Raw genomic sequence first — 50,822 nt, 5'->3', positions numbered from 1 at the left:
TAGATAGAATTGACATGGATCCCAGCACATGTTGGCACTGAGGGAAACAAAGCAGTAGATGCACTTGCAAAGCTCAGTAAATAAGAAATACAAATAATTATTAAAGACGCCATGATCAAGATATGGCAGAAAGTATGGCATAAATCCACGAAAATCAGGTATCCCAGTGGGGCATAGAGGGGGAGGGAAGAACACTGTACGGTTGCTTAGTAAGAAAGAACAACCTGGGTTGTTCTAGCGACAGTCATCTACCGGATGGTAGTCCCGCACATCGTGCATGCTCAGACACAAACGATTTAGGGCAGAAGGCTCAACGTCAACATATGGGGTTGTCTTAACGCATAATGTGGGGATATTTAATGTAATATTTAATTATTAATTATTACTTTTACTATTTATATGCTGCTTATACTATTTATGTTAACTGTTTTTATTTTTATTCCATTGCAACTTTAAACAGGTCTAAGGAGTTTGTTGTTTTCATGTAGCCCTGGCAACTAGCTGGCCTGAATAATATGCACATGAAATGAAACTTGTTGAACTCACCTCAACATGTCTTTTACAGTTATTTAACCTGCCATGGGCAATGCTGAAGTCACTGTTACAGATTGTACAGCGAGCAAGACTGTCGTGGTGATTTACTTTTCTAAGACAGGGGTACACCTTTGTATAGTCTGTTGTAAAATGTGTCTTATATTTTCGTTTTTTAGGGTACTCTCCCTCTGCCTTGGTGCTCCTGTTCCTAGATACACTGAACTGATTAATTCGGTTCAGGAGAAGACATAAAAGCCCGCCCACACTGAAAATTGATTGGTTGACTTACCGAAACAGGCCAATCAGGATGCTTCATGAGGCACACACTCACACTGCCACACACACGCACAGTCTCTAGGTCCCTCTCCCTCTCTGTCGTGCGCGCGCTACACAGATGCTTACGCGGTTTGGAGCACGTCTGTCTCGCGTGCGCGGTCTTGCTCGCTCGCTCTAGATTCCGGGAGATTTTAAGTAATTTGGGGGCATCAAGGAGTCGTTATCAATATGCGGGAGACTCCCGGAACTTCCGGGAGACTTGGGATGTCTGGGTAAAAGGCAAATAGTTTGTATTATGAAGAAGTGAGAAAATATAGCAGTACGTAAAACAAATAAAGCATTGTTGTGCTAGCCAATAGAACTTGACAGGGAGAACAAAAGAGGATATCCAGTATATCTTTAACTTCTTTATTATACAAACGTTAAGAACTTACAGCTGTATACAATGACCAAACTTCTTAAAGTATACCGTCTTTCGCGAACTTCCATCAGCTTTAGCCAGCGATTGTATTCAGCTGTCTATAGTGTCGCAAAGTGGCGCATGCGCGATGTGCGCGACTACCATAGGGTAGTGACTGATCGGGTAGTGCGCATGCGCGACTACCATCCGGTAGTGACAAGCGTAAAACGAATCTCACGGATGGCGCCTTGGTTTGATCAGTATAAATTGTTGCTATTATTGTGTAATAGCCTGCATTCCCTGCAAGCGAACGGTAAACGTAATACTTCTAAATCCCGAGGCGTTTAAAAGGAACCGAAGACGACTGTAGGAGAAGTTTAAAAGCGAGCGTATGGGACTGTTACCGCGACTGACCAACGCCTAACAACTTTGTGTGGAGCTCACTTTTTATTACGTAAGTCAAGTAGTGATAGAATACTTATATGCCATGATAACTTGGGCTGTGCAATATAAATATCTGGTGTGTGTAAAGTTTACGAGGGGAGCTCATAAGCTCCTAGTTGCCTAACAGCTCCATGGGTAAAAGTTCCGTTTAAAAGTTCGGTTTTGGAAAAGTTTTCCACGACACATGCCTGTTATGCTGCTAACTTGTCTAGCTGAATACTGCGTGTAAGCTATATTGCATCTACACATTTTAAGATGGATGAACTGTAGAATAGGGTATGTGCATGCATGTCAAGGCAAACACATTTCGGAATTCAAAATAAGTAGTAAAAGACGAAAACATTTAGTGCAATTCAATGCATGCAGACAAAGGAGAAGGAAAAAGGGGAAGTGCCTGTGTGTGTGTGTGTGTGTCTGTGCCTGTGTGTGTGTGTGTGTGTGTGTGTGTGTGTGTGTCTGTGCGTGCGTGCGTAAGTGCGTGTGTGCGTGTGTGTGTGTGTGTCTGTGTCTGTGTGTTTCTGAACGGAGAGAGTTGGGTAAAGTCAGATAGATTGGAAGATAGAGAGATAGAAAGATATACAGTATGGAGTGTGAGACTGGCAGGGTGATAAGGAGTTAAAGATAGATAGATATCCACTATTTTGTGCTCTCTTCTCTTCTACAAACAACTGCTCCTTCTTTTCTGTCCATATGGAAGTGATGAGACCCTCCTTCTTTTGAAATTTTATATTTCAGGTGCGTGATTCAGATGTTAATTCACATCAATGTATTTCTGACCACAACACAATGGAACTCGATAACTATTAAATGCCATTGTGTGTTCCCAATACTTTACAACATATCATATTTCTATATTGTATTCTATTTTATACTTTTGTGCATGCCCCCATCATCAAGCGTGGATCTTGCAGTTATGCAAATATGATGCACTCCGCATCATAATAATAATAATAATAATGCATTTTATTTGTAACGCACTCTTCATTCAAAATCATGACTGGAGTATCTTGACTGTGGGTGACACTGGAGTATCTTGACTGTGGGTGACACTGGAGTATCTTGACTGTGGTGGCAGTGGAGTATCTTGACTGTGAGTGGTAGTGGAGTATCTTGACTGTGGAGTATCTTGACTGTGGGTGACAGTGGATTATCTTGACTGTGGAGTATCTTGACTGTGGGTGGCAGTGGAGTATCTTGACTGTGGGTGGCAGTGGAGTATCTTGACTGTGGGTGGCAGTGGAGTATCTTGACTGTGGAGTATCTTGACTGTGGGTGGTAGTGGAGTATCTTGACTGTGGAGTATCTTGACTGTGGGTGGCAGTGGAGTATCTTGACTGTGGGTGGCAGTGGAGTATCTTGACTGTGGAGTATCTTGACTGTGGGTGGTAGTGGAGTATCTTGACTGTGGTTTATCTTGACTGTGGGTGACAGTGGAGTATCTTGACTGTGGAGTATCTTGACTGTGGGTGGCAGTGGAGTATCTTGACTGTGGAGTATCTTGACTGTGGGTGGCAGTGGAGTATCTTGACTGTGGAGTATCTTGACTGTGGGTGTCAGTGGAGTATCTTGACTGTGGAGTATCTTGACTGTGGGTGGCAGTGGAGTATCTTGACTGTGGAGTATCTTGACTGTGGGTGTCAGTGGAGTATCTTGACTGTGGAGTATCTTGACTGTGGGTGGCAGTGGAGTATCTTGACTGTGGTTGGCAGTGGAGTATCTTGACTGTGGGTGGCAGTGGAGTATCTTGACTGTGGGTGTCAGTGGAGTATCTTGACTGTGGGTGTCAGTGGAGTATCTTGACTGTGGGTGGTAGTGGAGTATCTTGACTGTGGAGTATCTTGACTGTGGGTGGCAGTGGAGTATCTTGACTGTGGGTGTCAGTGGAGTATCTTGACTGTGGGTGGCAGTGGAGTATCTTGACTGTGGAGTATCTTGACTGTGGGTGCTAGTGGAGTATCTTGACTGTGGTTTATCTTGACTGTGGGTGACAGTGGAGTATCTTGACTGTGGAGTATCTTGACTGTGGTGGCAGTGGAGTATATTGACTGTGGAGTATCTTGACTGTGGGTGGTAGTGGAGTATCTTGACTGTGGGTGGCAGTGGAGTATCTTGACTGTGGGTGGCAGTGGAGTATCTTGTCTGTGGAGTATCTTGACTGTGGGTGACTGTGGAGTATCTTGACTGTGGGTGTCTGGAGTATCTTGACTGTGGGTGTCTGTGGAGTATCTTGACTGTGGGTGTCTGTGGAGTATCTCCGTTCCCGGACCAGCAGGTTCAGGAACAGCTTCATCCCTGCGGCTGTCACTCTACTGAACTCTGCACCAGGGGGATAGCCCCCCACCCCCACACACATCTCCCCCAGTGACTGTACTTCCCCCCTCCACCCTGGCTTGACTGCCACACACCCTCCTCCAGCCACTGAACATTTGCACTGTACTTCCCTCCTCCACCCTGGCTTGACTGCCACACCCTCCTCCAGCCACTGAACATTTGCACCAGAATGTTTTTTTTTTACCACTTAATACTGTATTAATCGTACTTATACCATACAATACTTCTTAAATATAATATTACTAATACCTCTTTCACTTAATTTCACTTATTACCACCACTAATACTTACACCTGCACTTTACATATACTTATCATATCTACACTTCTAACTTCAATTGCTGCTATTCTTGTCCCAATTACTGTTCATATTGCATATCTATTTCTTACTGTACATATCTATTTATTCACTTATTACACTTTATGCACATGCTCTGCACTTTTGCTTTTTTGCACATCTGGTTGGATGCTAAACTGCATTTCGTTGCCTCAGCACTTGTACTCTGTGAACTGACAATAAAGTTGAATCTAATCTAATCTAATCTAATATATTCTAATCTTGACTGTGGGTGGCAGTGGAGTATCTTGACTGTGGGTGACAGTGGAGTATATTGACTGGAGTATCTTGACCAGGGGTCTCAAACTCAAATTACATGGGGGCCAATGAGCGTCCAGTCTAGTCAGTGGGGGCCAGATTGTTTTGATCTGTTAGCTTGCCTATCACAATACTGTAGATACTAATGTTGCACGGTGTACCGGTACTAGAAAGGTACCGCGGTACCCTTACGTTAAAAACGATACGATTTTGCATATTTTTAGTACCGGTACTTCTTTAAAAAAGCACGCAATCAGAGCGCACTCACTGTTCCGCTCCCTGTCAGGCTGCCTGCACGCATTGACTCCAAGGGCGGGCGGGGCTGCCCAGCTCTCACACATCCAACAGGCAGCCCTCACTCTCAGCGAGTGATCTCAGGGGAGACATGGCCTCATGTACAGGAGCTATTGCCGACCGTCCTCGGCTTGTAGAAAGAAAAGATTCCAGAAGTGAGATCTGGAAATACTTTGGGTACGAAGCAGACACAGAAGGAAAACCCATCGACACACACAGACCCGTCTGTAAAACCTGCTTCAAATCCACTCAGGCAAAGGGAGGGATCATGTCGAATATTGCTAAGCACCTATCAGACAGAGACCCCGAACTTTTCAGAAAGTTCAAAGAACCACAGGTTAGCAAATGTGATTATAAACATGAACACCCCCAAGCTCACCCATATACAGCCTAACACGAGTAGCCTTAGCCTAGGTAGGGTGACCAGACGTCCTCTTTTACCCGGACGCATTTAGGTCTCGAAAAGAGGACATAAAGAGGACGTCTGCTTTGTCTTGTGTTGCACTTGCTTGATGTTTGACTGTGTTAGGGAAGTTGTTGACTTGCTAGTTTGTCATAAAACAAAGTAAGCCAATTTCAACAGGTTTCGTTAAGTTTAGCCGCTAGCAAGACATCTTGTTAGCCATGTTAGCAACTTGTTATAACACGCTTGGACATTGACGCTAGTATTACGTTTTGTGTATTAAGTGCTCTCGCGTCGGCTTCTTTGTCATGTTATTGTGATAGCCATGTTGGCTAGGTTGCCAACGACTTTCCTAACACAGTCAAACATCAAGCAAGTGGCTTCATCTGGCAAAAGAACTGTCCAGAAAATGAGACAATGCACATTATCGTCATGACTATTATAACTTTTTTGTGAGAACATGTTCAGTTGCTAACAAGACCATCACAAAATACATTTCAGTTAATTTATTGAGTTAGTGTTTCTGTTAGTGTGTAAATAGTTAAATTGTATTCAGTTGTAATAAGTGCATAAGCTACAGCAGATGGGGAGCACATTTAACCACAGACTGATCCGTCCTCGGCACACCACAAAGCGCCTTGGCCAGTCCTTTGTGCCAGTAGCCATCAGACTCCACAACCAACACAACCAAACATAGGTTTTATGTAATGTACGCCAGTGGAGTTGTGCTATGTTGTCTATTTATTTTATTCTCATTCAAATTTGTATTCATTTATTTTTTATGTTTATGTATATAGATACTTGATTCCTATTCCTACTACCTTGCTGCTATGACAACTGAATTTCCCTCACGGGATTAATACAAGTTTATCTTATCTTATCTCTTATAAACAAGTGCAATAGTTGCAAGTTGCAACAAGTGTGAATATTCAGAATTGAAAATTCTACCAGACAGACAGGATGTCTCATTGTTCGCCATAGTGTAATGGCATGTGTGTGTATTGGTGCAAAGGTATGTGGTGGCATGTTTTTCATTCAATAAAGGGGAGAAATTGCCCTTTAATTATGTGTCCATCTTTAATATACCCAACCCACATAGCTTTAGTTTTTTTTCCACCTCTAACACACATCTGTAAAATTATGTAATTCATACGTATGGAAATAACTATGTAGTCATATAGTCAGATACGGACAAAAGGTCTACATAGCCGTGTATAATCAATGCTATGATGTCACCATGTAGTTTTCATTAATATCTTGCTGTGGGCTAATACTAATATGAATGCCATTTGTTAAGTGTTCAAAAAGCTGGGCAGGAAGAAGCAGGTAAAAAAGGGAACCTTACAGATGTTTTATTTATTACTATCATAGATAAATATACCAGTATCGTATTTGTGGTATCGTATTGTAAGTATCGGGTATCGTGATATTTTGGCAGGTATAGTATCGAAGTCATAATTTTGTGTCTATATGGCTTCTTTACCTGCAGGTTTATAATTGAATGTATGCTGGTGTATGGGTATGTGGATAAGAGTCTCTTCCTGTTTGTTTAATGGACGTTCTACGAAAATAATAAGCAAAGTTCTGTGAATTTACTCGTGTGAATCGTATTCATTTCTGTTGTATTCTTAATGTAGGGGTGTCTAATAATAGGAGTGCAGACATTGTAGTTGAGCAAGATATTCTACTGCCATTCACAGTCATAACAAAAAAACAGTCTTGTAGCGGTTCTGAATTGACGCACACAAAAACACACAAAGCTTTAAGGAAGATTGTAGGCTTATATAAAGGTCTTATATCATATTTATCCTCTGTCCTCATATCAAGTTATAAACTATTAGAAAACATACATTCCTACACACATACACACATGCCTACCTAAATGCATACACAAACATACAGTATGAAAAGCTTTGAGGAACAATGGAGGGTTTCTACAGTTTACTAGCCCATCCCACCTGCCCCCATGACCTTCAGTTCACACCTCCAACCCACCCCCACCTACCCCTCCCTACCCAATCACCTTTCAGTTCACACCTCCAACCCACCCCCACCTACCCCTCCCTACCCAATCACCTTTCAGTTCACACCTCCAACCCACCCCCACCTACCCCTCCCTACCCAATCACCTTTCAGTTCACACCTCCAACCCACCCCCACCTACCCCTCCCTACCCAATCACCTTTCAGTTCACACCTCCAACCCACCCCCACCTACCCCTCCCTACCCAATCACCTTTCAGTTCGCACATCCAGGAATGGCCCATTTACCCTCCTTTGTGTTGTCTCTGCAGGTTGAACCCTGACCACGCCCACCTGAGGACCATCACACGTGAACAATGCAAATTCCTTCCCAAACTCCTTTGTCATTCTAATTTGCATTCCAAAAGCTCCAGCAGCTGATTGGTTAGGCTTGAATCCAAGAAGCTGATGGATCAGACAGAGGATGCACTATATTAACACCACATAGGGGAGACTGAACTCACCATTGGAAGGTAGACACTGGGATGCTCTGGATGGATACTGAACACACCTTCGTAAGGTAGACACTGGGATGCTTGGATAGATACTGTATGAGTGTAATTCAACACAATACAACTATACTATATTCTTTATTTAACTATATTATCCTTGCATTGAAGGAATGTTAGACTGGATTTCCTTTGCAAAACAGAACTGAACTCACTGCCACTGGGATTCTCTGAAGGATTATGTTAGTCATTCTTTGGAAGCATACTATAGAAGTGTAAGTCGCCAACAGTAAAACTACACTGTAGTTGTTTGCACATTTTCACAATATAAGTCTTGCATTGAATGAAGGTTCAATTTTCTAACTTTTTTGATTTTCAAACAGAATTGAAGTCTGAAATGTCAGGATCTACTGAAATACCACAACTGCTCATGTCAGTGAAGGAGGAGTTCAAAGAAGAAGAATTTGATGATTTCCTGCAAGAGTATCTGTCTGCAATTCCGAAAGTGGAAGAAAAGCCTGGACTGGAACTTGACTGTAAGACTGAAATATACACATCACCAAGCTTGACCCACAAAGAAGAAGATTATTCACCAGTGGAAATTAAACAGGAGGAAACATTCTCTGATTTGAGAGAATATGGTCACGATGACTCTACTCCTACAGGTAAGTTGCACATGAGTTTGTATCATGAAAACTACCATATTGTTCAAGTTTAATATGAAGCTGCAAGGGAACTTGGAGGGTTTCATCGTAGCTTTTTAACTATTTGTCTCTAGCATAAGGAAACATCTGGTTGCTGCTAGCGTGTGTTATTATCTGTGAATATGAACTCTTGTCGATATGAAGCTGCACAGGCACCCCAAGGGTTTCTAACTTTTCCATCAATTATAATTTTACGAGTTAAACTGAAGAGGCTGTAACATCAGCTAGATAACTGGCATACTATTTAATATAATAATGATATTAATAATAGATTTATTTAAATTTCATCCGATTGGAACTCAGCCATTTATATGGTTTAAGGTGAGTTGATTTAAAATCAAAATGAAACTCCCTGGCTTTATCTTCTGCTTAACTCAATGAAATGTGAGACCTATTGAGAGAATAGAGATACCATGGGAATACCTTAATGTTGGGATATAATTTGGAGTCTGTTACAGTTGAAACATTTAAAATGAAATGTCTGCCATCATTTTATTTCCAGATCTCTAACTCATGTGCCTGAATCTCTGGTTACATTTACATGTTTACATTTACAGTGCAGTCTCTAGGTGTTCACTTTCAGCATTAGGGACTTCCAAGTGATATACTATTCTAGCAATAGCCAGTCAATCAATTATACATTTTCAGTGTTAATGTTAAATATTGCTAATGTAACAAATAGAGGAGAGAGGATGTTATTTAAAAAATATTTTGTAATGTTATAGGACACCTTCAAAGGATCCATTCAGGCAAAAGGACTACAGGGGAAAGAAGAAAGAAAGTCATCAGACATCAGCAATCGAAAACAAGGAAGAAACAACATGAATGCTCCCAGTGTTTCAAAACCTTTGCTGCACCTTCCACTCTTGCAATTCATCAACGAACACACACAGGAGAAAAGCCATATCAATGTTCTCAGTGTGGAAAGTCTTTTAGTCAAATGTCTTCTCTCCAGACACACCAAAGGGTCCATACCCAGGGAAAACCATATCAGTGTACTCAGTGTGGAAGGACTTATAGTCAAATGTCTTCTCTCCAGAGACACCATTCCGGGGAGAAGCCATCTCAATGTACTACACATACTGGAGAAAAGCCACATCAGTGTTCTCAGTGTGGAAAGACTTTTATGCGAATATGTAATCTCGAAGTACACCAGAGGATCCACACCGGTGAAAAGCCTTATCATTGTTCTCAGTGTGGAAAGACCTTTAGTCAAACGGGTACTCTCAAGATGCACCTGATGATCCACACTGGGGAAAAGCCCTATCAGTGTTCTACATGTGGGAAGGGTTTCAAAAGGAGAAATGAATTTATAATCCACCAGCAGACACACACTGGGGAAAAGCCCCATCAGTGTTCTCAGTGTGGAAAGACTTTTATTCGTATTAGTCATCTCAAGAAACACCAGAAGATACACCTGAGGATACATACTGGGGAGAAGCCATATCAGTGTTCTCAGTGTGAAAAAGCTTTTACTGAAATAGGTCATCTCAATAGACACCAGAGTATCCATACTGGGGAAAAGCCATATCATTGTTCTCAGTGTGAAAAATCTTTTACTGAAATGGGTAGTCTCATTAGACACCAGAGGATCCATACTGGGGAAAAGCCATATCAGTGTTCTCAGTGTGAAAAATCTTTTACTGAAATGGGTATTCTCATTAGACACCAGAGGATCCATACTGGGGAAAAGCCATATCAGTGTTCTCAGTGTGGAAAGACCTTTAATAATATGGGTTATCTCAAGAAACACCAGAAGATCCATACTGGAGAAAAGCCATATCATTGTTCTCAGTGTGAAAAAGCTTTTACTGAAATGGGTAGTCTCATTAGACACCAGAGAATTCACACTGGGGAAAAGCCATATCAGTGTACTACATGTGGGAAGGGTTTCAGGAGTAGCAGAGAACTTACCATCCACCAGATGACACATACTGGAGAAAAGCCATATCAGTGTACTACATGTGGGAAGGGTTTCAGGAGTAGCAGAGAACTTACCATCCACCAGATGACACATACTGGAGAAAAGCCCCATCTATGCTCTCAGTGTGGAAAGACCTTTAGTCGAACAGGTGATCTCAAGAAACACCAGAGAATCCATACAGGTGAAAAGCCATATCAGTGTACTACATGTGGGAAGGGTTTAAGGAGTAGCAAAGGACTTACCATCCACCAGATGACACATACTGGAGAAAAGCCCCATCAATGCTCTCAGTGTGGAAATACTTTTAGTCAAATGGGTCATCTCAAGATGCACCAGATGATCCATACGGGAGAAAAACCATATCATTGTCCTCAGTGTGAGAAAGCCTTTAGTAATAAGTCTCATCTCAAGAAACACCAGAGGATCCATACTGGGGAAAAGCCATATCAGTGTTCTCAGTGTGGGAAGACCTTTAATGATATGGGTTATCTCAAGAAACACCAGAGGATCCATACTGGGGAAAAGCCATATCAGTGTTCTCAGTGTGGGAAGACCTTTAATGATATGGGTAATCTCATTAGACACCAGAGGATCCATACTGGAGAAAAGCCACACCAGTGTTCACAGTGTGGGAAGTGCTTTAATGCCAAACGCAATCTCAAGACACATCAGAAAATACATACTAGAGGAGCTCACATCTAACAACCCATCAGCTCATGCATACAGGGGAAAAGCCTTATCAGTGTCTTCAGTGTGGAAAGGCCTTTAATTGACTTTTAGTCAAATGGGTCATCTCAAGATACATCAGAAGATCCATAATGGGGAAAAGCCACATCAGTGTTCTCAGTGTGGAAAGACTTTTAGCCAAATGTGTAATCTGAAGACACACCAGAGGATCCACACTGGAGAAATGCTTTAATACCAAAAACCATCTCAAGACACATCAGAAAAGACATACTAGAGTTGCTCACATCTAACCACCCATCAGATCACGCATACAGGGGAAAAGCCCAACAAGTGCAATGTTCATCAGAGGACACACAGGAGAACAGACTTATCGGACAAGAACTCACCAAAAGACTTAGATATATACAAAGACTGAAATAAAAACCAACAAATATCACCAACCTTGACCTGCAAAGAAGAAAAGTCATTTATTGATGGAAATTAAAGAGAGAATAAATCCATCACCTTTTTACTAACATTGAAAGGCATGAATTTTAGGTTGTTGGCTTTAAGTTGTGCTTACTAAAACTAATTGACAGATTTTTGAGAGATACTACGGGAATGTCTTTACCATGGGCTACGATGAGCTGTTTTGTTACACGTTTATCCTAAGCGACTTCCTAGCAAGGTACAATTTTAGGGAAAAGGCCTTTTCACCAAAAGACTCAAACATTTAGAAAACAAGACATGAAAGTAAAGTCTAAAACATTTAAACTGCAATTTATTTCCACTTCGTCTGGCCTCCTAGTGGCGGTATAAGGTAATGCACAGTCTGTGCTGGATTGACACCCATTCTGGAGTCAGGAGTTTTTACTGTTCCATTCACACACACACTCACACACACATACAACCTTAAATCAGAAAAAGTTGGGACGGTATGTTAAACTCTAGTTAAAAGTGAAAACATTGATTTGTAAATTCTCTTTGTCAAAATGTAGACTTAATTCAATTTCGATTCTTGCAGCATATTTTCAAAAGAAGTTGGGCCAGTAAAGCATTTATCACTTTGTAATGTTGCCATTCCTTTTCACAACACTTAAAAGATGTCTAGGGACTGAAGACACCAAGTGAGAAAGCGTTTAAGGTGTAACTTTGTCCCATGCCTCCGAGATCAGAGAAGTCGACGGCGCTTCTGGACACGGTTAACAAAAGGCTTCCTTTTGGCACATTAAAGGTTTAACCGTCATTTGTGGATGTATTTTGGTTATTCAGCTTAGGCTTGCCCTTTACTCACTTAAATTCCTCCATATTCCTCAAATCTTTTAATTATGTTATGCACCAATTGCTATTGCAGCTGTTATTTGCTCATAGATAGATGGATACTTTATTAATCCAGAGGGAAATTTAGGTCATCCAGTAGCTTATGCACATACACAAATACACTTATACACTTATACACCTCACCGACATACATACATAAATCACATATACATACACATAGGGAGAACATATTCACACAGAGTGTTTCCAGATACAGGAAAGGGTCTGACCCTATTGTACAGAGTGCAATGATTTTGACAGTGTCGGTGTCCAGGAGGAAAGTGAAAAGTGATCATGCATTTGTTGGCAAACTGCCGATCCTCTGCCCATCTTTGCTCATAAAGCACTAGGCCTTTCCTGGATGTTGCTTTTGTACCAAATCATGATTAAAATGAGCTGTTGATATCGCTTGTTTCAAATCGCATAATTATTTAATTATTCTACCTCATTACTACCCCTAAATTGCCCCGTCTCAACTTGTTGCAGGCCTGAATGACAGGAATTGATGTATATTTACAAATCAAATGAAATTGACCAGACAATCATGAAATATCTTGTGTCTTTACTGTCTGCAATGAAATACAAGTCAAGGTAAATTTATAAATCACTGCTTTCTTTAATTATTTGCATTTTCCATACCGTCCCAACTTTTTCTGATTCGGGGTGGTATATATATACACACACATACATACACACACACACACAAACACACACATACATATACATACACACACTCACACATATAACAATCTGATACTAGCCCAGAGTTAAGCATATTCATCTAGCAAACTATACCTACCTTGGAGTGTTACAATAGCCAGTATCATTTTATTCCATGTGTCCATCCAGGCAAATTGGTGGATCCAAATGTTATTAAAAAAAAAACATATATCATGTAATTTCTTTGTAATCATCCAAAATAATGTTAAGTGTATGGGCATTTTTCCAAGTAGGCCACTGACTGGTCGATACGTGCGATGCATTGAGTGGGCAGCACGCCTTGTATTGAGTGGGCCAGTCTGACAGTAACTCCCGGGCCACTTTTTCCCCCCAGTCCGCCCCTGCTGACTGATGTGATACGATATCTTCTATGTCACATGCAAAAATAAGTGGATTCTAGGTCCAGGACCTAGGCTAATCTATACATATATACAGTCATGGACAAAAATATTGGCACCCCTGCACTTCTGTCAGATAATGCACCACTACTCCCAGAAAATTGTTGCAATGACAAATGCTTTGGTATTGACATGTTTATTTCTTTTGTTTACATTGGAACAACACAAAAAATCTGAGAAAAAATGCCAAATCTGACTTGATTCCACACAAAACTCCAAAAATGGACTAGACAAAATGATTGGCACAGTGTGTCAAGTTATCCTTGCTTGCAGCTGAATTCCAATGGTAAGTTTCTTCTTCTGAAAGCTATGAACATACAGCTTGTCACTGCTTCTGGGAGGCTTATGCTTTGCATTTGTATGGTTCGTAGATGGCTGGTCAAACCACCACTGTTTGTCTACTACACATACACACACACCGTTACCAGTGAGTTACCAGTGAGTTACACACACACACACACTCACACACACCACTAGGGGCAGTCTACTACTACTACTACACCACTAGGGGTCAGTCTACTACTACTACTACACCACTAGGGGTCAGTCTACTACTACTACTACACCACTAGGGGTCAGTCTACTACTACTACTACTACTACTCCACCACTAGGGGCAGTCTACTACTACACCACCACTACTGTGCCCGGAGCACACCATCCTGCTGATGAGAGACCTGCATTGTAACATTTTCTTTACATGAAATGATATGTCACTGACTTCCATGTTATGTAGAGGAATAATCAGGCTTGGAAATCTCTGTATTGTGGTTTAAATGTTTGAAATGCAATAAATATGGGCTGAAATGTATTTGACCTTTGTGGACAATGTTATTTACAATGATGTTTACATCACTGTATAATGTTAAAGAAATGCAAAAGTGCTCAATGCCAAAGTCATGGTTTGGGTATGGAAGAGCTGATTTCCATTGGCCTTGGGAGAACACATTTATTCCACTAAGTAGTTTTCATTTACCCAGTATTTGTTTCTCATTGCTGACTTCCTAACCGCACAGCTTGATCTTCATCTTCAACTTGATTAGTAGTCGTGCACAACCATGTGTGTTTCACTGTGGTATGACAGAGAAAATGAGAGGGAGAAAAAGAGCTACAGCGATGGAGAAAGAGCGAGAGCACCACAGATGTGACGATGCAAATGAAGATAAGGGCTGCCTGCCTCCTGAACGATGTGCAGGAGAGGGAGCCTGGTTGGGGGCACGATGAAAAAAAGTTGGAAGTAGAACTCAGTATATAATCAACAATAATAATTAGCAACGCAGATGCTTTTACAATGTCTATTAGCAATGGAGTTATTAGACATTCCTCTTTCTTTATTGCAAGGAGTTCTTCAAGGGTTCTTTGCCATGCTCAAACAATCTGAACTCTGCACACACAAACATTGTTCTCAATCTTATTTGTGTAAAACTGGGGGCTCCTACATCTTCAGCGTTGATACATTTCCCTTGTATATGTAACCGAGTTGAAAATGTATGACAATATGAGTTTTGCCATAATTGAGCAGGTTTAGTCAGTGTTTGTGTTTTAGAGCCACCTTTGGAGATGTGGTGTATTGCAGGTCTGCAGGTTGTGTTCATGTAGAGTTGCCATACCCAGACAGAAGCGGTATGCTTGTCTACGGATAGGTTTACTGTGGAAAATGCCCCTTGTTTGGAAGATTTTCAGTTCCCTGCTTCCCTCACAGACTCACTGCCACGCCCCTTTCCCAGCCTGTTAATTTCCCCGTTCTGTTTCACTCAGCTCCAATTAGCCCTGATCACTCAGGTCAATGCTCCTAAGTAAGTATGCTCATGTATTGCCTGTGTAGGCTGAGACCTTATGTTGTGCTTAATGATGTACAGTTACAGTTGTTATTATTATGTGGCACTTGGAATGATTTATTCACTTATGTAGTGTGACTTGAGCGCATTTTGAATGCTGTGGCATCGTTTGTATTATGGCATTGTTTGGAGCTGATTGTATTTAATTTCTCCTTTCTTCCTAGAAACCACACACACACACACACACACACACACGTGATTGTTCACACACCCTCCTATCACACACACATTCATAGACACATTCATACATTCCTACTCATAACCTCGCTGGAAACGTCAATAAATTACTCTTGTGAACTGTGAATCTTGACTGGACAGTGTGTTCTCACCGACACCCCCATTTGGTTTCAAGCCAGCCACCCTAAACTCTAAAACTCCTCCACCCCTCACAATTCATAAACTTTCACATTAGAAAGTGTAATGTATGTTGAAAACTTTGATGTACTGTATTTTAGGATGTATTGTGATGGTCTAGGTTTATTTATAATTGTCAGCCACCCGCAAGGTTCTAAATATCGACACTGATCAGCTGTAAAGTTCGCTCGGAACTTGTCATGCATCTAATGTGGTGTTTAGTTTGACACCCATTGAATGCCCTAATTATTTTAACTTTCATTATGAATATCTTTATATAGAGTGCTGATGTGTAACCTAATGTAACCATTTTTACCAACAGGAAGATTTTCTCAGGAAGTTCATCGCTTTTTTCGGAACGCTAATTGGCTTAGTCGTTCTATGCACTCATTCTACATAAACATTCTATTCCCCATGTTCCTCTGGCTAGCTAGCTAACAGTGTGGCCTTATCGAAACAGGTATTTTGTTTTACATATGCAGATCCTGCGCGCATCAACACTTTTCTGGTGATATGTTTGTATTTGTCTGTCATTCAAGTATGTTGCTCCAAAACTAAAAGCTGTAGGTTAGTGGGCATTGTTATTGAGATTATTTGTGCACCGGTTGATGTTGCTGTGATTTACTAAATGAAAAGGAAGAAAATGACTTTTTTCTCAGATTCCTGTCAAGTAATTAATGGTTGTATTTTGTACAGTGTGGAGAATGTTAAAGGAGAGCTGTATTCATCTCTGCATTTCTGTTCATATTGTAAAGAAAAAGGAGACAGAAGCGGTATGCTTGTGTACGGATCCTGCGTGCATGAACCCTTTTCTGGTGACATGTTTGTATTTTTTTCTGTCATTCAGGAATGAAAGAGTAAAAGCAGTGTCCAACAGTCCTTTGCCTGACTGCCGTTACATATTACATGTGTAGATGTTGCACAAGCTATAGTGAATCAACTCTCCTTCCCATCTCTTATCAAGGTAGCTAGCCAACACCCCCACTTTACAATCCATTGTTGCCTTAGACAATTATAACCCCTGCAACAAAAAAAGAAAAAGGGTTTGGTGGCCACACATCACCTGTGGGCTTTCATAGTCTTACTGGCATTTAGGACATACTGGCTCAGAACAGAATCTGTAATTTCTATGACCACTCAGCTACCTTGCTAACTAACATTAGTTTACAAATGTAACGTATAATAGCCTCAGCAAAAGGACAGAACAACATTTAAAAGACACATTAAAAACAATGAAGTTTGTGGTCCTATTTCTGGCAACCACAGCGATGATAGCTCGCTGTTGATTGGGTCAAAGTTTCATCCAAATAAAACTTAACAGCTGGCACTGCTAGGATGCTAATAATATTACCTAGCCAGCTGGCTGTAACCATGTCAACAAGGCAAAACATACATCCAATCTCTTGTCATCCAATCAGAGTAGGCAACAAAAACACTCAATGTCTGCTCTCTCCTTAGGGTCTACTCTGATCATGTCATCTTTAGTGGAGAAGGACAATGCATAAGGGGAAAAAAGGCTAAGGAATCATGTGCCAATAGAAGCTATAACTGATTATCTCCAAAACTGAGAGATGATGTTTCTAAAGCCCTGACGGAACACAACTATGAGTCCTATTGGATAAACAGTCATTCCACGACACCCGATAATAATTGGCATCCAGTGATTTTATGGCTGCAATCCCCTTTAGGGCCTCACAGACACAATCATGTCTGACTGACAGGGGCGGACTGGCCATTGGGGATACTGGGGGAATCCCCGGTGGGCCGACGGGGTTGGGGTGGTCCAAAATACCGGCCCACTTCCATCACCAACCGGCCCTCCCTCTGACATCGCCGGCACCGACTATAATCTATGCTTCACAGAACACTTATAATTTACTCTTATATCTGTAGATGTCAAAAATCTCTGACTGAATTTTACAATACTGCTTGCGATCTGCAGGCTATTCACACTCATGGTGTTTATTTTTCGAACATTTGTGTCTTCTGAAAGTGTCTTCTGAAATGAGTTCTTAAGGACTTCGGAAGACCAGAGTAAGAAAAGATCTCCGCCTGATTCATGAACGCCTGAAAATGGGTTCTTACACAGCCAAAGTGTTGTCAGCTGTGCGGATTGAGGATGAGGATTCTTAAATTGAACGCACGTTCTCGTGCACCTGGATTTGCTGTTGCTGCGCTGTTGTCATCATCGAGATTATCTAATTTAACATGTTAGCCGTAGTCACTTGCTTAAAATCAATGAGCAAGCTATTCATGGTGGTAGTTGTAAAGGGGGCAATCTTATAATTTCTAATAACTTATGTCAAATAAGTTAACCAGCTAGCTTGTTATGTTAAAATCACTGTGTTACACACAACACTAACATTATAAGCAATGTTAATATGTTATCTAGATTAGATAGTGAGGTAATAATAACACATGAGTGTTTCTACGTTAAGCAGTTCGAGCTGAATTAATCGCAGAAGTCGGTAAGAAGAATAAGAAGAAGTATAAGAAGCCTAGGAATAACAATACAGGGCATTTCATGCACTGTAATTACAAAATATGCAGATGCAATATAGCCTATATGGTGTACTTATTTAAACTAGTTAGCAGCATGACAGTGTTACATCGTGCAAAACGTAGAAACATTCACCAAATGGAATTTAACTTTGAGGTCCACTTTTATTTTGACACTATTGTCTGTGAGATCGGGTTGGTATTGCCACTTATTGTCGCTTATTGTGGCGAGCTCCATGAAATCAGTGCACTTAGCTAACGCGAACGGCGCACAAACGACATGAAGGGGAAACTACTAAAACTAACATTACAATCTCACCAGATCGACATTGAAGGTGCTGTGCTGTTATCGGAATAGTAACTTTACCTCCTTATTAAAAGGTAAGCTGTTGTAAAGTCTTTGTTTGTCATTCATTCGCACTTAAATGTTAACAGCCAGTGGCTAGCGTCACTATGCTGCGTTTAGTTGGCTGTTTTTTTTAACAACCAATACAACAGTAGACATGAATTAAAAGGACCACTACAAGCTGGAATTTGATTCAATATGTTAGCTGAGAACGTTTATATGAGACTTTGAGATATGATACATGCTGCTGTCCGTGGTGTTGGCGTCAAGCATTGAGTAGATTATGGACAGAACACATCTACTTGAAATATAGACGTTCAACAAGTCTGGATTCGAGTTGAGAAAGCAACGTCAATGGCACTTTGATCAGCAGTGAGTCGGATGAACATTTAATGTAGGCCGTTTAGTTGTAACATGCAAAGCGAGGCAATTTCTTAATGCAATGTTACTGATGGAGTCAGCTATAAATCTCTGCTGTAGTCTACTTGAATGGTGTTGTGGTCTCACTTGAATGGTGTTGTGTTCTCACTTTAATGATGTTGTGTTCCACTTTAATGGTGTTGTGTTCCACTTTAATGGTGTTGTGTTGTCAGATTCTTACTGTAATATAACAGGACTGTCCACTTTAATGGTGTTGTGTTCTGACTTTAATGATGTTGTGTTCCACTATTTTAATGGTGTTGTGTTCTCACTTGAATGATGTTGTGTTCTGACTTTAATGATGTTGTGTTCTGACTTTAATGATGTTGTGTTCTGACTTTAATGATGTTGTGTTCTGACTTTAATGATGTTGTGTTCTGACTTTAATGATGTTGTGTTCTCACTTTAATGGTGTTGTGTTCCACTTTAATGATGTTGTGTTCCACTTTAATGATGTTGTGTTCCACTTTAATGATGTTGTGTTCTCACTTTAATGATGTTGTGTTCTGACTTTAATGATGTTGTGTTCCACTTTAATGGTGTTGTGTTCTCACTTTAATGGTGTTGTGTTCTGACTTTAATGGTGTTGTGTTCTCACTTTAATGATGTTGTGTTCCACTTTAATGGTGTTGTGTTCCACTTTAATGGTGTTGTGTTCTATTTTAATGGTGTTGCGGTCTCACTTTACTATACGAGGTATAGTCAAGTCTCCTGAGAGACGAATTAGGAGAGCTAACTCCGGTCCCCTGTAGTCCTCTGGGCGAGGAAACATAGCTAGGGAAAATATTTGATAAGGAAAGGCGGAATCTATGAAGCAACACTATGGTTCCGACTGAGCTAAAGACCAGGCAGAAGGGTTTTATTACTTTTATTACTTTTATTACTTTATCATGATTATAGTAATCCAAGAAGCCTATTGGAACATCAGGTTCTGATACGATGCTGATCACTATTTTACTCCATGCATTGCTCTTGCTACTTCTTTATATTGATTTTATGTAAAACACTTTGAACTGCAACTCTTGTATGAAATGTGCTATATAAATAAAGTAAAGTAATGATGTTGTGTTCTACTTTAATGGTGTTATGGTCTCACTTTAATGATGTTGTGGATACACATACAGTATTTGTAGACTTCAGCACACCTTTTTATTTTCACTAATTAAATTAAATGAAATTAAATTTATGAAGCTACTTATCTCTAACATTTGCACTTCTTTTAACTGTTGGTCAGATACAGAACATTTAGAGTTTAACTTGCATCTGTTTGTTATGATTTTAACAGACAATTATGCTGACCCTTCATGTTCTTTGTTGTGTAGGGGGATCATCATCCTCTGGACTCTTCTCTTCTCTTCTCTTCTCTTCTCTTCTCTTCTCTTCTCTTCTCTTCTCTTCTCTTCTCCAGACTCAAGTAGGAACCCTTCTCTTCTCTTCTCTTCTCTTCTCTTCTCTTCTCTTCTCTTCTCTTCTCTTCTCTTCTCTTCTCCAGACCCAAGTGGGAAGACCAACTCATAGTAGATGCTGGCTCTAAAACAGACTCCCCAGATTTGCACAGCGGCCCATGATGGAGGTCATAGTGAAGGTAGAAGACGCTCGAGAGGATGACGAATCTGCCTTTCTCTCGATGAGCTGTGGTTACAGTGACGTAAAAGGAACCAGTCTGGAAGTCATAGTGAAGGAAGAGGATGTTTCAGAAGATGAAGACACCACACTACCTAGCTACAGCGGATCATCTAAACAGGTTGCTATGGTGAAAGCAGAGGATGCTCAAGAACACGAATGTCTGGGTTGTCCTCCGCAAGGTAAGGTGGTTTCACACACACACACACACACACACACACACACACACACACACACACCAAAACAACACAATTATTCCTTCCAAATCTTTGTTAAATTAACGTACAATTTAGTCACTGGTGTAGTGAGGATTTTTTTTTTCATCTATTTTAAAGATGTCATCAGGAAGAAAAGCACACACACACGTAGCCTTAAAATAATCACCAGATACAGAAACTACTTATTACGTAATACTTTAGGTACTGCATTCCGAAAACTAACATCATCAACCACATTTATAATGTGTGTGACATTGCTCCATTGGTAACCACATACAAACCATGCCCATTTTCACACACACACACACACACACACACACACACACACAAACAGTCCAGTTTCTATAGTTACAAACCCTGCCCATTCATACACACTCACACACACACACACACACACACACACACACACACACACACACACAAACAAACAGTCCAGTTTCTATAGTTACAAACCCTGCCCATTCATACACACTCACACACACACACACACAGTCCAGTTTATATAGTTACAAACCCTGCCCGTTCATACACACACTCACACTCACACTCTGCACCTGACTTTATCAAGAGTGGCACACACACTCACACATTCACTCACACATTCACTCACACATTCACTCACACACACTCGCACACCCACACACTCACTCACTCACACACACACTCACACACACACTCACACACACTCTCACACACTCACACACATTCACTCACCCTCTCACACACCCACACACACACTCACTCACACATTCACTCACACATTCACTCACACATTCACACACACATTCACTCACACTCACACACATTCACTCACCCTCTCACACTCCCACACACACACTCACACTCTAACAGCACGTTGTCGCAGAAAAAGCAACATGTTCTTGTTTTTCCTGATTCATTTCTTTGTTTCTGAGCTCATAGACTGAATTTTCAGGGAGCATATTTTTATTCCCTGACAGTATTGCAGCTGTATAAGCTGTTTTCAATGTATGTTTTTAGGTAACTAGTTTGTAAAACATCTTCAAATGAATGGAAACTAACCTTTTATACGGTTGTCTAGGTGTTCTTTGTTCTTTGGCAACCCCTAGCATTCTTGTGAAATGCCTGCGTGTGTGTGTGTGTGTGTGTGTGTGTGTGTGTGTGTGTGTGTGTGTGTGTGTGTGTGTGTGTGTGTGTGTGTGTGTGTGTGTGTGTGTGTGTGTGTGTGTGTGTGTGTATGTTGTTCTGGTTATGTGAGTGTAGCATGCTACCATTCAGAATTCTGTGGAATGCTTGTATAACCCCTTATTTGTAATTGGCTTACATTGTCTTCCTAGCTGGTTTCAAATGTAAGCATGAACTGTTTATACAGCATGAGGTTTATTTCCAATTAATCTCTTACTACTAACTGTGTTGCTGTTGATTTTTGCAAAGCTAGTCTGTTAGCTCTGTTCTAGTTACCTTGCTTGATTAGCTGTCTGTTAGCGCCGTGCTAGTTACCAGTGGCGTAGCGTGGGGTGTGTGGGGTGTGCGGACCGCACAGGGCGGCCAATTGAATAGGGGCGGCCAATACTATAATTGTATTACTTTCTTGTGATTTTTTATTTTTTTTATTTTTTGATAATAGTTGTTTTCCCAAATGGCTGAATTTAGAATATGGTGCTGTTTTTGTTTGCTGTCTCCCTAGCGTCCACTTTGCAACGTATTAGTTCGACCTGCACGTGTGAACGTCTTGGTGGAACGTCTCTGTACACAGAAGAAGATTCAATGTTTCTCGGGATGTCCTTTTTATGACGCTAGGACAAAGACTCGCGGAGCTTCAAAGACATATATTGACAACAATAACAAAAATTCGCACCAGTAGGAAATCCTCCTTGAAGGGGGCCGGCGAAGAAGCTTTTGAAGACCCAACTCTTCAGAGAGCACCTCCCTTCCTAACTGGCACCTTGACTAGGGCTTAACTTGCACTTCAGCAGTTACATTCCTGCACTTCTTTTTTCCTTTCTAGGTCGTTTTTCTATTTCTTATGTAAAGTAGTATTTATTGTTACACCAGGTTTTTTATTGCTCTTAGCTTGACTGTTCTCTCCCTTGTACGTCGCTTTGGACAAAAGCGTCTGCTAAATGACTAAATGTAAATGTAAATGTAATGCTAGTTACCCTGCTTGATTAGCTGTCCGTTAGCTGTTAGTACAAAAGTTCTTGACTCTGATTTTTGCGGTTTCTTTTTGTTTTCGTTACATAAAATCTTTCAGCTAAAACTGGTTGATCTCTATTAAGGATATATAACCAACAGTCATGAAACTCACTGCTTCCCCTGAATTACGTTACGTATGTGCGTGTGTGTGTGTGTGTGTGTGTGTGTGTGTGTGTGTGTGTGTGTGTGTGTGTGTGTGTGTGTGAGGGTCTGTCTGTCTGTGTGTGTGTGTGAGTGAGGGTCTGTGTGTGTGTGTGTGTGTGTGAGGGTCTGTCTGTGTGTGTGTGTGTGTGTGTGTGTGAGTGAGGGTCTGTGTGTGCGTGTGTGTGTGTGTGTGTGTGTGAGGGTCTGTCTGTGTGTGTGTGTGTGTGTGAGTGAGGGTCTGTGTGTGTGTGTGTGTGTGTGTGTGTGTGTGTGTGAGGGTCTGTGTGTGTGGTGTGTTTGTCTGTGTGTGTGTGTGTGTGTGTGTGTGTGTGTGTGTGTGTGTGTGTGTGTGTGAGGGTCTGTCTGTGTGTGTGTGTGTGAGTGTGTGTGTGTGTGTGTGTGTGTGAGTGTCAGGGTCTGTGTGTGTGTGCGTGTTAACAGTCATTGCTTGGATTGTTTCCCCTGAATTACATTGAAAGTCAAAATTGAATCTCTATTTACAAATAATAATATAAATAAAAATACAAATATTTTACATTCTATACAAATAATGATTGTCACTGAAAGTGTTATATGTTATATGTTATAGGTATATGTTTGTTTGTTTGGTTGGTTGATTGTGCTGTTAGAAGATATTGATATATTTCCCCTTCATTGCAGACGGAGTAGAAATCTCATCACAAGTTGATTCGACACTGGAGCTGAGAAACAGAGAGTTAGACATGGGTTTACTGTCTGACTGCAGGGAAACCGAACACTCAGTTTTGGCAATGCCAGTCAAGGCCGAAATAAAACAAGAGGAGTGTGATGATGATGTCCTCTGTGCAATTAAGGAAGTGGAAGAAAAGTCTAGGCTGGAACATGGCTGTAAGACTGAGACAAACACGTCACCGACCTTCAGTTGGGAAGGAGAAGAATATCATCTGATGGAAATAAAAGACGAAAGGGAATCTGATCGCAAAGAATATGGTCATGATGATTCCTCTCCTACAAGTAAGTTCCTGTGTGATTTGCATGGTGAAGCGTTCCTTTGGGTATGTTCTTTTAGATTTACAACACATCTGAATACACACACACACACACTCACACACACACACTCACATACTCACACACACTCATTTGTGTATGTTCTTTTAGATTAACAACACATCTGAATGTCAGTGAATGAGTTTTGCTTCTGCTTACTTTAAATGGTGACCTTAATGAGAGAATAGTTACTATGGGAATAGATTATTTAAATGGTGACCTCAATGAGAGAATAGAGATACTATGAGAATAGATTATTTAAATGGTGACCTCAATGAGAGAATAGAGATACTATGAGAATAGATTATTTAAATGGTGACCTCAATGAGAGAATAGAGATACTATGGGAATAGATTCTTTAAATGGTGACCTCATAGAGAGAATAGAGATACAATGGGAATAAAATCTTTAAATGGTGACCTCGTAGAGAGAATAGATTTACAATGGGAATATAATCTTTAAATGATAGCGCCAACTTTTCCACCAATAATATATGACATCCATTCAATTTCAAAAGCAGACATTTCCACCAATAATATATTAGACATTGGAAATATATGTGTGCTTTATTCCATGCTGTTAAAAAGTATCCCGGGATTGCAAACTTTATACGGTGACGTAGTAATGTAGACAACTATAATACCAGAAAACCATCCAAATGCAAATTTTAATACTACAAGCACTCGACGGGAAAAGTTAATTGCTGGGGTTGACTTGCACGAATTTGCACTAATTTGTGTACATTTAAGCTGTTAAAAAGTAAACTTGTAACTACATTCCAAAGTATATTTTCCACAGTAATTTATATTTAAACCCAACAGTTAATTATTTGAAGCATTTTGATCAATATTTGATATAATCAAAATTATGAAAAAATGTTTGAAGGTAGAGGAGAAGAGATGATGTTTAAACATATATTTTCTAATGTTATAGGAGATGTTCAAAGGATCCAATCTAACGAAAGACGGAACAAGGGGGAGGGGGGAAACGAAGACACACGTCTCAAACGCTCCCTGTGCAGGAGGATTTTACGTCAGCGATTGGACACCCGGGAGAAACAACATGAATGCTCCCAGTGTTTCAAATTATTTCCTAAACCTTCCGCTCTTGCAATTCATCAACGAACACACACAGGAGAAAAGCCCCATGAATGTTCTCAGTGTGGAAAGGCCTTTAATACATTATCTAATCTGAAGGAACATCAGAAAGTACACAGCAGAGTTAAGACTTATCAGTGTTCTACTTGTTGGAAGAGTTTCAGGAACAGCTCAGAAGTCAACGTACATCAGATCATTCATGCTTTTCCACATCAGTGTTCTCAGTGTGGAAAGGCCTTTGGTCAAGTGTCTCATCTCGAGGAACATCAAAAAATACATACAAGTGAAATGTCCCATCGGTGCAGTACATGTGGGAAGAGTTTCAAGAGTAGCTTACAACTCACCGTCCATCAGAGGATTCACACTGGAGAAAAGCCACATCACTGCTCTCAGTGTGGCAAAGCCTTTGAGAAAATGTCTAACCTGAAGAATCATCAGATGATCCACACAGGGGAAAAGCCGTATCGGTGTACTACATGTGGGAAGAGTTTCAGGCGTAGCAATGCACTTACAATCCACCAGCTGACACACACAGGGGAAAAGCCCCATCAATGTTCTCAGTGTGGAAAGACTTTTAGTCGAATGGGTTATCTCAAGACACACCAGAAGATACATACTGGGGAAAAGCCATTGAATTGTTCTCAGTGTGGCAAGGCCTATCGTCAAATGTCTCATCTCAAATCACACCAGAGGATCCACACTGGAGAAAAGCCACATCAGTGTTCTCAGTGTGGGAAGGCCTTTAATCTAAAGCATCATCTCGAGACACACCAGAGGATCCATACTGGGGAAAAGCAACATCAGTGTTCTCAGTGTGGGAAGGCCTTTAATCTAAAGCATCATCTCGAGACACACCAGAGGATCCATACTGGGGAAAAGCTGTATCAGTGTTCTCAATGTGGAAAGGCCTTTAAAAGAATATGTAGTCTTAATAAACATCTCAAAATACATACAATAGAAAGGTTACATCAGTGTTCTCAGTGTGGGAAGGCCTTTAATCGAAAGTGTTATCTCAAGAAACACCAGAAGATCCATACTGGTGAAAAGCCACATCAGTGTGTTCAGTGTGGAAAGACCTTTAGCCAAATTAGCTCCCTCAAGACACACCAGAGGGTCCATACTGGGGAAAAGCCACATCAGTGTCCTCAGTGTGGAAAGACCTTTAGTCATATGTGTAATCTCAAGACACACCAGAGGATCCATACTGGGGAAAAGCCTTATGCGTGTTCTCAGTGCGGAATGGCCTTTAAAAGAATATCTAATCTCAAGGTACATCAGAAAATACATATAAAAGAATAGTCTTGTCAGTGAAAATAGGTTCCCCACACCATCCGAAGCCATCCACCATGCATGGAAAATGAGCGTTCTCAGTGTGGAGAAATCTTTAATCAAAGGTCTAATCTCAACACACACGGACATGGACGAAAGAAAAGCCTCATCAGTTTCCTTAGTGTGGAAAGGAGCAACACTGTGTCAGTTCTCTTCATGTGGAAAAGCACAATATCATATCTTTAATCAAAGGTCTAATCTCAACACACATGGACATACGGAAGAAAAGCCTCATCGGTTTCCTTAGTGTGGAAAGGCCAAAGGCGGAGCAACACTGTGTGTGTGTGTGTGTGTGTGTGTGTGTGTGTGTGTGTGTGTGTGTGTGTGTGTGTGTGTGTGTGTGTGTGTGTGTGTGTGTGTGTGTGTGTGTGTGTGTGTGTAAGAAAAAGCCTCATCAGTTTCCTTAGTGTGGAAAGGCCAAAGGTCAAATCACAGGCTCATCTGAGACATCAGAAGACGGAGGAGGCGGAGCAACACTGTGTCAGTTCTCTTCATGTGGTTACTATTGGTTACCGTCGAGTTGCTTGTCTACATGGAGTGTAGGAGCCATTTGGGTTCATGTTTTAATCTTGTGTGGGACACTAGATGGCGCTCCATTTTAATTGGGCTCACACCATATAGGTGTGAAAGTTCATGCAGGTATCAGGTGTTGCTTGACTGAGGGAGAGCACACACACCTTTTTGACCGCTTCATTTGTATTTGCAAAGGTCTGTTACATGTATATAAGATGCAAGTTTGGATGTATGGACATGCTTATGGACTGGATCTTACTGTGAGAAATAAAATTTGCATAACCAAGAAAGAGAACGCAAAATTGGAACTTATTTTGCATCTAACAAGCGCGTCAATTAAGTGCTCGGTCAGCAATCCCTCTGGGCTTAAAGTATAGACTTAGCGCATGGAGGTTATATATATATATATTAAAGTATAGACTTAGCCCATACATGGAGGTTATATATATATATATTAAAGTATAGACTTAGCCCATACATGGAGGTTTAGGACACTGGATTCCACTCAATGACTGAATAACTGAGCCACAGGCACTAGTTGTTGTTCCCACTTCCCCACTTTTATTCATTTCAGTTTAGCAGTATACTTCAGGTTGCCACGGTTTCCCTAGTGTGGAAAGGCCAAAGGTCAAATCACAGGCTCATCTGAGACATCAGAAGACGAAAGAAGGCGGAGCAACACTGTGTGTGTGTGTGTGTGTGTGTGTGTGTGTGTGTGTGTGTGTGTATAAGAGTGTGTGTGTGTGTGTGTGTGTGTGTGTGTCTGACATGGTATCCAAAGTGACATAGGCTGTTATGAATCACTGATGATCAGGCTACTGATGGGTCTGTATGAAACGATCCCACACACACACACACACACATGGCTGAATGCTGGTGTTTACATGAATCACTGATGATCAGGCTACTGATGGGTCTGTATGAAACGTAGACTACCATTCATTCACATGGCTATCTTACCTGTATGTTTATCTTTTAATGTATGCTGTTGAAACTGCAGATTTGAGTCTGTTCCTGTTTGTTTAGTGAGAGTACTACCAAAAATAAAGTTTTTTGAATAACGTGAATTGTATTTATTTCTGTTATATTATTAATGTAGGGTTACTTAAGTATAGGAGTGCAGCCATTCCAGCAGGGCAAGACACTCCACTGCCTCCCACAGTCAAAGGAAAATAACAAACTAAAAGTGTTCATTGTTAACAGGGCTAAATGTCCGGGACACTGGTGCCAGGGTATGACCCTGCGTGTAATTGATCATAACCTATTTTTTATTTCTGTTTAATTGTGATGTTTTCTTCACCAGTACTGAATCACTGATGATCAGGTTACTGATGGGTCTTATGAAACATTGGTTACTATTGGTTACTATTATAAGGATGAGCAGACCCATCATTCTATTCTAGTATTGGTTACTATTGGTTACTATTATAAGGATGAGCAGACCCATCATTCTATTCTAGTATTGGTTACTATTGGTTACGATAATAAAGATGAGCAGACCCATCATTCTATTCTATTATTGGTAACTATTATAAGGATGATCATCATTATATTTCACTTTTGGTTACCGTCAAGTTGCTTGGAGTTTTTTGTTGTTTGCAATGTCCCAAATTTGAAAAAGGACTGATTCGTCTACATGGAGGTTTAGGACACTGGATTCCACTCAATGACTGAATAACTGAGGCACAGGCAGTAGTTGTTGTTTCCACTTTCCCACTTTTTTTCTTTTCAGTTTAGCAGTATATGTTGTGTTGTCAACATGCATTCTTAAGTTGGGTGGTTAACAGATACTGACATTAGCAGCATTTGGCTGAAAAACCTTTTCAGTTTAGCAGTATACTTCAGGTTGCGTTGTCAACATGCATTCTTAAGTTGGGTGGTTAACAGATACTGACATTAGCAGCATTTAGGCATTAGCTTGTTAGGTGAAAAACCTTTAAAGACATAAACAGAAAAATAGAACACACACATAAGTGTAATACGCAGTAACAGTGCACAGCCACTTACATGTGCAAAATGCTTCAAATAATTAACTGTTGAGTTTAAATATAAATTACTGTAGAAAATATACTTTTGAATGTAGTTACAGGTTTAGTTTTTCACAGCTTAAATGTACACAAATTAAAGTGCAAATTTGTGCAAGTCCACCCGAGCAATTACATTTTCCAGTCAAGTGCTTGTAGTATTAAAATGCATAAACTACCATTGATGAAAAATGGCTACTGCAGCCTTACTGTGCGTAACCAAACAAACTATGGCAATTTACTACACATCCTCTCACAATGCTCAGTATAAAGAATACAGTTCTTGGGCATTTACAATCAGTCCATTTGGGGCCAGTAATGCTAAAAACAGTGTTGTTGCATATACAAACAGTCCATTTGGGGCCAGTAATGCTAAAAGCAGTGTTGTTGCATATACAAACAGTCCATTTGGGGCCAGTAATGTTATGAACAGTGTTGTTGCATTTACAAACAGTCCATTTGGGGGCAGTAATGCTAAAAACAGTGTTGTTGCATATACAAACAGTCCATTTGGGGGCAGTAATGTTATGAACAGTGTTGTTGCCTCTCCTCTGTCCCTCCTATTGTAAACTAGGTGAGTGGCCAGGTAATTACAGGTTATGGTGATGTGGAAACATGTTATCACAGCCGTCAGCATTTGTAGGTAAAAGTCCTTCTATATGGGAGAGAACACAGACAGGTTAGTAAACAGAATATCTGTCATACACAAAAAAAGGTTTCAAATCTTCCCAAAATAAATCATGCCTAATTCCTAATCATTCATTTCCGCATCAAATTTCTATTTTAGGCCTATATTCTATGGTCAAATACTATTACAATTTTGGTTTGCCCTGGCAGTTTTAACTGATGTCTGTGAATGACTAACTGCCACTCTTTAAGCTCAATGGGTCAAGTAGAGGTTTTGTGAGTATCTTCATCAATCAGCTGGCTTAACTAAGATGATTCATAGGTACATGTTTACTTTATCTTTTATAATATTGTATCACTTTATATGAGTTTGTTTGTATATATTGTTCTTTTTTTATTTATACGTGTAGTCTATGTGTTTATCGTGCAACTCGCTTGGTGAGTTCTTCTCCCCCAGTCCATTAGGGGGCAGTATTTCTAAGACGTCGTTGGAGGTTGACGTCCGCCAACAACCCACAGAGAAGAAGATTTCAACTACTGCAGTTGGCTAACGCGAACAGTGTGAATGACACACGTAGGATATGAAGGAACTACAAACAGTCGAATCTCACCTTATCGAGATTGAATGTGTTGTGTTGTGCTGTAACCGTGAGATTAACTTTACTTCCTTAATAAAAGGTAAGATACTGTAAAGTCTGCGTTTGCTATTTGTCCGTACTCACCGGTTAACATCCATTAGCTAGCGCCACTGTGCTGCCTTTAGTTGATGGGTTGTGTATAGGCTGTTGTTTACAGTCCATTCTGTGAAAAATACAACAGTCGGCATGAACTAAAAGAACCACTGTCACGGAGCTTGGGGAGTTCATTTTAACAGGGGATGAACGTGGACATGTGAACACAACAATCGCATTACGCTATTAGATCGCAGATGATATGACACTGTAACGACAAATGGGAAAACGTTGGCCTACGTATTATGTGGTGTGTTTTTGCAGAAGCCCTAAGCTGCCATCAATTCACATTTAAATGTTTTCGCGTGATATCGAGTTATTTTATTTTCTCTTGAGACCTCTACTTATTTACGACTTCATCCCGAGATAACGGAACCTTGTTGTCCTGAGAAAATGACATAGTTAAGTCGGTATCTCAACACATTCATTCTGCAGCGTTCGGAATGTTCTGTAGGGTAAGCAACGAGTAGCCGTGATCACTGCATCACATTTCACAAGGTTTGGTGACTGCTTTGGTGAAGAAAATGCCCACATCAGAGATTTGGGGCTATCACAGCTCGGAGTTAAACACAATTTGTTAGGATGCACTTTGACCCAGTCAAGCAACAACAGCATTCTGCTCACGTTGGACTGTCCAGCCGGTCGAGCTTGTCAGCTGTCTTTGCTATGTATCGTTTTTCCGAGATGTCGAATTAATGATGTTGTTATCTCTGGAAAACTAATCTTCATTATCTCGAGATAATGACATAAATAAGCCGAGAAGGTCTAAAATAATTGTGAATTGGTGGCATCGGAATTGAGTGTAAGTAAATACCTGTTAATTGAGAGCATCTGAAAGTGTAAGTAAATAAGTATAAATTGAGTGCTTTTGAACGTTGTAAAGAAATTATATTGTACTTTTTTTTAACAATATTATCTTTGTTTACGTTCGTGATGATTAAAAACGTAATCTTAAGTATTGCTCAGCAAATTCAATCAATTCAATTCAAGGCCTTCACAAGGAAGGTCCTGATGCGTGTCCATGGTAACTTGGGACAATAGATGCATATCCATGGTAACTTGGGACAATGGGATGCCCGTCTATGGTAATTTGGGACTATTGGATGTTTAATGTTGAGGCTACCTGGTGTCTGTCCACTGAGCATAACAGGTAGGCTATGTTAAAAAATATTCAAATAAATAGTTTACCCCAACTGATGCATAATGTAAAGGTAGAGCTACAGTTAGTGTAAACTACCGGATGGTGACTTTGGTGGTCTGTCACTGTGGTGTAGGCTGATGAGCCAATGCTGCCAAAGGTGGACACTCTGATGTCACAGTTTATTATACGGCTCCTGTTGGATATATATAACAACAAAACAATACAAGTATTCCCCCTGAGGTAAGAGTGACCACATATCACAACAAAACAATACAAGTACGCCCCCTGAGGTAAGAATGACGACATATAACAACAAAACAATACAAGTACTCTCGCTGAGGTAAGAGTGACCACATATCACAACAAAACAATAAAAGTACTCTCGCTGAGGTAAGAGTAACCACATATCACAACAAAACAATAAAAGTACTCTCGCTGAGGTAAGAGTAACCACATATCACAACAAAACAATAAAAGTACTCTCGCTGAGGTAAGGGTAACCACATATCACAACAAAACAATACAAGTACTCTCGCTGAGGTAAGAGTAACCACATATCACAACAAAACAATACAAGTATTCCCCCCGAGGTAAGAGTGACCACATATCACAACAAAACAATAAAAGTACTCTCGCTGAGGTAAGAATGACCACATATCACAACAAAACAATAAAAGTACTCTCGCTGAGGTAAGAGTAACCACATATCACAACAAAACAATAAAAGTACTCTCGCTGAGGTAAGGGTAACCACATATCACAACAAAACAATACAAGTACTCTCGCTGAGGTAAGAGTAACCACATATCACAACAAAACAATAAAAGTACTCTCGCTGAGGTAAGAATGACGATATATAACAACAAAACAAACAAAAAAAAAGTGTTGGCAAAACCTTCAAACACCACCAACCGCCCAGCTGACACTGACACTGACACAAGCTTGCAAACACACTAACTGGTGTCTTTTGGCAGTATAGCTGTGAAAGGTTTTCTTCCATTTTTGCAGGGTGTTCCAGCCCGTTACACAGAACTACACAGGGCATATCATGGATGTCTAGTGGAGAAGACACATTTGTTTATCTGTCCTTCACATGACCATATGCTATCAAAATGTATTTGAGGATGGTACCAAAACTAGTTGCCTATAAAACCATACCTCAAAAAGTGTCAAATTCTTGCATAGTGTTACTTTAACTTAACTTAATGACGATACATTATCTTACTTATCGAATGGTAATTAAAGCATTTTGTTAATGACACTATTAGAACCTCGCTTCAGACTGAGAGTTAGTGTGTTTGTGTGTGTGTGAGTTCCCTTTAATGGTAATTAAAGCATTTTGTTAATGACACTATTAGTACCTTGGATCCGTAGGATACGATCACTTTAATGGTGTTGTGGTTCTACTTTAATGGTTTACCAAAGGGTAAAGATTATTTGAAGACTTCTGCACACCTTTTTATTTTCACTAATTAAATTAAATTAAATTAAATTAAATTAAATTGATGCATAAAGCTACTCATCTCTTACATTTGCACTCCTTTTAACTGTTGGTCAGATACAGAACATTTAGAGTTTAACTCTCATCTGTTTGTTATAATTTTCACAGATTTTAACAGACAATTATGCTGACCCTTCATGTTGTTTGTTGTTTAGGGTGATCATCATCCTCTGGACCTTTCTCTTCTCTTCTCTTCTCTTCTCTTCTCTTCTCTTCTCTTCTCTTCTCTTCTCTTCTCCAGACCCAATGATGGAGGTCATGGTGAAGGTAGAAGATGCCCAAGAGGATGACGAATCTGCTTTTCTCTCGCTGAGCTGTGGTTACAGTGACGCAAAACGAACCAGTCTGGAAGACATAGTGAAGGTAGAAGACGCTCGAGAGGATAAAGAATCTGCCTTTCTCTCGATGAGCTGTGGTTACAGTGACTTAAAACGAACCAGTCTGGAAGTCATAGTGAAGGAAGAGGATGTTTCAGAAGATGAAGACACCACACTACCTAGCTACAGCGGATCATCTAAACAGGTGGCTATGGTGAAAGCAGAGGATGCTCAAGAACACGAACGTCTGGGTTGTCCTCCGCAAGGTAAGGTGGTTAGTTAAGTTAAAATCATTCTCCGTGGTGAATCACAAACACACACACACACACACACACACACACGCGCACACACACACACACCAAGTTAAGTTAAAATCATTCTCCATGGTGAATCACAAAGATCGATAACTAATACCTTGAACTTCTCTGTTCATAGATCGGATCATACGTGTTTGTTTGTTTGTTGGGTTGGTTGTTTGTGTTGTTAGAAGTTGTTGATATATTTTCCTCTTAGTTGCAGACAGAGGAGAAATCTCCTCAAGAGCTGGTTCTACACTGGAGCTGAATAACAGCCTGTCTGGCTGGAGGGAAACGGAGCAGAAGGTGATACTATAAACCCTCATCATCTGACATGCTAATGCTAATAACTATAAACCCTCATCATCTGACATGCTAATGCTAATAACACTAAACCCACATCATCTGACATGCTAATGCTAATAACACTAAACCCACATCATCTGACATGCTAATGCTAATAACACTAAACCCACATCATCTGACATGCTAATGCTAATAACACTAAACCCTCAAGATCTGACATGCTAATGCTAATAACACTAAACCCACATCATCTGACATGCTAATGCTAATAACACTAAACCCACATCATCTGACATGCTAATGCTAATAACACTAAACCCACATCATCTGACATGCTAATGCTAATAACACTAAACCCACATCATCTGACATGCTAATGCTAATAACACTAAACCCTCAAGATCTGACATGCTAATGCTAATAACACTAAACCCATATCATCTGACATGCTAATGCTAATAACACTAAACCCATATCATCTGCCATAAACCATCAACTATCATTAGCATTAGCATGTCAGATGATGTGGGTTTAGCATTAGCATGTCCCATCACGAAACACATACTAGGCAGGAGTATTGGCCTTGTGCAGACTTAAGCATGCTAACCTCTAAGTCTCTGCAGAGATTTTATTCTGTTCTAATTATACATTATTCATTACAAATTTGATAGTAGTTTGCAGATGTGTGTTATGCCTCTTGAAACATAATTTCTGCATGTGTGTCTTAACAGCGCAATCAAGCAACTGTATTGGGGATGGACTGCAGCGCAGGAGAGAGATTGCTTCCTGTCCTGTGGGACCAGCGTGAAGTCTGCATCAACAAGGCACAACCAAGGAAGCCAAATCTCATGGAGAAGCTGCGGGAGAAATCGAAACAAAAGGCGAAGAACTCCCCTGACGAGGAGGAGAACGTTCATCTGTCCCCGCCGTTCGGTAACAAGAACGCCACCAAGCACACCAGACTGATCGAGTTCGGATGGATGCACAATCGGAAACAAGTGCGCAGCAGAAATGGCGGCGGAACGAGGAAGCTGATAGTTCCAAAGAACGCCGGCTACGACGACCTCTTTAGGCTGGGCAAGGAACTGTTCTTCCCCAGCGGTTCGTCGACAAAAGGCCCCGAGAGGGATTTTATTTTTAACATCCGGGACTACGGGGGGAGCGAGATGCCCCGCAGCGCCTCGGTGGGGGCCTTGTACGAGCCCCTGAAGCACGGAATGCTGAGGCTGTACTTGTGCTCGATCGATCGCGGGGAATCCGAACCGGAATCGGAATTCAGATGCGAGTCCGAATCGGAATCCTGCAGCTCTGAGACCGTGTCGAGCCCTGCCAAGCCACTGGGACAGGCCAGCTGTTATGGGGAGCCTTGCTCATCATTGGACTTTAGCTCCAACAATTTTGCTCACGAGGTTCTTAATTATTCCCAAGAATCGTACCACTTTGCGGTCGAAGCTTCACCATCTTTTAAACCCAGACAACATGCACCGTTAAACTCGAACTCCAGCGATTCTCCTCGCGAGCATCTCAACGGTTTTCAGGAATCCTACCACTCTGTGTTTGAAGCTCCACCACTTTATAATCTCGGCACAGCCACGCCCCCTCCGACACCGAAGAGGGCTCGGTGGGATGCAGATCAACGCGCCGCTCAGAAAACTCTTAGACTGCGTCGCGTAAACATCACTCACGAAATGATCGAGCAGTTCCAAGACCCAGACATAGTGGATGCCTCTGTGTCCGTGAGCTTCGTAGAAGAATCTGGCATCGACACGTCAGGCCCGGCCCAGGAAGGGTACTCCGGGTTCTGGGAGGCGTTCTTGCAGGCCGACGTGAGTGACGGTGCGGAGCGGGTTCCAGTTCTGCAGCCCGACTATGGGAAGGCAGAGTGGGAAGCCGTGGGGCGGATCCTGCTGAAGGGGTACCAGGATCACGGCTACTTCCCCACTCAGCTGGCTCCGCCGTTTACTGTCTGTCTTATTCACGGAGAGGAGAAGGTGACGCCAGAAATGCTGATGAAGTCTTTCTTGAGGTCGGTAAAATAGTTTATAGAATTATATGTATAGAACAGGATTGAGAATAAATCGACATTTAAATGCTTTTTCATCTTCTATGATAAGATGTATTATATGATTTGTAGTATATAATGATATATACGTTTTTTTTATTGGTTCTTCCAGAATTATACCATCCAGAACTAAAATTGACAGCCATTTGTTGATTATTGCATCATCAAATGGAATCCTCAGGCAATGGCACTCTAATGACGATGATGTTTGTGCTTGTGCTCCTCAAAAGGTTCGCCACCCCAGCTGAGAGGAACATTCTTTCCTCAGCCTTGGAAGGAGGGCAGTATGAGATGGCCGACCTGCTCGACATTCTCCACAGGATGCGTGTGCACTCCTTGCCAGAAGGGGGCACCATTGAGGACATAATCGTACGCATGGCTCATACACAGCTGATCCAGGAGCCCATGTACGCACTGCTCAGGATGGCCAACACAGCCCAGGGTGGCCTCAGACTTCTACTACCTACTGTGTCGGCAGTAACAGCACTTTATGAAACATAACGTCCCAACGCCACACACACACACACACACACACACACACACACACACACACACACACACGGCCCAGACTGCTCACAAATGCCTTGTGAGGTGGCTGGAATTTATAAAACATAGCCTCCCAGCATCACACACACACACACACACAGACAGGCAATTTTCTACTGCAGGATCACGACGTCACTGCCGAGCACGGCAAAATAATGATACATCTCTCTCTCAGGCAGCAGTCCAGTATTAGGCCATTAAACCAGAGATTTTGTAGATAATGTTAGGATTACCTCAAGGTCGAACTTTCAAAGTTGAACTTTCTAGCAAGGTTGATGACACTTTATGGCCCCGGCGTCAAGCTATCATTTACATTTAGTCATTTAGCAGACGCTTTTATCCAAAGCGACTTACATATGTGCGACTTACAATGTATACACATTTTACATTTACACTGATGGCACACTGCACATCAGGAGCAATTAGGGGTTCAGTGTCTTGCTCAAGGACGCTTCGACAGGGAATCGAACTAGCAACCTTCTGATTACTAAACGACTTCTTTACCTCCTGTACCACTGTCGCCCCAGCTATAGAAACAGAAGAGCTATTCTTAGGTTTACGGTGTCCATTGACTTCCATTCACTCGAAATTTGCATCTGCATGCGGCAAGAATATACTAAGTCTATGGATGCAATTTAGAGAAATGGACGAGGGACATGAGGACATTGTGTGTGTGTTTGTGTGTGTGTGTGTGTGATCAGTTCTAATGGAGTGCATTGAAGTTAATGGACTTTATAAACTTAAGAATAGCTGTTTAAAAATTTTTATATTGCTTGAGGTGGGCTGGCAGCTGTAATTACCTGATGAATATATATAGCAGCACCACTATGATTAATTAAAGCCTATATTTCAGCTGAGGTTATGCTTGTGTTCATTCAGTGACTGCAATCTCAACAAACTAAGCTATGATGTATTGAGCTGTTTTCACCATGTAAACCTCTGGGAAATCTGGTGTTCACCATGTATACCTCTGGCAAATCTGGTAATTATTGAGCTGTTTTCACCATGTAAACCTCTGGTAAATCTGGTTTATTGAGCTGATAAGCGCAGAGTCCCGCCCAGCAGTTTTCCAGGGCCACTGAGAAGTGTGTGAGTGATGTGTGTGTGTGTGTGTGTGTGTGTGTGTGTGTGTGTGTGTGTGTGTGTGTGTGTGTGTGTGTGTGTGTGTGTGTGAGCATGTGTTTGTGTTTGTGTGTGTGTGTGTGTGTGTGTGTGTGTGTGTACCTACCCCCAGAGGAAGTTCTTATTTCTCCCCTGAAAACAGCTCTAAAATACAGGAGCGGTTCCTGCGTCCAAACACTCACAAAGGCGCCAGCGAGTTCCTGCGATGGAAATGGTCCTACACACTCACACTCACACTCACACACACGCACAAACACTCAAACACACACACTACCTCTTATCAAGTGAAATCCTGATTTTTCATCGGACTGAATAAGTTCTACAACTGTAAATACCATGCGTAGTATTAAAAATAATTTCAAATAAAATAAGATTCATGCATTATTGTATTTATTTTATATATATTCATGCATTATTGTATTTGTTGGCAGGTCAGTTGTAGCCGTGATTGATGATGGCTGAAGTCAGCCATTATGTTTCTTGCCCATTTACAGAGGCAGGGTGAGAAGGATATTATTCCAAGTGCATGGTTTAGTGATCAACCAGTGTGTGTGTGTGTGTGTGTGTGTGTGTGTGTGTGTGTGTGTGTGTGTGTGTGTGTGTGTGTGTGTGTGTGTTTGAGTGTGTGTGTGTGTGTGTGTGTGTGTGTGTGTGAGTGTGTGTGTGTGTGTGTGTGTGAAGTGCATGGTTTAGTGATCAACCAGTGTGTGCGTGTGTGTGTGTGTGTGTGTGTGTGTGAAGTGCATGGTTTAGTGATCAACCAGTGTGTGTGTGTGTGTGTGTGTGTGTGTGTGAAGTGCATGGTTTAGTGATCAACCAGTGTGTGTGTAGTGGCAAAAACAGTTGAGTTTTTTCCTTTAAACCCCTAGATCCTATTCCTACGTCCTAATTGATTTTACCACCATGGAGAAAGCAGGAGAAGCAATGTCAAGACTCGCAGTTCTGTCCAATAATCCAATACAAAGGGAGTTTGACCATCCAATGTTGCCGGTTTTATTGTATAAAAATTGTCACAAAAAATAAGGATGCAATTGCAGTTTTAAAGTCCAAATAACTAAACGCTGCAACAAGCTGAACAGGCCCAAACGGAGACAGCGTGGTTCACGGCCTCAGCACTGAGGTCAATGACGGTAATTGCGCCCGCCTTCTCCTCGTCATGCGTGTCTGGCAGCCATTTCAAGGGTGGCACCGTCACCACCTATAGAGGGCGCACACTCGCAATTCCACAAAAAGGGGAAAAATCAATAAATCATTCCAAATACAAAAAACTTAAATGCGGCTCCTACACACCGGCCCCTAATTGTTCTCTATAGAATCAATTACCTAAATTAACATGACAGGAGCCAAAAGATGGGTCAATTTATCAATAAAGTAAATAAGCACTTAATGCTTTTAGAAGTATGTAATGCATAATGGTTTAGAGAAGGTATGAAATCATGTATACATTACATTCCTTTCTAATGTGATCAGGAACCCTGGTCACTCTTCAGACTCAAGGATTTGGCACAGCTTGGTTATGGGCCTCTCAAGGACTGAAGTTTTTGTCTTGAGCTTCACTGACCGCACTAGACCCCTTGCATCAGGTTTCGTCTCCAGCACTCTTCCTAATGGCCAGGACCCTCGAGGATCAGTGGGGTCAACGACCAGGACAATGTCTCCGACACTAAGGTTCCTCTTTAGTGAAGTCCATTTCTGCCTCTCCTGCAGCAGCAGAAGATATTCTTTGGTCCACCTTTGCCAGAAAAGATCGGCCATGTACTGGACCTGTTTCCAGCGACGTCTGGCATAGATGTCGGACTTCAAGAAGGTTCCAGGGGGTAGGATTGGCTTGGCTTTCAATAGCAGGATGTGATTTGGGGTCAGTGGCTCTAGGTCATGTGGGTCTGAGGACACTGTGCAGAGAGGACGATTGTTCAGGATTGCCTCCACCTCGCAAAACAGTGTTTGGAGGCCTTCATCATCGATGGACTGTTGATGGAGAGTAGAGTTCAGCACCTGGCGGACAGATCTTATGAGCCTTTCCCAGGCTCCGCCATGGTGTGATGCTGATGGTGGATTGAAACTCCATTCGATTCCATCTGGAAGCAGGGCATCTTGGATTTTCCTCTCGTTCAGTGACTTCAGGGCCTTCTTGAGCTCTCCGTGTGCACCCACCAGGTTTGTTCCATTATCAGACCTGATGTGCTTCACCTGGCCCCTCCTGCAGACAAATCTCCTCAAAGCATGAATGCATGAGTCTGTGTCAAGTGTAAAGGCAATTTCCAAATGAATAGCTCTACTAGACATGCATGTAAAAAGAACTCCATACCTTTTGATGGCAGTTCTCCCTCGTTTCACTTCAAACGGGCCAAAGTAGTCCAACCCGACATTGGTAAATGGAGGGAGGTCAGGTAGGATTCTTTCTAACGGCAAATCCGCCATCTTCTGTTCACTTGCCTTGCCCCTTGAACGTCGACACATGACACATTTTGAGAGCACCTTCCTGGCAACTGAGTTGCCTTTTAAAATCCAGTACTTTTTCCGGAGCTCCGATAGCATGTGGTTTCTGCCATTGTGGCCACATCGTTCATGGATGTGTCTTAAGAGCAGTATCGAGATGTGCAAGTCTTTGGGCAAGATGCAGGGGTGTTTGGTTTCCTCAGGCATTGCAGATTTGTGCAGTCGGCCACCTACTCTCAGAATGCCCTCGTCTAGGACAGGATCAAGCCTGCAGATCTTACTGCCCTTGTGCACTCTAGGTGGGATCATCTCCAGTGTTGCAATTTCAGCAACGAAGGCTTGTCCTTGGGTGTATGTGACGACTGACCTTTCTGCCTCTGCAAGATCTTCAACAGTGAGGAGCTGCCCACCAAGGTAGGTCCTGAAATCTTCAATTTGTATCCTCACCTTTTTCCTGCTTGAGCGGGTGCTGACTTGAGACGAGGGCTGCTCCTTTCCTCTTTTCACAATCAGCATCAACATCTTTTTCAGTCTGATAAACCATGCCACTGCTTTGAGTAGTCTCCTCCAGTCAGAAAAGAACGAAATAAGCTGGTCTGTGGGTGTCGCAGGGTTCACTACTGCTGCCAATACAGTAGCACTTTTCCTGACCTCTGGATCGTCCTGTGACACCGAGTCCAATACTTCCTCCTCTGGCCAACTTTCCTTTGTGTTCCATAAGAATTCAGGGGCATGTATCCATCTCCTTTGCTCCATGAATCTTCCTGCATTCAATCCTCTGGATGAATCATCAGCAGGATTGTCCTTGCTGCTTACGTATCTCCATTGGGACAGGTCTGTATTGTCCCGAATCAGTGAGACCCTATTGGCTACATAGGTCTTATACCTTGCTCGGTCATTTGCAATGTACTTGAGCACTGTTTGGCTATCAGTCCAGAAACATGAAGGCTTTAGGTCAAGGTGTAACTCTCCTCTCAGCATTCTATCTACCTTCACCAGCAAAGCTGCAGCTGCCAGCTCCAGTCGTGGCACGGTGATGTTCTTAAGGGGAAGAACTCTGGACTTTCCAAGGACCAAAGTGACGTGAACGACATCCTGCTGGTTCAACTGTCTGATGTAGCTGACTGAGCCATAGCCACTCTCACTGGCGTCGGCGAAGTGGTGAAGCTCGGCATGGCTTGTCATTCCATAGCCCTTTGGTTTCAAACAGCGTGGCACACTGAAGCCTTTGATCCTATCCAGGCTGTTGGTCCATTCCATCCACTTTTCAGACACTGGCTGGGGCAAAGGCTCGTCCTTTTCCATTTTCCTTCTTAGGCTCTGGCGGCGCTGTTCTGCAATTTGGCGATTGTTTGGCATACAGACATCAGCCTTTCTGAAGGGCAATTTCAGATTGTAATGTCCATCATTCAGAACTGCCTCATTGGCCATTTTCAGAAATCCTTTGTCCTCAATAGAAACTTCAGTTGTCTCCTCAGAGGCAACTTCAGAAAAATCCTGATTGTACTGTGAGATCAGAAGCTCCTCTAGCCTTGCCACTGAAATCCTATTCACCGTAACACTTTTTGCACTGCCAGTTTCACTTCTAAGTGGCCCATTTACAACCCACCCCAATAGTGTTCTAGCTGCATAAGGGCCCCCACTTTGGCTGTTAACAACCTCCCACGGCTCTATCAGGGTTGGAGCATTTGTTCCAATTAACAGCTCTACCTTTGCACTAATAGAGGGGATTTTGACTTCACTTAAATACGCCCATTGCGCTAAGTCACTCTGTCTTGGGATGTTGTTAGTGGTTACTGGCATTTTCTTCTGAGTGAAAGTGTCAGGAAGAGGTGAGAAGTTGTCGCTGTCCAATGCTGAAACTTCAATTCCTGAGACAACATGCGTGGGAACAGAATTTTCCTGATTCATTGTTCGTAGAAGAATTTGTGTTCTCCTTCCTTTGAGATTGAGACGTGTCATGAGCTCCTCTGAGCAGAAGGTAGCAGAAGACCCTGGATCCAGGAGAGCATACACTTGCAAGACTTGGCTGCCCTTTGCTGCCTTAACCTTAACTGGGACGATGGAAAGTGTGCACTCTTGGTCTCCGGCCCCTATATGACCACATAACTCTGCTGATGCACTGCCTAAAACACCAGAGGGTTTTTCTGCTTCTTTAGCTGTGCTGTCGTTAATCCCAATATGCAAGACGCTTGGGTGAGTTTTCTTGCAAACTTGACATGCGAGTCGCTTTTTGCACTCTCTACTAATGTGGCCTGCGGAGAGACATCCAAAGCATATGCCCTTGGTCTTTAAGAAACTGATCTTGTCTCTATGCATTTTCTTTGAGAAGTCTTTGCACAAGTCCAATGTGTGCTTTGAGCTACAGAGGGGGCAAGATGGTTCAGGCTTTGTCTCTTTTTGGGCAAGAGCAATACTAGTGGCATAGCTACTGCCAGATGACTTTGAGGGCTGTGACAGAGTAGGGGCTCTAACCTTAGCTCTACTAGTTGACTGGTCTTGAAGGTCACCAAAAACTGGATCAGCTGCTATACGGGCTTGCTTTTCAATGAAAGAGACAAGATCTAAAATTCTTACCCTACGCTGGTGCCGTTCTTGGAGTTCATAAGCCTTGTTACGCCATTTCTCTTTGAGCTTGAATGGCAACTTGAGGGCAATGCTTCTCATGCTGGATATGGTGTCCAGTTCCTGCATGTAGTCCATTTCCTCCATAGCGTTGCAGCAGCTCCTGAGAAACATGGCATAATCCTGCAGCATTTTGGAATCCTCAGATTTCATTTGAGTCCAGGATTGGACCTTTTCCAAGTATGCACAAGATATCTTGTATTCATTTCCAAAGTTTTCCTTCAGTAACTGCTTTGCTTTCTGATAGCCTCTATCTGGGGACATGTACTCACAACTTTTGACTAGTCTTTGTGCCTGGCCCTTAGTATACTGAATAAGAAATTGTAACCGGTCTCTATTGTTATCTGTTTTCTGTTCAATCATGTTTTCAAACGAGTGAATGAATGATTTGTACTCTAGAACTTGTCCGTCAAAGAGTGGGATATTTCCTTGAGGTAGTGTAGTCAGAAGTTGCTGTTTCATGAGCATCCTGGTTAATTCACTTTGATTCTCCAATACTTTGATCACGTGATTGTCCTGCGGTGAGCTGGTTGAAGAGGGAATTTGCTGGTGTGTCACAGTGGACCGAGTGGCTTGATCTGAGCTAGCATATGACTGGGAAATGACAGGGGGAATGGCAGAGGAATAGCTATGAGATGAGTGTTGGGCAGAGAGATGGCTATGTGATGAGGCATATCGGGCAGAGGGAAAGCTATGCGATGAGGGGTGTAGCTGTTGTGGCCTTATATCACTACTGATCCTGGGAAGGAAAATAGGCTTACTGTCTTGCCTATCTGTACCTAAATTAGGCAGGGGAAATTGGACATTGGCACCTGTCTTAGTCCTGACTGCTGGAGCAGTGCGATCATGAAGATGAAGCGAATAGTCTAGCCTTTTCTCCAGGTGTGCTTGTGATGCATCAGCTGTGGCTTGAGCTGCTTCAGCACCTAATACAGGCATTTTAACAGAAGGCACAAGGTTAGATACAGCAGTGTTGGATTGCATGGGGTTAGACATATTACTTTCAGCTTCTTTTAGATAGTTGATTTTTACAGTAGCTGCTTCAATTTCTGCATCCAAATCCAATGTTTCCTTCTTTTTTCTTAACATTTCTTCCTGTGCTTCTATTGCATGTTTCTCCTTTAATTTCGAAGCTTTGGCAATTAAAGCTAATCGTTCTGCTTCTGCATTGATACGCAATGATGAAGACGCTCTAGACGACCTAGATGACCTAGACGACCTAGATGACCTACTGGACACAACTGATAGCGCATCGGTGTTATCAACGTTTGCCTGCGTGCCTGCATCATGTTCATCATTTCCACAATCAGACTCAGCCAGAGGCTCTGGCTCTTCCGTTTGTACAGCAGAAGACGTTGCTTCACCTAAGCTAGGGTCTTGAGGATTTTCTATTTGTGAAATCCATTCATTCACATTTGCAATAAAAGCATTTATCTCCGCTGATCGCGGCTTACACCACTTCTCGTCATCATCTTTGCGTGATTCCTCATCCAAACACTGAACGTAAGTTGAATTCGAAGTGTTAAACTCTTCAAAGACTTCATAAAACTTAATCATGTTTCCTTTCACTTCATCAAGGGATTCTTTGTCAATCATCAAATTGTTCACAATATTCATTCTCCTTGTTACACGAGATATTTTTCCCGATCTAGTTGCGCGCAAACGCGCGGCCTGTTCACTCATTGTTAGAACAGCTACTTCGGCCTCCTCGTCAGACATTGTACTCAAAAAATAAACTTCCAAAAATAACGAAAAATATTTATCTTCTTTCTCTTAATTCAAATGTATCCAACGTTCAAAACAGTTCATATAATTTCCAAGAAGTATCTTCCAAAAGTATCTTCTTGTTTCATACACTCAAAGTAAGCCGTGTATCCACTCATTCAATTGTTTGGCCACGCCGGCATTAACTTCCAAAAATAATTATCACAGTTCATTAATGCAAAAATCTTCCATGAAAACTTGTTTCTTAATTATTCCAATATTGTTTGTCAACGAAAAATCCATCAAAAGAATGATATCTTCAAGCACATACCTCCGTTGAAGAGTTCCTTTGTTTCAAGTTCACCATGCGTTAGGCCGACATTCCTGTGTCCAGCTTGCGTGAATATCTTCGGGGAAATCCAAGCATCGTCATTGACGAATTGTAGTGGCAAAAACAGTTGAGTTTTTCCTTTAAACCCCTAGATCCTATTCCTACGTCCTAATTGATTTTACCACCATGGAGAAAGCAGGAGAAGCAATGTCAAGACTCGCAGTTCTGTCCAATAATCCAATACAAAGGGAGTTTGACCATCCAATGTTGCCGGTTTTATTGTATAAAAATTGTCACAAAAAAATAAGGATGCAATTGCAGTTTTAAAGTCCAAATAACTAAACGCTGCAACAAGCTGAACAGGCCCAAACGGAGACAGCGTGGTTCACGGCCTCAGCACTGAGGTCAATGACGGTAATTGCGCCCGCCTTCTCCTCGTCATGCGTGTCTGGCAGCCATTTCAAGGGTGGCACCGTCACCACCTATAGAGGGCGCACACTCGCAATTCCACAAAAAGGGGAAAAATCAATAAATCATTCCAAATACAAAAAACTTAAATGCGGCTCCTACAGTGTGTGTGTGTGTGTGTGTGTGTGTGTGTGTGTGTGTGTGAAGTGCATGGTTTAGTGATCAACCAGTGTGTGTGTGTGTGTGTGTGTGTGTGTGTGTGTGTGGGTTTGTGTGTGTGTGCATGGTTTAGTGACCAACCAGGATCAATATCAGCTCAAAACTCAAGCGAGCGGTTGGTGGGCCGTCATGGCCTGCCCTCATTCACCAAATCCACTGGGCTCTTCTGTTACGAGCGTTTACTACTCACTCTGAGTTAACTTATCCAGGAAACCAATCACTGATCAATGGGCAATCAATCACTGATCAATGGGCAATCAATCACTAAACCACAAACTTGGAATATTCCACTGATCCTCTGGAACCCCTGTGATGCATGCCTGCCTGCTCTAAGCAGTGGGATTCTAATGCTCCTGATTGGTAGCAGTGGGATTCTGCTCAGGCTACATGCTACATGCTACATGCTCAGGCTCAGGCTACATGATCAGGCTCAGGCTACATGCTACATGCTCAGGCTCCATGCTCAGGCTCAGGCTACATGATCAGGCTCAGGCTACATGCTACATGCTCAGGCTCCATGCTCAGGCTACATGCTACATGCTCAGGCTACATGCTCAGGCTCCATGCTACATGCTCAGGCTACAAGTTCAGGCTACATGCTCAGGCTACATGCTCAGGTTACATGCTACATGCTACATGCTCAGGCTACATGCTACATGCTCAGGCAACATGCTCAGGCTCCATGCTCAGGCTCAATGCTCAGGCTACATGCTCAGGCTCCATGCTATATGCTCAGGCTACATGCTCAGGCTACATGCTCAGGTTACATGCTACATGCTACATGCTCAGGCTACATGCTACATGCTCAGGCTACATGCTCAGGCTCCATGCTCAGGCTCAATGCTCAGGCTACATGCTCAGGCTCATGCTACATGCTCAGGCTACATGCTCAGGCTCAGGCTACATGCTACATAATCAGGCTCAGGCTACATGCTCAGGCTACATGCTCAGGCTCAGGCTACATACTACATGCTACATGCTCAGGCTCCATGCTCAGGCTACATGCTCAGGCTACATGCTCAGGCTACATACTACATGCTACATGCTCAGGCTACATGCTCAGGCTACATGCTCAGACTACATGCTCAGGCTACATGCTCAGGCTCAGGCTACATGCTCAGGCTACATGCTCAGACTACATGCTACATAATCAGGCTCAGGCTACATGCTCAGGCTACATGCTCAGGCTACATGCTCAGAATACATGCTACATGCTCAGAATACATGCTCAGGCTACATGCTCATGCTCATGCTCAGGCTACATGCTCAGGCTACATGCTACATGCTCAGGCTACATGCTCATGCTCATGCTCAGGCTACATGCTCAGGCTACATGCTACATGCTCAGAATACATGCTCAGGCTACATGCTCATGCTCAGGCTACATGCTCAGGCTACATGCTCAGGCTCCATGCTCCATGCTCAGGCTACATGCTCAGGCTACATGCTCAGGCTCAGGCTCTATGCTCAGGCTACATGCTCAGGCTCAGGCTACATGCTCATGCTCATGCTCAGGCTCCATGCTCAGGCTACATGCTCAGGCTACATGCTCAGGCTCAGGCTACATGCCCAGGCTACATGCTCAGGCTACATGCTCAGGCTACATGCTCAGGCTCAGGCTCCATGCTCATGCTACATGCTCAGGCTCAGGCTACATGCTCATGCTCAGGCTACATGGTCAGGCTACATGCTCAGGCTACATGCTACATGCTCAGGCTACTTGCTACATGCTCAGGCTACATGAACAGGCTACATGCTCAGGCTACATGCTCAGGCTCAGGCTCAGGCTCCATGCTCAGGCTCACATAAGACACACACACACACAGGCCATCACATAAGACACACACACACACAGGCCATCACATAAGACACACACACAGGCCATCACATAAGACACACAGACATACAGGCCATCACATAAGACACACACACATACAGACCATCACATAAGACACACACACATACAGGCCATCACATAAGACACACACACACACAGACCATCACATAAGACACACACACACACAGGCCATAAAATAAGACACACACACACACAGGCCATCACATAAGACACACACACACATACAGGCCATCACATAAGACACAGGCACACACGCATGCATGCACAAGCACTCACCCACGCACACATGCACACACACGCACACCCACGCACACACACACACTATCACATATTACACACACAGTGAGAGAGTGAGAGAGATAGAGGGAGAGAGAAGGGGGAGAGAGCATCACCTATTATAAACACACACACACACAGGCCATCACATACGTAAGACACAAACACACACACACACACACACACACACACACACAGGCCATCACATATGTAGGACACACACACACACACACACACACACACACACACACAGGCCATCGCATAAGACAAGCAAGAAGATAAAACAATCTGATACTTAAGAGCATACGTTTGGAGAACTAACTTTCAGTTTGATCTTTAAATTTGATCTGATAGAGAAAGTGAAGTTTCCAGAACGAACACACGCACACACACGCACGCACACTCACAAGAGGTGATCTGATTAAGATCACACTGAAAGGAGATGCAGATAGTCTCATCGGAGCGTTTCAGCAGGACGTGGTTGTGCCCGACAAGCTTGTTGTTGTTAAATACATTTGCGTATATGCAACTCCGGAGTCCTGAGGTAACTTGAGTGAATTTTCACCTCACACAAACACACTACCCTACACACACTATCCTACACACACACACACACAACCACCCCCCCCCCCCCCACACACACACACACAAATCATCAGCAACACCATCGTTTTGGCTATTTTGTAGAAATTGCCTTTATTATATGGGCTTAAAAGTAAAAAAAAAAAATCACCTATTTTCTAAAGTGGCAGAAAAACACAAACTGCAAAATACTTTTATGAGCAACCTCATATTACACATTAGCATTAGCATATAATGTTAGCATGAGTTGGCATGAATGGAAAGCTGAGCTGAATCTTCAACAGGTGCAGCCGACACAGGAGAGAAGTGTGTTCAGTTCAGACACAGGAGAGAAGCTGTGTTCAGCAGACACAGGAGAGAAGCGTGTTCAGTTCAGACACAGGAGAGAAGCGTGTTCAGTTCAGAAGCGTGTTCAGTTCAGACACAGGAGAGAAGCATGTTCAGTTCAGACACAGGAGAGAAGCGTGTTCAGTTCAGACACAGGAGAGAAGCGTGTTGAGTTCAGACGCAGGAGAGAAGCGTGTTCAGTTCAGACGCTGTGTTCAGTTCAGACACAGGAGAGAAGCGTGTTCAGTTCAGACGCTGTCTTCAGCCACTTCCACGTCATCATGGAGGTTTTCATCTCCGCTCTGCTGCCCCTCTCCACTCTGACGTCCAGAGGCCTGTCCTCCTCTTCTGCTCCTCAGGTTGAACCAGATCCCAGCAGCCCCCAGGCCCAGCAGCCCACAGCCCATGAGTGGAGCGTACGCCCTGTAGAAAGGAGAGTCCACACCAAAGGGGTCCCTGTACAGAAGACGGATGCTTCCCTCAGAACAAGCCCATTGATATCTCCCCTGATCCCATCCATAGACCTTCCACGTGTACAGCCCACTGTCCTCTGCTGTGAGATTGGATATGATCAGGGCGTGACGAGGGGCGGATTCAGTCACTCTGCCCCTCAGATCCTCAGGAAGAGACACAGAATCATCGTTCCTGGCTAGAATCAGAACCTGGGGCTGTAGAGCTATCTGACGGTACCACCGTAACTCCAGACGGTAAAAGTTGTGTGCAGTGGCATTATATTCCAGAAGGACACTCTCACCATGAGAAAACATGAGCTCTAAGTGGGACAGTTTGTAGCAAACAAAGAGCCCAAAGAGTTTCATGAAGCCAGGATTCACACAATCATATCCCCCAGAGTGTTTCTGAGACACAGAGGGAATGATGAGGGAGTAGTCCCCAGTCTGGCTGCCATTTAGCATGTACATCACTTCCTGTTGACGAGTCTGATTGTTGCTGAGACGGACATCCCCAGCAGGAGTGTTCCAGTACACTTGGGTGGGGGACTCTCTTTTTGAAACACAAGGAAGAGTCAGGTTCTCCTCTTCGTGAGCTAAGACGTATTGATATACATCCACATCACTATAGGTCATACTTTGGCACTGAGCTCCTCTCCATGTTGTGCACAGGAAAGTGAAAATGTAGTCATCATCCATAACCCCAGAGAGTGTGACCTGAGAGTTGTTGAGATCAACGTGCAGTCGGCCTCTCATGTCCTCCAGGAGTGGCTCCAGGGAGATGTTGGTGTCCAGGACCAGAACGGGCTCATCCATCTCCACATTGAGTCGGTACAGCTGTAGGCTCCTCCCGTGCCCCGTGGTGGAATCCTCCCTGCACACCACAGCACTGCCGTCACGTCTTACATTGTTATCATCATCATCGCCTCTCTTCTTACAGACCGTGAGACGGTAGCTGGTGTGTTCTATGGTGTTTCCTCCTGTCCAACATTCAATCCTGTAGACTCCACTGTGGGCAGTAGTGAGGTTGGGCATACGGAAATATTCACCCTCACATATGACATCATAGCCATCTGGCTGTGGTCTCTCTGGCTGTGAGCAGTTGACCAGAAGCAGATCTTCATCTCCAGACACTCTGTACAGCACTGAAGAATTCTCCCTGCAGGAGGACATGCATGGAAAAGAAGCACTATATCCTTCGGCCTTAATCATGATAACAGGATCAGTGGCAGGGGCGGCGCCAGGGATGACAAACAGCAGCAGAAATTCACTCATGACCACTGAGGTCTCCATTCTGAGTTCTGTGTTCTGTGATTCTGTTAAGTTCAGTCTTCTTGAGTCCTTCTGATACCACCAGGCAGAGAGTTCAGTCTTCTTGTGTCCTTCAGATACCACCAGGCAGAGAGTTGTGTTAAGTAAGGCAGACTGTGAGAGCTGAGAGGCTCCTCCTGTCCTTCTCTGTACCGGAACTGATGTGTGTGTGTGTATCTCTGTGGGTATTTGTGTGTGTATCAGTGTGTGTGTGTGTGTGTGTGTGTGTTGTGTGTGTGTGTGTGTGTGTGTGTGTGTGTGTGCGTGAGCATGTGTGTGGGCGTATCTATGTATACGTGTGTGCGTTTGCGTCTGCGCGCGTGTGTGTATCTGTGTGTTTATCTACGTGTGCGCATGCGTATGCCTGTTTTGGTGTGTGTGTCTCTTATGTGATTGCCTGTTGGTGTGTGTTTGTGTGTGTGTGTGTGTGTGTGTGCTTGTGCGTGTGGGTGGGTGTGTCTGTGTGTGTATCTATGTGTGTGTGTGCGTTTGCGTGCAGGTGGATGCGCGTTTGTGTGTGTGTGTTTGTCTTATGTGATGGCCTGTGTGTCTGTGTGTTTG

General features: G+C 42.4%; 3 protein-coding genes across 4 annotated transcripts; all 3 read left to right on the top strand.

The window, feature by feature from the left end:
• Positions 1 to 1,421: 1,421 nt before the first annotated feature.
• Positions 1,422 to 11,501, top strand: LOC116219824 (zinc finger protein 271-like). 2 transcript variants are annotated; one of them, XM_042703890.1, is made up of 5 exons: positions 1,422 to 1,664; positions 7,666 to 7,817; positions 7,918 to 8,021; positions 8,130 to 8,411; positions 9,176 to 11,501. In XM_042703890.1, exons 4-5 carry the CDS (start codon positions 8,144 to 8,146, stop codon positions 11,074 to 11,076), a joined length of 2,169 nt encoding a protein of 722 aa, XP_042559824.1. In that variant the 5' UTR covers positions 1,422 to 1,664; positions 7,666 to 7,817; positions 7,918 to 8,021; positions 8,130 to 8,143; the 3' UTR covers positions 11,077 to 11,501. The 2 variants fall into 2 exon arrangements, with proteins under 2 accessions (XP_042559824.1, XP_042559823.1); XM_042703889.1 differs by having other exon boundaries at positions 7,570 to 7,817.
• An 8,887-nt stretch (positions 11,502 to 20,388) lies between these two features.
• On the top strand, positions 20,389 to 26,879 carry LOC105892748 (zinc finger protein 883-like). The gene is made up of 3 exons (XM_031563681.1): positions 20,389 to 20,739; positions 23,755 to 24,087; positions 25,054 to 26,879. The coding sequence occupies exons 1-3, from the start codon at positions 20,499 to 20,501 to the stop codon at positions 26,514 to 26,516; spliced, it is 2,037 nt and encodes a 678-aa protein (XP_031419541.1). The 5' UTR covers positions 20,389 to 20,498; the 3' UTR covers positions 26,517 to 26,879.
• A 3,321-nt stretch (positions 26,880 to 30,200) lies between these two features.
• On the top strand, positions 30,201 to 36,708 carry LOC116219775. The gene is made up of 5 exons (XM_031563678.2): positions 30,201 to 30,388; positions 33,325 to 33,666; positions 33,914 to 34,002; positions 34,734 to 36,028; positions 36,295 to 36,708. The coding sequence occupies exons 1-5, from the start codon at positions 30,292 to 30,294 to the stop codon at positions 36,563 to 36,565; spliced, it is 2,094 nt and encodes a 697-aa protein (XP_031419538.1). The 5' UTR covers positions 30,201 to 30,291; the 3' UTR covers positions 36,566 to 36,708.
• The last annotated feature ends 14,114 nt before the right edge of the window (positions 36,709 to 50,822 follow it).

The sequence above is a fragment of the Clupea harengus genome, chromosome 26, assembly GCF_900700415.2.
Source record: "Clupea harengus chromosome 26, Ch_v2.0.2, whole genome shotgun sequence".
Lineage (NCBI taxonomy): Eukaryota > Metazoa > Chordata > Actinopteri > Clupeiformes > Clupeidae > Clupea > Clupea harengus.
Note: the sequence above shows the minus strand (reverse complement) of the source record. Positions and strands in the feature narration are given on the sequence as shown.

Bases quoted from the DNA above. Each gene is read 5' to 3' on its own strand.
- LOC105892748 (XM_031563681.1), top strand. From the start codon at position 20,499: ATGATGGAGGTCATAGTGAAGGTAGAAGACGCTCGAGAGGATGACGAA. The intron at 20,740-23,754 runs GTAAGGTGGTTT...CCTTCATTGCAG, and splicing joins TCTGGGTTGTCCTCCGCAAG to ACGGAGTAGAAATCTCATCA. The intron at 24,088-25,053 runs GTAAGTTCCTGT...CTAATGTTATAG, and splicing joins TGATGATTCCTCTCCTACAA to GAGATGTTCAAAGGATCCAA.
- LOC116219775 (XM_031563678.2), top strand. From the start codon at position 30,292: ATGAAGGAACTACAAACAGTCGAATCTCACCTTATCGAGATTGAATGT. The intron at 30,389-33,324 runs GTAAGATACTGT...TCTCTTCTCCAG, and splicing joins CTTTACTTCCTTAATAAAAG to ACCCAATGATGGAGGTCATG. The intron at 36,029-36,294 runs GTCGGTAAAATA...GCTCCTCAAAAG, and splicing joins CTGATGAAGTCTTTCTTGAG to GTTCGCCACCCCAGCTGAGA.
- LOC116219824 (XM_042703890.1), top strand. From the start codon at position 8,144: ATGTCAGGATCTACTGAAATACCACAACTGCTCATGTCAGTGAAGGAG. The intron at 8,412-9,175 runs GTAAGTTGCACA...GTAATGTTATAG, and splicing joins CGATGACTCTACTCCTACAG to GACACCTTCAAAGGATCCAT.